The sequence below is a fragment of the Oncorhynchus tshawytscha genome, linkage group LG26 (genome assembly GCF_018296145.1).
Source record: "Oncorhynchus tshawytscha isolate Ot180627B linkage group LG26, Otsh_v2.0, whole genome shotgun sequence".
Lineage (NCBI taxonomy): Eukaryota > Metazoa > Chordata > Actinopteri > Salmoniformes > Salmonidae > Oncorhynchus > Oncorhynchus tshawytscha.
The window spans coordinates 41,756,889-41,828,977 of NC_056454.1; the positions used below are offsets into that span (position 1 = coordinate 41,756,889).

The window sequence follows — 72,089 nt, forward strand, 5'->3', positions numbered from 1 at the left end:
TGGATCAAAGACATTCCCAGAAACCATCACTTTAGTGCCCCTCCTAACAAGTCCTGGATCAAAGACATTCCCAGAGTTATTATAAACCTGGCCCAACAGCGTAAGTGTCGGCATCTGCAACGCAGCTTGCTTTTTATGGAAGTCGTGCAGCGGGCTGGAGAGAGGATGGGTGCAATACTGCATTCCTTACTGTCAACTGAGCCCCCAAAACCAATGTAGCCTTGTAGAATAGCTGTCCCAGTGCTGTACAGCTGCTACAATCCTTGGCTAACATGGTGGGGCATTTCAAAGGATAGGGTTAATAGCAACAAGTTTTGGTAAAATGGCTTTTGTTATATATACAGTATATATATATATATATATATATATTTTTTTTTTAATATATATTTTTGATATTGTTTTATATATACTGTGTATATATATACTGTATATGTGTGTGTGTGTGTGTGTTTTCTGGTTTTAACTGTACCCGAAATGAAAACAAAACCAGGCACTATTTCTGTGGTAGAGCTGTGACATGAGTGCTGTGGCATGCTCTGTGCCCTGCATGAATTCCCCCAGATCCATTTTGCTCCGCTCCCTTCCAATCGCAGTTAGCACCAGTCTACACCCTCACTGTTCAGACACACTAAGCATCTGTTCCAATGGTTAGAGTAGTGACGATAGTGGGATCCCAACACACAAAACTGACAGTTATTCTTTGACAACCATACAACAAACCCTATACAGGTCTACTGATGTAAGCCAGGCAATGCAATCCGTAACTCCCTGTGAGTCTGGAAAACATGTTCTGCATAGGATTTTAAGGCTGAGAAAGCTGTCTCTTTAGCAGGGGAGAGCTGGCTGGTTGAAAACCAGCGATGACTCCTATGACAAGCCCACCACACACACAAGGACCCACCTAGTGTCAGATTCACCCACACGCCAGCCGTCTCCAGACATAGAAAAATGCTTACATCCCTGGAAGAACAACTCATCTGGACCACGTTAGTTACTGTACCTGGAAGAGTTTCAGACTGGCAGCATAGGGAATATCCTAATCCCCACAAATACTTCTAATGTTCCACACTCACGTTCTACCAGTATATTTACTGAAGAGAAGAACAGCTGCTGCTTTGGAGGGGATAACATGTTTTGATCATTTCTTCCTAATTCATAAATCTACAACGAGTTGCTACAGTAACATATGGCAGCCTAATCAGTCACAAGGGATTTTCTAATATTTTGTAATCACCGATTTGCCCATACTATGTGTGAGCAACCTGACTCAAGCTTGTAGGAAAGCAACCTGACTTGTTGGAAAGTCTGGGACTAAAAACACACCTTTCCTCACACTCTTGTAGTAGGGAACTTTCCCTTTGCCAGAAGTCTGAAAAACACACTAGTGATGCGTTGGCCTGTGAGTTACTGACAGAGTTGTAGAGTTTATTCAAGTTTAATTGAGGGACTCTTGCCAAGGTTTTCTGGTAAAGAGATTGAAGCGATTGAGCAATATCCTGTTTTCTGGGCGATGGCTTGATTTCATAACCTCAGGTCAACACACTGAAATATAGCTCTACGTAGGAAAACAGTCCACTCTGTAGAATTTAACCAAGTATCAAGGGGGAATTCTTTGTTTTTACTTCTGTGTATTGAGGTAGATTTGTCCTGAGACATTTAATGAAATACTGTTATTTTTAAAAATATGAATGGATTCTGGAGTGTGAGGGATCATGTACACATAACAGTCATCTTTACAGAAAAACACAATTTAAGTTGTTTAATACTGTTTAATGTATAATAATATAATATATATAATGTTCTGCAGATACAGTAGACATTTTAAATGTTCACCTTTGGTCCGATGATTTATGACCAGAGGCTGGTACTATTTATGACCAGAGGCTGGTACTATTTATGACCAGAGGCTGGTACTATTTATGACCAGAGGCTGGTACTATTTATGACCAGAGGCTGGTACTATTTATGACCAGAGGCTGGTACTATTTATGACCAGAGGCTGGTACTATTTATGACCAGAGGCTGGTACTATTTATGACCAGGGGCTGGTACTATTTATGACCAGAGGCTGGTACTATTTATGACCAGAGGCTGGTACTATTTATGACCAGAGGCTGGTACTATACACATAACGTTACACTCATTTACTCAACTTCCAATCCACTGTACAGTCCTGTCGACATGTCTGCATGACGCTTTTATATGACATCACTTCCACCAGTCATTAACGTAAGCCAGTTGATGTTTAGTTTGCTGGATATTTAAGATTCACATCACCATACCAACTTATGTAAGAGACTTCTCTACATGGACACGAGACTCTTCACCTCAGGGCGTTTTCCCAGTAAATGCTATTGCCTCGGTCCTCATGAGTCATTTACATTGAGTTTAATGTGTTAAAAATAGATTTGCAGAGGTTACTACATCCCTCTACGGCGCTCAAGGCCCTATTCTGTGCTATGGTGGGTCTTGTTTGATGATCTAATCCCTTAACAGTGAAGTAAGAGCAGAATGTCACTGATGCCTTTTCCTTCCATCCCCAAGACACATTACATAACATACCTGCTGCATGTTGGAACAGCCTGGTCCCAGATATGTTTGTGCTGTCTTTGCCAACTCCTATAGTCCTTGTCAAGCTATGTCACAATGACCATAGGAGTTGGCAAGATGACACAATCAGATCTGGGACCAGGCTGGTGTTGGAATGCCATGATTCCACAATGATTCTGTAATGCCCCTCCCATGGTAAGCATGTTGTGGGCTAATGGGTATTAAAATCCCTCTGTCTCCCTAGAGGGACACAGGCAGTGGCTTTTCAAGCTGTCTGAGTGCCTGGGAGATTCAGGAGATTCTTCTCTCATCCCAGCGATGATTTCAACCTATTACAGCCATTCATATTACTCTCTCAGGACCTGCATTAACCACCATTTGAATAAAGGTGGGCTAGAATTAGGTAAATGGAAGGAGAACGTTTTTAAAATATTATATTAAAATGGAGAAACTATTGAAACTAAGTCAAACGGAACTCTTACAAAAGGAGCAAGATCTGTCTTAACCTCCCCCTTTCCTCCCTATCACAGTGCCTACCATGATATAGACAAGGTCTCGATGGCGATGCACATACTATGATACAGAGACGAGGGGTCAAAAGCTAAACGTGAGCATTATGGATGCGTTGAGGGGGCATATCAATCACTGAAATACGCAGGGCCTGTCGTTGCGCCGTAGCGAGGGCCCAGACTGGCAGAGCTGTGGTCATGTGTTATTTCATGTGTGTGAGGTGGTCCCGTCCCATTGGAGGGCTCATGTTTCAATAGTGAAATGACAGCTTGATTTATGCCTCACTTCCTGTTGCCAGGGGTGATCACAAACGTTCCATGGGACATGTTAATGTGGCACGCTGAACCTAATTGCTCTTGTTGAATTTTGATGCTAATCTAAGGCTGGCTGATACTAAACTAAGGCTGGTTGATACCTAGATTATGAGTATCAATTCAATGTCTCCAAGCCATAGTTCTGAACTGAATTTGAAATTCCAGCAATTACTTAAATACTGTAAAGCCTTATGATTATCCGTGAGCAAGAAATCAAAACATTGTAACTAAAACTCTGACAAGAACTGACTCATGTCAACCTCTAATTTTCCTACTGTACTACAGACACCGCCTCTTTGTCAATACCAGTGAGCCCATGCCAACCTAGTGGAAACCCAACAGATAATGAAGTTGAATTACCAACCATGGTCAACCATGTTGACACTTATGGATGGTTCACAGTTCCTAATTACCATGGGAACACAACAGATAATTACCGTTAATGATACTCTTAGCTAGCGGGGATGAGAAAACGAAAGACACAAAACACTGTCATTACCTAGTTTCTTTTGCAGTAGCTGACAGACAGGATAACTACCCTGTTATGCAGGAGGCTGATGATGATGATGATGATGATGATGATGATGATGCAGGCAGCCATATGAACTATAGTAACCACTGGTCTGTTAGCACTCCCATTATCCCTGATCTGATGGTTGAAAAGAGATAGAACATGCTGCATTATACTGCATATACATAACAATGGACATATACTGCGTTATACCTACAGTAGATGAACGATTCTGATGGCGGACTAGATCTTTAAGTGATGACATCTGGTCATGTAAATATTGAATTCTACGCATCTGTTTAAATTGATGAGAGTGGTATGCTCATGAAGCACACATTTTATATTGATCCGCAGCGCCATGGGTTTGTGTGCTCTGTTCTGCTCTGTTTCTGTGGTAGACTGGTGTAGTTGGGCAGTCAGCAGAGGGCTCAATGCGAGGGTTCAGAAGTCAAAGGTCAGGCTGCCGCAGGAGATGACTTTCTCTGGGCTAGACGATGGGGACTTTGAACTTAATGTACAATCTTGTGATTTTTATATAAATATCATATAAAATCCTATTCAATTGTCAATCGTATTCAAACAAATGAACGCCAACTGAAATGTAAAGCTCATGATGTTCTTCCCAATGATTTTAGTGCTCCTCATACAATCCTCTGAGAAAAGTGAGAGAGTGACTCTTCAGCTAGACCTGAGTCACGATAAAGGAAGATGGTCCTCGAGTCCATTACAACTCTGAAAAGAGCAGCTGCAATCAAAGAAGGCTCAGTGGGTAATGGGATGGCTATGGGCCTGGGTCTCTCTGGAAAATGTTGTCTCATGACAGACTGGGCAATCTTCCCTGTAGCAGAGATCCAATTAGGACTGAGCCCGACGCACCTGGCCCCTCATCATGAGGGAAGTCATTAGCAAACCAATCTTATTCACTGTATCCCTTTAACATGGTAGATGGCACTACACGACGCTATACTCTCACTAAAAGCATGAACAGATGGAGAGAGAGATTGTATTTTTTTTTTTTACAGTGTTATGTAAAGTGGGGAGAAGATGGTAATTCTGGGGCTAGCAGACATAACCCACTGGGCACAGACTTCAGTTCAATGTCTAGTTTTGATTTACATTTGAAATCAACAAAAAGTGTCACCATGACGTTGGATTTAGATCAAAAGTTAGTTGAAAAAAAGACGAAACGCCCTTATGCTGATGACTTTTTGCAAATCCAATCAGTTTTCCACGTTGTTCCAACATCGTAACATAGATTTTTTGTGGTCGCAATTAAGTGGAAACAATGTTGATTTAACCACTTTTTGACCCGTGGGAATATGGCTTTTAACATACTTTTCATTGTCTTAAAAGAACGTTTAATCTGTGGAAGAAACCATTTCTGATATAATTTTGCCTGAAACTTTCCAGCTAATGAAGGTGGTTTAATTAAACGTAGCTCCACTCACTAGCTCTATGTCATCGGGTGTATAAGAGGTGAAGTCAGGTGCAGGAGAGTAGCGTGAGGTAAACAGGCACACTTTTATTTTAGTTCCAAAAACGAGAGCACTACATAAATCAAACGCGCTCAAAACACGGGAACATCACAAAAGTAAAGCGCGTAATAAAACACCACAATAACATGAAACAATATCACACAAAACATGATGGGAAACAGAGGGTTAAATACAAGTAGATTGATTGGGGAAATGAAAACCAGGTGTGTATGGAAACAAGACAAGACAAATGGATATACGAGAAATGGAGCGGCGATGGCTAGAAAGCCGGTGACGACGATCGCCGAACGCCGCCCGAACAAGCAGAGGAGCCGACCTCAGCGGAGATCGTGAACCTCTATTACAAAAGCCAATAGACTCACTTCCTAGAGTCTTTATTCTTAAACCAAATGACTTATCAAAGAAATTGTAGAGTGCCGTCGGAAAGTATACAGACCCCTTTACTTTTTTAAACATTTTGTTACGTTACAGCTTTATTCTGAAACTGATTAAATAGTTCCCCCCCGTATCAATCTACACATAATACCCCAATACACCTCATTTATAATTTAAAATAACTGATATCACATTCACATCAGTATTCAGACTCTTTACTCAGTACTTTGTTGAAGCACATTTGGCAGCAATTACAGTATTGAGTCTTCTTGGGTATGAAGCTACAAGCTTGGCACATCTGTATTTAAAGAGTTTCTCTCATTCTTCTCTGCAGATCCTCTCAAGCTATGTCAGGTTGGATGGGGAGGGTCACTGCACAACTATTGTCAGGTCTCTCCAGAGATGTTTGATCGGGTTCAAGTCCGTGCTCTGGCTAGGCCACTCTAGGACATTCAGAGACTTGTCCCAAAGCCACTCTTGCGTTGTCTTGGCTGTGTGCTTAGGGTCATTGTCTTGTTGGAAGGTGAACCTTTTCCCCAGTCTGAGGTCCTGAGTGCTCTGGAGATCAAGGATCTCTCTGTACTTTGCTCTGTTCATCTTTCCCTCGATCCTGACTAGTCTCCCAGTCCCTGCCGCTGAAAAACACCCCCACAGCATGATGCTGCCACCACCATGCTTCACCGTAGGGATGGTGCCAGGCTTCCTCCAGACGTGATGCCTGGCATTCAGGCCAAAGACTTCAATCTTGGTTACATCAGACCAGAGAATCTTGTTTCTCATGGTCAGAGATTTTAGGTGCCTTTTGGCAAACTCCAAGCGGGCTGTCGTGCTTTTACTGAGGAGTGGCTTCCGTCTGGCCACTCTACCATGAAGGTGGTTGTCCATCTGGAAGGTTCTCCCATCTCCACAGAGGAACTCTGGAGCTCATTCAGAGTGACCATCGGGTTCTTGGTCACCTCAAGGGCCTTCTCCCCTGATTGCTCAGTTTGGCCGGGTGGCCAGCTCTTGGAAGAATCTGGGTGATTCCAAACTTCTTCCATTTAAGAATGATGGAGGCCACTGTGCTCTTGTGGACCTTCAATACTCCAGACATTTTTTGGTACCCTTCCCCAGATCTGTGCCTCAACACAATCCTATCTCGGAGCTCTATGGACAATTCCTTCGACCTCATGGCTTGGTTTTTTCTCGGACATGCACTGTCAACTGTGGGACCTTATATAGACAGGTGTGTGCCTTTCCAAATCATGTCCAATCAATTGAATTTGCCACAGGTGGACACCAATCAAGTTGTAGAAACATCTCAAGGATAATCAATGGAAACAGGATGCACCTGAGCTCAATTTAGAGTCTCATAGCAAAGGGTCTGAATTACGGCAGGGTAGCCTAGTGGTTATAGCGTTGGACTGGTAACCAGAAGGTTGCAAGTTCAAACCCCCGAGCTGACAAGGTACAAATCTGTCATTCTGCCCCTGAACAGGCAGTTAACCCACTGTTCCTAGGCCGTCATTGAAAATAAGAATTTGTTCTTAACTGATCTTGCCTAGTTAAATAAAGGTAAAATAACAACAAAAAAAAACAAAAAAAAATATGTAAATGAGGTATATTTGTTTTTCAAAAATTTCTAAAAACCTGTTTTCACTTTTTCATTATGGGGTATTGTGATGTCATTATGGGGTATTGTGTGTAGATTGATGAGGAACATTTTGTTTTATCCATTTTATAATAAGGCTGTAACGTAACAAAATGTAGAAAAAGTCAAGGGGTCTGAATACTTCCCGAATGCGCTGTACAGTCGTGGCCAAAAGATTTGAAAATGACACAAATATACATTTTCACAAAGTCTGCTGCCTCAGTTTGTATGATGGCAATTTTCATATACTCCAGAATGTTATGAAGAGTGATCAGATGAATTGCAATTAATTGCAAAGTCCCTCTTTACCATGCAAATGAACTGAATCCCCAAAAAACATTTACACTGCATTTCAGCCCTGCCACAAAAGGACCAGCTGACATCATGTCAGTGATTCTCTCGTTAACACAGGTGTGAGTGTTGACGAGAACAAGGCTGGAGATCACGCTGTCATGCTGATTGAGTTTGATTAACAGACTGGAAGCTTCAAAAGGAGTGTGGTGCTTGGAATCATTGTTCTTCCTTTGTAAATCATAGGCACCTGCAAGGAAACACGTGCCGTCATCATTGCTTTGCACAAAAAGAGCTTCACAGGCAAGGATATTGCTGCCAGTAAGATTGCACCTAAATCAACCATTTTATCGGATCATCAAGAACTTCAAGGAGAGCGGTTCAATTGTTGTGAAGAAGGTTTCAGGGCACCAAAGAAAGTCCAGCAAGCGCCAGGACTGTCTCCTAAAGTTGATTCAGCTGCTGGACAGAGCTTGCTCAGGAATGGCAGCAGGCAGGTGTGAGTGCATTAGCACGCACAGTGAGGCGAAGACTTTTAGAGGATGGCCTGGTGTCAAGAAGGACAGCAAAGAAGCCACTTCTCTCCAAGAAAAACATCAGGGACAGACTGATATTCTGCAAAAGGTACAGGAATTGGACTGCTGAGGACTGGGGTAAAGCCATTTTCTCTGATGAATATCCTTTCAGACTGTTTGGGCCACCGGAAAAAAGCTTGTCCGGAGAAGACAAGGTGAGCGCTACCATCAGTCCTGTGTCATGCCAACAGTAAAGCATCCTGAGACCATTCATGTGTGGGGTTGCTTCTCAGCCAAGGGAGTGGGCTCACTTACAATTTTGCCTAAGAACACAGCCATGGATAAAGAATGGTACCAACACATCCTCAGAAGGGCAACTTCTCCCAACCATCCAGGAACAGTTTGGTGATGAACAATGCCTTTTCCAGCATGATGGAGCACCTTACCATAGGCAAAAGAGATAACTAAGTGGCTCGGGGAACAAAACATCTATATTTTGGGTCCATGGCCAGGAAACTCCCCAGACCTTAATCCAATTGAGAACTTGTGGTCAATCCTCAAGAGGCGGGTGGACAAACAAAAACCCACAAATTCTGACAAACTCCAAGCATTGATTATGCAAGAATGAGCTGCCATCAGTCAGGATTTGGCCCAGAAGTTAATTGACAGCATGCCAGGGCGGATTGCAGAGATCTTGAAAAAGAAGGGTCAACACTGCAAATATTGACTCTTTGCATCAACTTCATGTAATTGTCAATAAAAGCCTTTGACACTTATGAAATGCTTGTAATTATACTTCAGTATTTCATAGTAACATCTGACAAAAATATCTAAAAACACTGACGCAGCAAACTTTGTGGAAATTAATATTTGTGTCATTCTCAAAACTTTTGGCCACGACTGTATGTGTGCCGTACGAACGCTGTACGTTACATAATTGTGTGGCTGGTAGTGTTTACTTCTGTATGGATCATGTAACTTTGCAAGATGAAGCCCTGTAACCTGAAGGTCCACAGTCAGTCTCCAAATCTAAGGATTAGTGAGGTCTGTAACAGAGAACCAGTTAGGTGAGGTAGGGGCATGGGGTTAAGGGGAAAAACATTTATTTATCCTCTGTTCTGTCACCCATTTTAAGATAATCCTATATTCTCATTATTTCACCTCAACACAAAGCCCTGCTACACAAACTCACTTGCTTCCAGCAAAATCTGTCAAAACAGGTTAAATCCTTGCGTGAATCCTGTCCATTTGTCCCTTCTTGCTCTATAAACGTAAACATAACGGTAGGCAAATGCCCTAACTCTAGCTTAGAGAACGAAAGAGCAAATGTGAGGCCTTATCCAAGACTATGCATCTCTCTGACTCAATGAGCTCTGACATTACCACTGTCTCGGGTGGAGACAAAGCTGACGTTACCACCATCTGGGGTGAAGACAAAGCTGACGTTACCACCATCTGGGGTGAAGACAAATCTGACGTTACCACCATCTGGGGTGAAGACAAAGCTGACGTTACCACCATCTGGGGTGAAGACAAAGCTGACGTTACCACCATCTGGGGTGAAGACAAAGCTGACGTTACCACCATCTGGGGTGAAGACAAAGCTGACGTTACTACCATCTGGGGTGAAGACAAAGCTGACGTTACCACCATCTGGGGTGAAGACAAAGCTGACGTTACCACCATCTGGGGTGGAGACAAAGCTGACATTACCACCATCTGGGGTGAAGACAAAGCTGACGTTACCACCATCTGGGGTGAAGACAAAGCTGACATTACCACTGTCTGGGGTGGAGACAAAGCTGACGTTACGACCATCTGGGGTGAAGACAAAGCTGACGTTACCACTGTGTAGGGTGGAGACAAAGCTGACGTTACCACTGTGTGGGGTGGAGACAAAGCTGACATTACCGCTGTGTTGGGTGGAGACAAAGCTGACGTTACCACTGTGTTGGGTGGAGACAAAGCTGACGTTACCACCGTGTTGGGTGGAGACAAAGCTGACGTTACCACCGTGTTGGGTGGAGACAAAATTCTCCGGGGATATATACCAGGACCTCACAGCAGCTGAGCAGGTCTGAGTAGACCGTCCATGCGATTCACTGATATGAAAGGAGAATGTTAATATAAATGTTTGTAAAGCAGGATAAATGATGTTGATGCTTAATACTACCTGGTGTCATTACGCATGAGATGATATTGTCATTACAGTAGTAGCTGCCATACAATGTTACATTCTCTATAATTATGTAGCAGTGTCTCATCATTCTGAATAATAGTGTGACTACTTGTCCTGCTTGTCCTTGTCCTAGCCTACTAAACCTGCTATTTCAGAATGTAATTTAATATCTGTGCTCTCGCATTGTCTTATATTTGAGTTTCTCATATAATATATTCATGGCTCATTTTCAAACTACACTACATGACCAAAAGTATGTGGACACCTGCTTGTTGAACACCTCATTCTAAAATCATGGGCATTAATATGGAGTTCATCCTCCCCCTTGGCTGCTGTAACAGCCTCCAGTCTTCTGGGAAACCTTTCCACTAGATGTTGGAACATTGCTGCGGTGAATTGTTTCCATTCTTTCATAAGAACATTAGTGAGGTCGGGCACTGATGTTGGGCGATTAGGCCTGGCTCAGAGTCAGCGTTCCAATTCATCCCAAAGGTGTTCAGTGGGGTTGATGTCAGGGCTCTGTGCAGGCCAGTCAAGTTCTTCCACACGGATCTCAACAAACCATTGCTGTATGGACCTCGCTTTGTGCAAAAGTGGAATTGTTATACTGAAACTGTAAAGAGCTTTCCCCAAATTGTTGCCACAAAATTGGAAGCACAGAATCGTCTAGAATGTCATTGTTTGCTGTAGCGTTAAGATTTCCCTTTACTGGAACTAAGGGGCGTGGCCCGAACCATGAAAAACAGCCCCAGACCATTATTCCTCCTCTACCAAACTTTACAGTTGGCATCTACCAAACCCACATTCGTCCATCGGACTGCCAGATAGTGAAGTGTAAATCATCACATCGGATTACTCCAGAGTCCAATGGCGATGAACTTTACATCACTCCAGCCGACGCTTGGCATTGCGCATGGTAATCTTAGGCTTGTGTGTGGCTGCTCGGTCATGGAAACTCATTTCATGAAGCTCCCGGCGAACAGTTCTTGTGCTGACGTTGTTTCCAGAGGCAGTTGGAACTTGATAGTGAGTGTTGCAACCAAGGACAGATCCTTTTTACGTTACACGCTTCAGCACTCAGCGGCCCCGATCTGTGAGCTTGTGTGGCCTACCACTTCGCGGCTGAGCCGTTGTTGATCCTAGAAGTTTCCACTTCACAATAACAGCACTTACAGTTGACCGGGGCAGCTCTAGTTGGGCAGAAATTTGACAAACTGACTTATTGGAAAGGTGGCATCCTGACAAAAACTTCCTTTCTGAGCTTATTTCATGTCTACGAAAATAAATTAAAATGGCTGCCATAAGATATAGTCACCTGAGAGTTTTCTGTCTCGACTCATTCCTCCATGATGACCACTACAAAACCCTGTGACCCTCCATACCCGATTATTCCAGATATGAACAACAATATTGCTATTCTCACTTGGTGCAACTTTGTTGAGCAATGATGAGATGGTGGTGAGTTCCATGTGTGAAGAAAAGTGTAGGGAAGACCTAGGAAAACATTGGGGGGTTAATTGTTGCCTTGTGAATCTCCAGCTGTAATCCACATGTTGTTAGAGGAACATCAGCATGCATATAGTGATTATCTTGACATACTGCTATACAACATACAGTTACAATACCAGAACAGCCAGAATACAGAATATATTCATACATACCACCTTCCCTTCTCCCACGTGGATTACTTTGTAATACCAGGGATTTGCTTTCTACTCCACTGATAGAATGAATCAAACCTGGCATGAAATTGCATATCTCTTTTCTTACCTTTCTTTTGCATAATTTGCTGTTTTTTTCTGTATTCATGCCCACGGCTGGTTGAATATCATAATACAGGAGTGAAATACAGTGGGGTATGTAAGAAGAACTGATCTGGTGATGTCAACATTTGTTCTTGCATCTTTCACTTCCATTCTCTGAAATCAGAATCTTTGTGACATTTCACAACACCTCTCCTCTCTCAAACAGGTGAATAGTACACAATAACAAGTTCCATTACAGACCCCAGTGCCTTTGCCAAGTTATACCAGTGAGACAGGCGGGTACCTTGGATATAGTGACAGCGATCACTACAGACATGGATGAACCAGACTCTTCTGTAGTTGGCCTGCTGTATGTCTTCAAGACAAAACATATCCCATCATTAGCCACTTCAAACCCACAAATCATGACTTCTTTGTTTCTCTATCAGAACAGATTAAAGGTTTGAGGGAACCAAAGATTAGTCTCCTCTTGTATACTGAACAAAAATATAAATGCAACATGGAACAATTTCAGATTTGACTGAGTTACAGGTCATATACATTTTAATTAATTAATTAGGCCCTAATCTATGGATTTCACATGACTGGCAATACAGATATCCATCTGTTGGTCACAGACACCTTAAAAAAATAGGTAGGGGCATGGATCAGAAAACCAGTCAGTATCTGGTGTGACCACCATTTGCCTCAGGCAGCGTGACACATCTCCTTCGCACAGAGATGATCAGGCTGTTGATTGTGGCCTGTGGAGTGTTGTCCCACTCCTCTTCAATGGCTGTGTGATGATTAGTCTCCTCTTGTAGGTGTAACTTTCTAGTGAGGCACGGAGAATGTCAGTTTCCAATGTCATTATTGACAGATCACTGCATTGCAGCTTTGCAGTTTTTTTGACATTATTTAAATGAGTTTACGGCATTACAAAAGCACAGGTACCAGAGACTAGAACGCTGTTCTATTTTCTCCTTCCTCTCTTATAATTTTAAGGAGGTCGTTCATTTCTTCCGCAGGTGAATAAAGAGGGCAATTATGACTTTGGGTCTGCTCTGATGCATACAAGAGCTTATTTGCCTTAGTTAAGGACTGCACGCATGCACACATACAGGTCTCCTTAAAAGGGAGGCTGAACAAATGCGACCTTCAAGTAAACATCTGCGCTGGGATTTGATCTCTGAAAGATGGAAAGCTACCTCCTTGTCCGACTCCTGCCATGTTAAATAATAAACACATACAGAACAGTGACGATGAGATCAGCGGATCCTTTTACATTCAGACAAGTAGGCATTTTAGATGCTTTGTCATTTGACCGTATCTGGGTTGACCTTTAAGATTCATCTAGCCGTTGCTTTTCAGAACACCAGTTTGTATGTACTTACGAACACTCCCCGTTGAAGTCATATGTCATTTTGAGCAAATGAAGTAAACAAAAACAAACATTTGGATATTCCAGAAAAGCAATCTGAGATGCACCAAACCATATAACAAGCTAATGCTGTCTATGAGTCTGGCCAATATACTGAGGATAGAGAGGAGTTATTGTTCTATATATTGAATTTAGACCAGGGTTGCAGGTCTGGTAATCAGACCTAAATGTTTTGTTGTGATATGCTGTACTGGGTGCCTCTGGCTAAAGGGTAGAAGCTATTGTTAATGGATTTCCCTCTAACCTTAATCCTATCTTTCTGTACGTGCTGTATTTTGTATTGAGGACCTACCAACCAGTGGTGGACCCTTGCTGTATTTGATCGTCCCTATGGCTCACGGGACTCCTGCAGTCAGTCATTGGTAGCTTTGCTTTAAGACTGGGTGGTAGGGTCTATAGCACATTCACAATCGTCTCCTCAACTTACCTCCTCCATCAACTGTGCGCCGGCCTCAGACTGAAGAAAGTGGGTGTTTACAGACAGTGGAACAAGTGGAGTTTTGATTGATTTTGAGAGAAGAGTAACTCTTGCTTGAGATGACAGTTCATAATTGAGGCGTTTCATCAAAATGATGAACACAGAACATTTGGCGGAGCGAGAAGTGCTTTGAAACTTGAATACTGTATATTGTGCTTGAACACGTAGCTAGTTGTCTTTTATTTTCCCATATCGTCCAATTCTCCCTGTGTTACAAAACAGGCATGTTTTTTCAGACCAAGTCACAGCAGGGTCACACGAGGTCACATTGAGCTTCCAGATAAAAATGAGGTGCAAATCTGCATCCTACTCCTCCTCGGCTGTGAAAACATATATTTTGTCCAGGAAATGAACGACTGATACATTGGATATATCTCTTCTCTTGGCAGGCCCATGCACCCGTCCTTCACTGTTGGGAGCAGATGCATTTTCAAGACTGCAGTTGAGGATTTGGGAGAAAGGGACGGGCAGTGATTGTGATTCCCCCTATGGCCACCCCTATCCATCTGGCTTCACAGGTTTCTGTTGATATAACTATATGTCATGACAGTGGTCATGGCAGCACCTTCCTGAAATCAGCTAAAAGACAGATGTATGTTTTAAGAGTCTCTGGGTCAATGAAAAGCTCTATATAAAATCCATGTATTGTGTATAATCAAACCACTTTCTCGATTTTCTTAAATCCTCTATGTGCTATTTTCACACTTTAACTAAGCTAGAGTAAACATGGTTGTTAATGGTTGAGAGATGGGGTGCCCTAGGAATAATGATGTGAGGGTCTGATGGGGAGAGGGAACAGTCAGGTGAAAAGGTTTAGTCCACAAAGCCCACTAGGCATTAACCTGTGGGTAATGTTATTCAATGCTACGAGGAAGTCAGAATACAGACTATGTTATGGAAGGCCAAGCAACAAAGGGGAAATGGTCAGTGATCATCACTCATGTCATTTTTTTCCCTCTTTAGTATAATCTGGTTGATGTATACATATCAGTGTTATTCCAATGGTTATTAGGCTTATAACAGGGTTAATACAATGATTATTAGGCTTATAACAGGGTTATTACAATGATTATTAGGCTTATAACAGGGTTATTACAACTGGTCCGATGAATAAATCCTTGTTGTAAACCTTTTCCTCTGCTGACACACTGACTAAAGTCTAGACTGACCATTAGCTACACACACATCTGAGGAGAGGTGGCCAGATCGGCTGGCGGTACATATTTGGCACAGTTGGGCTAATCATACGTGGTATAAATCACTAATTTTGATGTATTTATTTAACCTTTATTTAACTAGGCACTCATAAGGCTGTGTGAGTAGGATGTCAAGGCGTATGACCTTGCCTCCACACAGCTCAGGCTCTGACGGGCTTGACTTTATCACTCCAGAAATCCCATAGATTTTTCCAACCTCGTTAAATTTTAATGTCTGAAAATATTGAGTGAACGTCCTTTGAAAATAGCACTGCTAATCCATATATCAGAATGGATTAATTACTTTTCATTTTACCTTAATGAAAAAGTGAGGATTTATGTCATCAACCTCCACTTCCATTCCCTCACCCTATTAAATACCCAACCAAACTATGCCATAAATATCAAACCTATCCCAAAAATCACCATTTTGATTTTCCATTGCAGAAAAAACATCATAATAACCAATAACCTTGGTAACGTCCAGACACATCATGTTGTACAGCAGGTGACTCCTTATCAACAGTCACTATGCCTTGTACATAGGGTTCAACTTTAGTCTACTTGACCCCTCTGTCACTAGGGCTACATAAAACAGACATGGCCGTTTATGACATCTGCCATGTCATTATCATGATAGTTTTACATAGCTCAAGTTGTGTTACCCAACAAGACTAGGCTGACATGATCACATGAGGCCCAGATGTCAGACCGCACAACATCGACTACTCTTCTGTTCTGCCTTTATGGAGTTACCTTCAGCAGAGCCCTGGGTAAATCTAGCACTAATTCTGCCTCAATTTAGCACTAGGGCTTTGAAGTGAGGTGGGTTACAGAGAGAGAACAGGAAGGAAAAGAATCTTCCGGAACAGCAAGAGCTTCTTTAGAAAAATGGAAAGGAAACAACAGTTGAGTTTTCCATTGCTCACCTCTACCAGAGCAGAGCTCTAGAACATGAGATCAACAGACATCACTGTGGTTACTACTGAGTACAGGAAATTCCCCATCTAATTTGTACCTGTACTGTAGGCAGGGGTGAAATGACTATGTATAGATAATAAACAGCGAGTAGCAGCAGTGTACAAACAATTGGAGGGGGGTGTCAATGTAATAGTCCGGTGGCCATTTGAGTACTGAAAAGATGTACTGAAAAGATTTGGCATGGGTCCCCAGATCCTCAAAAAGTTATACAGTTGCACCATCGAGAGCATCCTGACCGGTTGCATCACCGCCTGGTATGGCAACTGCTCGGCATCAGCACTACAGAGGGTAGTGCGTATGGCCCAGTACATCACTGGGGCCAAGCTTCCTGCCATCCAGGACCTATATAATAGGTGGTGTCAGAGGAAAGCCCATAAAATTGTCAGAGACTCCAGCCACCCAAGTCATAGACTGTTTTCTCTGCTACCGCACGGCAAGCGGTACCGGAGAGCCAAGTCCAGGACCAAAAGGCCACTTAAACAGCTTCTACCTCCAAGCCATAAGACTGCTGAACAATTAATCAAATGGCCACTGGACTATATTTGTTTAGTACACTGCAGCTACTCGCTGTTTATTATCTATGCATAGTCACTTCACCCCTACCTACATGTTCAAATTACCTCTAACCTGTACCCCCGCACACTGACACGGTACCAGTACCCCCTGTATATAGCCTCCACACTGATACGGTACCAGTACCCCCTGGATATAGCCTCGCTATTGTTACTTTATTGTTTTCGTTTTTATTTTTTTATTTGGTTTATTTGGTAAATATTTTCTTAACTCTTCTTGAACTGCACTGTTGGTTAAGGGCTTGTAAGTAAGCATTTCACGGCATATGCTCGGTCTGCACACACCATGCCTATTTTACTTGGTTTTTCAAAAACCAGTTATACAGTCCTGTGCATGCAGTTCAAATGTACTCCAGGTTCCACCACTGATCATGTCATGCTGTTAGTAATTCAAAGAACTCAAGCAAACACACCCTAATAAGTCAAATCACAGCGTCATTGTAGATATTGGGCAATTCTATAGAGGAGTTTCCTACCCTGCTGGCCTGTTAGACCTAATGGCCACACATTCCAGAAAGAGTGAGTCAGAGCGGCCGACACATAAGGAGGAATTACACAGGAATTACCTCACCAAATAGATCCACCCCAGGATGACAGACTGCTGTTAAACAAAGAAACCCATATTGTGTGTGTGTGTCTGTGTGTGTTTTGTCTGTGTTTGTGTGTGTGTGTTTTGTCTTTGTGTGTGTCTTTGTTCGTACGTGCATTGCAAACATGCATCTGACAGGACAGGCCTACTGGACTTCACAGCCTGGGTGACCAATCAAATACACACTCCCTCACACACTACACTGACACTAAACCCACACACATTCACATACAGTGTATACGTACACACACACGCATACCGACACAGCACAAACACACATACACACACAGTTTTATTTACACTCATCATATGCTGCTGTCCTCCTGCCCCACTTCATCTCTTCTTCCCTTTTCCCTTGTTGGCTTTGTTTGTCTGTATCCTCTCCTTCTCCCTCTTCTTACCACTCCTTCCTCCCCCACACCATCTCAGAGGAGTCTCTATTTATTTGTCTTGCTCTCTCTCTCTCTCTCCCTCTGTGTGTGTTTGCACACTCACACAGTGCCTGCAGACACCCAGATTCTAATCTGCGGTCACTTGATCCATGGCTGTGACAGCCCCACCAGGACCCTAGGCTAGTCTGTAGCCCACCAGTGGGTCTCTGTGAAGGCTGACCAGCAGCCAGACAGGAGTAGACCCCGCGGCTGCAGCCATTTAAGCTAGCTCCAACACATGGAGTGTAATTGAAAAAGCATATGAGGTGTGAAAATAACAGGCTACCAAGTTAATGTGGTTTAACAACACAACTATTGATCTGATTTACGGTCATATAGGGTTTATTTTCCCTGAGGTGGTTAATTTAATGTTGGAGAGTAGCTTAAAAAGCGCTTTGAAGAAGCGCAACCTTCTCAACTCAACCTTCCACAGTCTGTGAGCAAAAACATCAAGCCAATTTAATATAACAACACTTGAGAAGGTTGGGGAAATGAAAAAGCAGTATTCTTCTCCTCAACACTGAGACAAAGGGGAACCGATGATGGCAGCATCTGTCTGTCACACCTTGTCCATGTGATGCCTGTTTCTAGCGGGTGGATGCCATTGCACATTGCCAGGACCCAATACATATAACTGTGAACTATTGTGAGCTATCTGCAGTGGTGACCCATCATTCAGGGCAGATGGGACAGAGCCCCACCTGTTTTGAGCCCCACATTTTTTTGTTAACAAAATAACAGGCTTACCTGTTTTGCATGTTGATTTGGCATTAATACATGTCACATATCAGTTTGCAAACAATGTAAAAAAATTTTTTTTTTTTTAAATCATTGAGTTAATACAGCTGCATAAAAACATGGTCTCTTCTTTATTTTCTTGAGTAAGGCAGCTCCAAATACAGGTGTTTCAGCCTAGCTCAGTGCTTTCTGTGGTGGTGGGACAGCCAGCGGAAAATGATTAGCTGTGTTGATTAGCTGTGTTCTGTCACTCGTGGGGACAGTACGTCACCGCCAAGTCTAAGGTTAGACCTCGAAAACCCAAGCCCCTTGGGAGCTGCCATAGATGTTGCAATATAGGTGCCCATCCAAGAAGTCTCAAGGTCATTGGCCACAGATAAAATGACGTTAAATCCCGTTATAGCTACAGTAGCTTTGATTGGACTGTCAACATGTCGACATCATACTTTCAAAATCTTAGCTAGCAGTCATCATCATGAATCAAGTCGACAATCTACTGGTAAATTCTTCTTAATCCTTGTCATATGAAGAGAAATAATCAAGAGAAATTATAGATGAAATATATCGGTGCTCATCGGCCATAAACATTACACAAGTTGGAAATCTCAAAATCAACAATGAGTGGTTTGGAAGGAATCAATGACAGTGGCTAACTGCAAGAATTGCAGAGCAATCACTAGCCTGCTATTCAGTGGAGTGGCTGTGTGGTCCCAAATCTGGGATTAAGTGTCTCTTTTCCAAGTTTAAAATGATAAACATTCAACATTGGCCATGCTGTCAATGAAGAATGATTTGTGCAGCGCGCAAAACAACTGTTAACTCGGAACTGGGGGATCAATGTAATAGTCCGGTGGCCATTTGAGTAACTGCTCAGCAGTCCTATGGCTTGGGGGTAGAAGCTGTTAAGGAGCCTTTTGGTCCTAGACTTGGCGCTCCGGTACCGCTTGCCGTGCGGTAGCAGAGAAAACAGTCTATGACTTGGAGGACTGGAGTCTCTGACAATTTTATAGGCTTTCCTCTGACACCGCCTACTATATAGGTCCTGGATGGCAGGAAGCTTGGCCCCAGTGATGTACTGAAAAGATTTGTCATGGGTCCCAAGATCCTCAAAACATTCTACAGTTGCACCATCGAGAGCATCCTGACCGGTTGCATCACCGCCTGGTATGGTAACTGCTCTTTCTAGAGCTACGACATGAATATCAATGACATTATCATGATTAATCATCTGCGCAATGCACAAGGGCACGAAAGCCAAAAAAAACACACAGCACAGGTACTCACACGCACCAACGGACATTGTAACAATAATCGACCAAGACAAATGGAACAGTGGGCACATATATACAAATAGAATCAGTTGGAATAGGGGCCAGGTGTGCGCAATGAAAGTTCCAGCGGGTTCCGTGACACGTCCGTCCTAGCCCACTCATTAATGTCTTAATCACAATTGCGGATCGCCTCTTATCCTCTTGTCGTCCCCTTATGCCATAGTTTGTACATCTCAATTGTCATTATAAACCACATTTGTTTAAGCAAGTCAGCCATATCAGCTACATTTCTTGACCAATATACCTCGGCTAAGGGTTGTTCAAATGCACGACACAACGCGGAATGCCTGCACACAGCCCTTAGCTGTTGTATATTGGCCATATACCACAAACCCATGAGGTGCTTATTGCTATTACAAACTGGTTACCAATGTAATTAGAGCAGTAAAAATACATGTTTTTTCATACATGTGCCATATGGTCTGATATACCACGGCTGTCAGCCAATCAGCATTCAGGGCTCGAACCACCCAGTTTATAATTCAGATTGACTTGCACTGCTTCCCACCGATGGAAATCAATAGCATCAAACTATGAGGTGCATTGCAGTAAAATGTATCATAATTCTCCTTTTCTCACTGTTTTGTTTTTGCACAGTAGTTTGGTCAGTTCATGTTCATCAGTGATTTTGGAAAGGGGGATACCTAGTCAGTTGTACAACTGAATGCATTCAACTGAAATGTGTCTTCCGAATTTATCCCAAACCCCCCGAATCAGAGAGGTGAGGGGGGCTGTCATAATCGACATCCACGTCTTCGGTGCCCAGGGAACAGTGGGTTAACTGCCTTGCTCAGGGGCAGAACGACAGATTTTGTAACCTTGTCAGCACGGGGATTCGATCCAGCAACCTTTCGGTAACTGGCCCAACGCTCTAACCACGGTGGTGGTGGTGAATATTCCCAGCTCTCAGCATCTAATCACACACACTACTATTTCTTCATATTTATATCCCCCGTTTACAATGATTAGCTTATTCAGGAAATGACAGCATGTGAGACCGCATGGTGAACATCATTAGCAGTAGTCGACACCATTAGTGGCTAATTTTAATGAAGAGGAGGGGAGGGAGGGGCTAAATGTTGGGGCCCCGGGGTAATGTTGCAGAATGAAGTGCTTTCCTTAACCCAAAGCAGAATCCTCTCCCTTATTTAGAGCCTCATTGTGTGTTTACTATGACGAACAGCTGCAGGGCAAAGTCAAGGGAACTCATCATATCTCACAATAAGTGCTGCTCAGAGAGAGAGTGTGTGTGTGTGTGAGAGATGTTGTTTCCTCCATCGTGCTACAGAAGAACACACTGACTGATGGTGAGATAGGTGAGAGACAGCAGATGTTGCCTATGGGCTCTGTCATCATTCATATTCATCTCCTCTTCTGCACAAGAACACACTGTCCCAGGAAAGGTCCTTTATAAGAGTAGACCTTTATAAGAGTAGACCTTTAAAAGAGTAGACCTTTATAAGAGTAGACCTTTAAAAGAGTAGACCTTTAAAAGAGTAGACCTTTAAAAGAGTAGACCTTTATAAGAGTAGACCTTTATAAGAGTAGACCTTTATAAGAGTAGACCTTTATAAGAGTAGACCTTTATAAGAGTAGACCTTTAAAAGAGTAGACCTTTATAAGAGTAGACCTTTATAAGAGTAGACCTTTAAAAGAGTAGACCTTTATAAGAGTAGACCTTTATAAGAGTAGACCTTTAAAAGAGTAGACCTTTATAAGAGTAGACCTTTATAAGAGTAGACCTTTATAAGAGTAGACCTTTAAAAGAGTAGACCTTTATAAGAGTAGACCTTTAAAAGAGTAGACCTTTATAAGAGTAGACCTTTATAAGAGTAGACCTTTATAAGAGTAGACCTTTATAAGAGTAGACCTTTATAAGAGTAGACCTGTTGTGGTTGTTTACATTTTACATTGACATGTTAGTCATTTAGCAGACACTCTTATCCAGAGCGACTTACAGTTAGTGCATTCATCTTAAAAAAGCTAGATGGGACAACCTGTGAAATAAAGGTCCCTGCACATTTTTTTCATGTTATTTATTAATGTGTCCTTTCATTCATTCATACACTGCATTCAACGTATGTTCCATTCACAAATCACATCCATCACCCATCTCATCCCTGATGGGCCTACTTAACCCAAAACAAATGTAATTTCCCTCCCTCTTGATCTTGAACCACTCCAGTGTCCTTCATCTCAAAGTGAATTGAATTAATCTCACTGCTTTCCCTTGCCTGAACCCAAGGGAGGGGCGGGAAAGCACAGGTTTAGCCTGTTGTTACCAGATGCAGAAGCAGACCTACCAGAAGTGAAGAAAGGTATCTTCATACATATGCCTGTTTCACCCTGGGGGCAGCCACATGTTCTAAACACGAGTTATACAGACACCTTGTTCCAACCTTCCAGGTATTTCTGCTGAATTACATAATGGACCGTTTAGTTAATTCACTTTATTAATACCTTCATCTTGAGGTGTCCCACTTATTCAGCCACAGTGATAATGACTTCTTTTTTTTTTTACTATCAGGTGAGATAAACTTGCTGGCTTCTTTTCATCTCTGAACATGTCTCTATGTTCTGCTCCTCTGAGATCCTGAAATACCAAGAAATAGAGGGCGCTGTCCTCGTGGTAATGTTGATTGCCTCCACGAGGGAGAAAGGGGCGGACTACTGCTTCACAAAATTACCAGGGAAAGCGATTGGTTCACCGGCGGCCCATATATACACCCCCGTACGCATCGCTGGGCATTAGCCACAGTAGTTTTTCGGTGCAACGAGGACGCGTGTGAATTAAAGGCTGAACAATATCACAGCACAGGAGCAATTGTTATGGGGGATCTGATTTCTATGCGGAGTTTTTCTCTTTGAAGTCTGCAGTCTACATACATTTTAAAAAGTCAATGAAGGATACAGGATCCAGTCAAAAGCTTTCACCGAAATCCGGCATGGATCCTAACCAGAGCGTGAAGCGTAAAATCGTGGTCGTTGGGGACAGTCAGTGTGGAAAAACTGCTCTTCTTCACGTCTTTGCGAAAGATTGCTTTCCAGAGGTATGTTGTTGGATGTCGTTTGGGTAAATGCAAATAAACGTGCGGGTTTGTAAGGCGTTAGTTACCCTGGGAAGTGTTAGAAAAGAATATCGAACTTTCGTGTGCGCTTTAGTACATGCCAAGTCTTCCATTATTCAAATGATATGCTTGCAGCGTTATGGATCAAATTGTGATGGAAAATGTTTTTGTGGGTACAATTCATTTTAACATTGTTGGACATATATGTGTGTGTGTGTGTGTGTGTGTGTGTGTGAGAGATCGACAATAATGCGTTGTAAATTCTTTATAGAATTATGTCCCAACGGTGTTCGAGAACTACACAGCCAGTTTCGAAATCGACACGCAAAGAATAGAACTCAGTCTCTGGGACACTTCAGGTGAGTAACTTTTTGCATTACAATGTTTTATTTAATCTCTATAGAATTTCTTAAATATGACAGTGTCACAGGGAACGAGTCCGACTGGAATTTGGATTGGAACAGTGAGCGTTCGAATTAGTCAACATTTCTTAACGTTTGAATTTGTGGGGAATTAGACTGCGCACTGCCGGAAATCTTAATTTGACGTGTCATTAATATATTAAACAACCCCAGTGAGTGGAGACTACAGAGATTGAACTCGGTGACGCATCTCTAGCATGTTGGGATGGACCGCTGTAGCGCGAGGATTTGTCTTCAATGTGCAGTGTTTACATCCACACCTCTCGGTGCATCTTGGTCCAGAGCTGAGTAAAAACAGATGAAGCCATTTGGCACTCAGTTGCGGTACCAGCTAAGAAAACACAATACATTTGCAAAGGAATGATTTATATTGTGAGTTGAATAGCATAGCATTTCGAAAAAGCCCTGATTGGGGACAGCAACAGGCTAACTGAACTTAAAATCACTCGGCTGCCATTTGGAATAGTTTTTGACTCAATAAATGCTGACACATTCCATACACCTGTTCTTGCTAGAACAGAGGTCCCGGGAGATCTAACCCTAAAGGCGTTCGCATAGTAGGTTCAGTTTGCTCCTAACAGAACTCGGCTAGGCGAAGTGAACGTATGTGCCTCGCATACTCTTAAAATAACTTTGCTTGAAAAACAAGAGAAGCGGCATTAGTACTGTGTGTTCGTCTTGATATACCGTAGCTATTTAATTTAAAGTGTAAATTAATATAAGAACTTACATTTATTACAGGTTTCTTGAGTTACCGAGGAGGTCTCCGTCTTCAATTTTACATGAACTAAGATGTTTGGTCCGTTATTTCTCAAGTGAAATAATTTGCATGACAACGAGTAGTCTCGTTGATGACTAACTCACTGTAGGGGGCGTAGAATTTGGCTTCCGAATTTAGGCTTGCCTAAAGAGAACTGGGTGCATGAACAGCCGAAAACCCTTGTCAAAGACCATAATAGAACTGTTTCGGATGGGAAGCATGTGGACACCCCTAAGGCGTCAGTATGCTTCAGTTCGGCTGCACTCCGCCGCACTCATCTAGGCGAACTGAACGAGTGTGCTCGCATGCTCTCAACAACAACAAAAAACTTTCGTTTGAAAAACGACAAAAAAGCGGCAATAATAGTATTTGTCCATTTTGACTCGCCATAGCCAGTATACGCTTCCTCGAAATACTCAGAATTAACATGGCACAATAAATCTGTCATTCATTTTCTAGTTTTTGAAGACTAGATCTAAATAGCGCAATTTACATCAAACGAAGGACTTGGTGCAGTATTTATAAAAGAAAATTTTAATGAAAACAAGTCATATCATTGAATGACAAGACTTTAATTGAAGAATCCCTACTGTTGCCCAATAACCGACGAACGGGCGAAGACTACCGATGTCTGTTTGCCTCGAGTCGAAAATAAAACCTTACCGAAGTCCAAAACGAACGAAAACGTAACAATGTCATAAAGTATACATGACGTCTTCCGAAGTGTTTCGGCTGGGAAGCATGCGGACGCCTTTAACCCAGCCCCAGGTGGTAATAATTTCCTATCTACAGCCTCTGAATCAGCCTGGACTGGCTGGGGGATTGGGCTGCTCAACTCCCACTGCTGTAGGGGGAGGAAGAGCTGTGGGCTGCTTCTCCAGCTGGGGGGGATACGAGAGCTCTGGGCACCTCCCCTCCTATGTTCACCAGCTGATTGTAGCTTCCCATGTGTCTGTCCAGGACATTACTCCGTGACTACACCGCAGCTTCAGGAAATGCTCATCTCACCACACCAGGCCTGATATGGGTCATGTTGGGGCCTGCCTTAGCTACACTGGGCAATATTATTTTACAAATGTAATCTTATAGCAGAAGCTGTTCATGAGGGATATTTCTGTCCAGCACTTACGAGAAGCCTGATGTTTTAGTGTCTTGTGCTAATGTTAAAGCAGTTTGTTTGGAAGCGTCACTATATACTGTATGTTACTGGATCTCGGGTCTAGCCATTAGAGCAGATGGTACCTGGCACACAGCAAGTGTAGTTCTCAGCTGTCAGTTGTCTCACCTCTTAGCCTCAGGCTCACCACTACACTGTTACGATCTGTGCATAATAAATGAGGTCATGTTTGTTAGTGAACCCACTGTTATCACCCAGTGTAATGAATGGGATAGTTTGTAAAGAGACACTGACTCGCAATCAGGTACAGGAATAAAGCGGGGCACCGCCCACCCTCTATTGCTGACTGGGTCCATCTTTATTGTCTTTATGCAGTGGTGTTTGATTAGAGGCTTATTTCAAACTGGATGTCCATGTTGGTGCGGCAGGGTAGCCTAGTGGTTAGAGTGTTGGAATAGTGACCGGAAGGTTGCAAGTTCAAATCCCCGAGCTGACAAGGTACAAATCTGTCATTCTGCCCCTGAACAGGCAGTTAACCCACTGTTCCTAGGCCGTCATTGAAAATAAGAATTTGTTCTTAACTGACTTGCCTAGTTAAATAAAAGGTAAAAATAAAATGGGTGACTCATTAGAACTCCCACTGACATCCACCCATGTTTCATGTAGATGCCCCAAAGGCTGGTCATTCACCTATTGGAGGTGTTTAGGTAGGTAGTAATCAAGCACACACAGCATTTGGTCATTGCTGTCACTTGTTTGCAGCTTCTTGACGTCTTTAGTCTAATGAGACAAAGGACAGCATGTTTATAAGGCCTACCTGGCTTTTTAAGGATTTCATGATTTTTGTAGTTCAGCCCTTGACCGATATGGCTGGGCTGCCCTCTAATATGGTAGCATTGGCAGAGCTCTTGCATCTGGGTTGAGTGAGTTTGAGCTGCATGCCATTCACAAGAGGCTAGATCTATTCACAAAGACCTCCATTGTTTGCATCGCTTTATTTTATTTATTAAGCGCTCGTTTTCAAAACTCTGCCTATATTGTGAGCAAAACATTCTCACCTTTTTATATCTGAAGTACAATGCCTTCGGGAAACTATTCAGACCCCTCAACTTTTCCCACATTTTGTTACATCTTAGAATAACGCTGTATTGTATTAAATAAAAAATCCTCAGCAATCTACACTACCCCATAATGACAAAACGAAAACAGGTTTTTAGAAATGTTTGCGAAAGTGTTACACATGCCTTTTATATAAATAAGTATTCAGACCCTTTGCTATAAGACTTGAAATTGAGTTCAGGTGCATCCTTTTTCCATTGATCATCCTTGAGATATTGCTACAACTTGATTGGAGTCCACCTGTGGTAAATACAATTTGATTGGACATGATTTGAAAAGGCACACATGTCTATACACTCAACTGTGGGATGTTATGTCAGAGCAAAAACCAAGCCATGAGGTCGCAGGAGTTGCCTGTAGAGCTCTGAGGCAGGATTGTGTTGAGTCATAGATCTGGGGAGGGGGGGGATGTCTGCAGCATTGACGGTCCCCAAGAACATAGTGGCCTCATCATTCTTAAATGGTTGGAGCCACCAAGACTCTTCCTAGAGCTGGCCGCCCTTGGTCAGGGAGGTCACCAGTCAGGGATAGTCAACTCTGTGTTTTTAGAGGTCCCCGGAGACCCTTCTATGTAGAAACATGTCCTCCATCATACAGGGATGGCTAAGGAGGAGATGGGTACGTGGCTGTCGGAATCAGGGGACTGAACAAGCATCAGGGCTGCACTGAAATGGGGCTAATGAGTTGTCTGTCAGCTGTGCCATCGACCATCCTCACCTTTTTCCTGTGCTCCTGTATTCAATGTCCCTATTTGAATTTTATTTAACTAGTCAGTTAACATTCTTATTTATCCTCAGTGACTACTGTTTCTTTATAGTACATTTAACAGTCCGTCTCCATGAGCAATGTATACTTTTGCTGAATCTATTCAATGCCGTTAAACACTCCTATCTTCATTCTTTAGCTGATCGATGAGCAGTCCCATTGTTCAGAAGGGTAAAGTCCAGGGAAGGGCCACGTGTTATCAGGTTAGACAAACCAACCAGGGTGGTCCCCCTAACAGACCAGTTAGGGGCTTGATTGTATGCGGTGGGGCACGTGCATCTCTTCTGTTTGGCGCCCTCAAAGGATCTCCCAGACATGCTTGTAATCTCACGAAACAAATATTCCTAGTATTCTTGGCATCGCATTCCACATCTGTAAGCTCAATGTTCCACTGCTAGTCATCAGACTGTACACGTATTGTTGGGCTTTAATGATGTCACTACACTGTCCTATTCCAAATTCAGTTTGTGGAATCTTAGGTGTCTTGCTTTTTACATGTGGAATGCCACCTCTACTGGATAATAAGTAAAACAATTTGTCTCTAATTTGCCTTGTTTTTACCTGACTTTGTTGGTGACTCCTCCGGGCATTATTATATTAGTGTGCAGTAGAATTGAGGAAATTAAAATGCATGTGGAAAGATGCTTCAAAGAAATGCAAAAAAAAAAAGATCATGCCATATTTAGGTTCCAATCTAGCCTGCTCCTAATCAGTTGCCCAGTCCCCCTTTTTATGTTGAGACACTGGGGGGGATAACTAGTGGGATCTCATGTACTATACAGCAGTGACCAGGGACGGGAGTGTATAATTTTGTTTCTTAGATGAAGCTTTGAATAGCTAGCCTAATCAGTGAAACCCTCCTCCCTTATCTGCTCCACTTGGAAGAGGTCTCCTGTCCTAATTCTGACTGAGGGCTCTGGGCTGGGTATGAATGGACGCCAGAGCTCCGAGCAAAGAGCGCGTGTGGGAGAGCTCTACGAGCATATTAAATGATTACACAAGCTGTTACTATGGATGTCCCTAGGTGTTGACTCGCACAGTGACATGGTGTCAAGGAGTAAGTTTGCTATCCCTGGGTCATTCTAACACATGCACTGTATAAAATCTATGTCTGTAACTGATGAAATGTTAGTTTTAGCACAGTTACCGCACAGAGCTGAGGAGATGTGATTGTGTATTAATTTGACCTTGTTTGCATATTTTGACCTTGCTCTTATGCTTGTCTTTGCAGGTTCACCATACTATGACAACGTGCGACCTCTCTCCTACCCGGACTCTGATGCAGTCCTCATCTGCTTTGACATCAGCAGACCAGAGACCATGGACAGTGTACTGAAGAAGGTGTGTTTCAGGGCTTGTATGTCCTGTATGTTGTAAGCTACCTCTGCTTTGCCCCTGAATTATAGTAGGAAGTGGCTTGTCCCACTAGATCTTTCAATCAGCCCCCTTGACCCTCTCTAAAAGTCTTCTTTGTTACTGGGTCAAGTGGCTTTTCAGAAACCCCAGCGCTCCAAATTACTTTACTGGGCTGTACCAATGAGGGGACTAGAACTAGGGTTGTACCATTTGAGAGGAATGTGAAAACAAACTCACGTGAGGCTCAGCAGTAGTCCAACCGGCCTTGGTCACACATGGTCGCCCAGATCCCAGACACGGCTATTGTGGGTCTCGGTGCCCTTTGACCTGTAACGTCACCAACGCTCAGTATTGCACCAGCTGAGAGGCGTGTGGTCCTGTGTGTTGAACAACTCTGAGGGGAAACATGATGTTCAAGGCTCTGAATAAGCCTGGAAAAGTGGAAGAGGGTGTTTTCCATTACTTAAGTTGCGGAACACAAAGCTAGCGCTGTCAGAGCGACTTTTTTTTCCCAACGATGATCGCATGATAGAAAGACAACGAGAGGGTGTGTGGGTGGTTGACTTGTTGAGATGTTCCAGTGTCCATCAATACAGTCCTTTATGCACATGTTTTACTCACAGGAGCCCAAATCTTAACTTGATCTGTGCGCATAACAAAAAGTCACGTTATCCACTTAAAACTCATGTTGGGTTGTCTGACGCTGAATATAAACCAATCTTGTAAAAGCACTACCTTTTTTTTGTACTAGAAGTGTTGCTGATCTCTCCCGTTCTCTTTCCTCCGTATAGTGGAGAGGAGAGATCCAGGAGTTCTGTCCCAACACCAAGATCCTGCTGGTGGGATGCAAGTCAGATCTCCGCACAGACCTCACCACACTGGTGGAACTATCCAATCACAGACAGACACCCGTGTCATATGATCAGGTAGGCGCTACATGCATTTTGCTCGTACTTTGACACTCCCTAAGATGCAGTTCATAGTTTTTATTGGACTTGTACTGTGTGTCTTTCACTTGGCACTATTAATGAATAAATGTGGCATCTGTTTACAGCTTTAAAAAAAAAAAAGTTTAGTCTGCTAAATTGCATAGATTTTCAATACTGAAATATGCTTGAGTTCCAGACTCTTTGTTCATCTCTCCCCCTGATTCTCTGTCTCAGGGCTCTAACATGGCCAAGCAGATCAGTGCTCCGTACATCGAGTGTTCGTCTCTGCAGTCTGAGAACAGCGTCAGGGACCTCTTCCACGTGGCCACGCTGGCCTGCGTCAACAAGGGCAACAAGAACGTCAAACGCAACAAGTCCTCCAGGAGCACCAAGAGGATCTCACACATGCCCACTAGGCCCGAACTAACCGCTGTCACATCAGACCTTCGCAAAGACAAGGCCAAGAGCTGTACAGTCATGTGATTGCCCTAGACTAGGGCGACTGACTGTTATGGACTGGGAGGAGCAGGCGGGTGGTGAGGACTGTGCATAGAGCCCCTCCCATCCTTCTAGACATGCATGCAAAGCAGTGAGAAGGCGGGTTATCGCCGCACATTAAATCATCAGCCCCCCCCAAAAAAAACTGTACAAACCTACATCTAGCTGCCCTACTCTGTCATAGGAGAAGTGCACTGGAGAGACTGAGGCCACTGAACTTAAAGGTCTTCAGTTTATTTATTTTTAAAGGTCAATAAACTAATCCACAAAGAGGTGTGGACTTCTTGTCAACATTTCTTCACCCGCAGAAATGACGTGCACTTTTTTTGGTCCGGGACCTGGACAGTAAAATGTGCTAATCTGGTTTCAGGTTTAGACTTTTGTCGTCAAAGAGAAAAGTGTACTGTGGATTCACCACTGAGAAGATCCTTGTTCAGATGCGAGAGACCGCTACTGTGTTCTGCTCAGTAAGATGGTTTACGAAGAGAAATGGAGCTCTTGCGCTGGCCCCCAGGTCTCGCACTTACAGCCAGAAGTTCAAAGGACTGCCTGTTCGAGTTTTGTTTTGTTACTGCCTTGAGTTTGTCAAATGGAAATGGGATGTTTGTTATAAATTGTTGCACACTGTTACGACAGAGCTGAAAGCCTTTTTAATGTTTTAGTACATTGCATATTGTTCTAGCTATTGTTTTTGATCAGCATTGCCTGCTTCCCCCTTGTTTTGCTGTCTTATAAGTTTACAACCAAAGAAAAGCTTGACAGTGGCGATATCGCTCAGAGTAACAGTTGCCGACTACTGTTGTGACTGGCTGCATAACGATCATTGCCAATGGTTTGAAAGGATGTGCTACATCTCTGAGGACGTATCCTACACCCTGGCTCTTGTCACTGGGTAGATTTCAGCGGTGGTGTCTAGCCCCGAAGCCAGTCACTCTAACTGTAGGGGTGAACACCCACGCCAAGTTTTACATGCAGGATGGGGTTAACAATGTCAGTGCTGAGAAGGTCACTGAGCTCAAATCCATTATTGCACGGATTCTTTTTAAGGATGTCCTCAGCTATGCAATGCACAGATTCTGATGACCAGTGTCTAGTTTTCAATGTTAGCTGGTTGAAGGACTGTACAGTGCTGTTTGCTTTGTGTGGTGCTCTAGTGCAGGCTACACACTACTCAGTCGCTCTCAAAATCCATAAACTACTTTTAATTCAAACCCATATCTCATAGCTAGTATCATTGTTTGGTCCTAGGCTTTGACTAGTTCACTGGGTCAGTAGGCTAAAATAAAGTAGCTAAGTAGAACTAGCCTGCAGACGCTGTAGCTATCGATCCCTCCGCCCTCTCCAAGCAGCTACTGGTGAAGTAGTTCTAAATCTAAGAGCTGCAATTTTATTTTCTGTTCTGTCATCATAGTACTTTGGTGTTTTCCAATTTCTCATAACTGGAGAAGTCTGAACTGCTTTGAGAATAGTATTATCAGCCAGCGGGTGTAGCCTCTGTATGAAAATGGTTTAAATTAATGGTCAGTGTTAGCTGTAGAACATCAACCTCTTTTAGAAATTTAAGTCCATTTGTGAGTCTGATTGTTACCACAGTATTTATTGAAGTTATATATTTTCCATTTGACAATAAAGTTCAGTGTACAGTACAAGGTCCATTTTTGTCTTGACTGAGACCTGATTTTTGTCAAACTGTCTGGAATACCACAGATTCTGCCTGGATATTTTATCAGAACACATCAGCCATTTTGTTTTTCTTGCTGCCTCAGTCTCCTTGCAGTAAAATAATTGCTTCGCTTGGGATAATTAAAACATTGATTAATAGTCAATTAAATATTTCATCCTTCTGGCACATTAATAATCTGAGAACATCATGGACATGGTAACTGCAGTCTTTTCAGAAATAGAAATGCTGTTTGATGAAATTGTTCTCTCATCTACTTGGCCAGCTTGCACTTTCTCACCAGGTTCAAACGACTGCCTCTTAATGTCAATTAGGTTTGACTCTCGTAGATATGCTTTCACTCGCAAATTAACAGAATTAAGGCAAATGTATGCAGTTTAGTCAGATACTCCATAATAGATTAGTCAGTTTCTAATTTGAGTTTCACATTTTGTATAACATCAAGACTGGCTGTAGGCCTACAGTGTGAGTGTCTAGGTAACCACGATTACCCTGGAAATGTTATTCATCTGACAACCGTCGCTGAGATCAAATCAAATTTATTTATATAGCCCTTCATACATCAGCTGATATCTCAAAGTGCTGTACAGAAACTCAGCCTAAAACCCCAAACAGCAAGCAATGCAGGTGTAGAAGCACGGTGGCTAGGAAAAACTCCCTAGAAAGGCCAAAACCTAGGAAGACCTAGAGAGGAACCAGGCTATGTGGGGTGGCCAGTCCTCTTCTGGCTGTGCCGGGTGGAGATTATAACAGAACATGGCCAAGATGTTCAAATGTTCATAAATAACCAGCATGGTTGTATAATAAGGCAGAACAGTTGAAACTGGAGCAGCAGCACGGTCAGGTGGACTGGGGACAGCAAGGAGTCATGTCAGGTAGTCCTGGGGCATGGTCCTAGGGCTCAGGTCCTCCGAGAGAGAATTAGAGAACGCACACTTAGATTCACACAGGACACCGAATAGGACAGGAGAGGTACTCCAGATATAACAAACTGACCCTAGCCCCCCGACACATTAACTACTGCAGCATAAATACTGGAGGCTGAGACAGGAGGGGTCAGGAGACACTGTGGCCCCATCCGAGGACACCCCAGACAGGGCCAAACAGGAAGGATATAACCACACCCACTTTGCCAAAGCACAGCCCCCATACCACTAGAGGGATATCTTCAACCACCAACTTACCATCCTGAGACAAGGCTGAGTATAGCCCACAAAGATCTCCGCCATGGCACAACCCAAGGGGGGGCGCCAACCCAGACAGGATGACCACATCAGTGAATCAACCCACTCAGGTGACGCACCCCTTCCAGGGACGGCATGAGAGGGCCCCAGTAAGCCAGTGACTCAGCCCCTGTAATAGGGTTAGAGGCAGAGAATCCCAATAAGAGATGCAATAAGTAGCTATGTTTCATTTACATTTCTTGCTAAAACTAAATGTGGTTGGAGTGTTACCGTTACTCAGTACATTAAATTGGTGACCCCCCCCCCAATGGATAGAATGCAACAACTAAGACTTGCCATTCTAATAAATTGGCTGCCTAGGCTAGTCCGTGCCATGGTGGAACATGTACTCCTGTAGCGCTGAAACGATTGGCTGGTGAAAGTTGCCAGAAAAGCAAGGTGAAGCATTCTTGAAAGTCAGGCAAATCCTTGTCATGCAAAGAAACAATTTATTTTTTAAAGCAGTAGGTATTTAGAATTAAATGGAGTGAATCTTACATATCACGTGGCCTGCATACCTTAACTTTAAGGTAGTCAGCAATCATTTATTTGTCTAATCGTTTCAATTTTTCACAATTAAGTTTGACAAAATCTACCCCGTCGAACGAATGATCTTTAGAAAATGTTTATCTGCTATTTCCATTACATGTGGCAATGATTGATTTTTTTTTTTTTGAGCCATTGCTTTTGTGGAAACCTGCCTACTGAATGTGATTCAGACATTTTACAGAACCATGCAGGACAGAATGGTTGCTGTTATGCTCATCAGATCACAGAGATGGAAGTGTTGATCCAGTGGGTGTACATCAGTCGTCTCTGGTGAAAGAAGTTGGACCTGTTCCAAAAAGGATCGGGGATTTCCTCCCTGGACCCTACCTGAATAAATTTTGTTTAAAAAAAAATCTGCTTCTTCCTCTCCAGCACCACATGTGAAAATGGCACGTTTTATAGTAAAAGATGGGAGAGAAGTGTTTCCAATGTCATCAACCAATTAATTGCCAATACCTAGTCAAAATTGGTTAAAATCACAATGTACACCAATGTCATTGGAAACACATCTTCTGCCATCTTTTGTACTAAACATAAATGTGTAATTTTCACATTTGTTGATGTTGGGGTGGTGCTCGAGATAATGAATATGAAGTAGATTTTTAAAATATTTTTTCACATTTCCCTTGAAATATGGAGACCCGGTTGAAACGAACCCGAGAACAACCGAACCCGAGAACAACCAGACCCGGCACCGTATAGACCCAGTGTGATCCAATCCGAGTCAGGGAAGCAGCTGAAGATGTATCATTTTTTAGATATGTTATTAATTAAAACTGTTAATGCCCGCTTCGAGAGAAAGAGGTACAGACTTGGCAGCAGGCCAACGTTTGTGAAAAGAAGCAGCAGCATAAATTAGTTCTCTTTCTACTGCAGCAGTCAGGTTCAGGTCTGTACAGGTCCTTACCGGCAAATCAGTTCTAATTACACATACCCAAGAACCGTGACAATCAAATCTGTTCCAACCCGGATCCGATGGGCAACTACAGAATTTCGGACCCGGTCGGGTCTCAGGTCGACCCTGGGTAATCAGGTTCGGGTGGACCCATAAAGACCTCTACTGTGCATGTCTCTGTGTGTGGAATGCACAGCATCATCCAGCATCATGATGGATTATGTGCTGATATCGCAGTTGTTTGCCAAGCTGAATTTCTTTCCGACCCCCCCCTCCCTTCCTTTCCTCCCCAGTGAGCAGTTCTTCAGGCGGAACCCCTGGTAAATTTGTGACACACAAGTATAACACATACATTTGTCATCAGCAGCAAGGCATGTTGATTGCAGACAATTTGCCACGTGCATTGTGAATGCATAGTAATTATATCTGTAGGGGTCTTGTCACATGCACTAACTCCGTGAATGTCCCTCTAACCATGTAATGCTTTAGATTTTTTTTTTTTAAACAATCTTATATATCACATGCTGGTCAATCAAGGTTACAGCTCAGATGACCCCTCTTTCCCTACAGCCCCAGTAGTCCCTAAAGTACCCGTGTCCTTGAACCCTAGAACATCTGCTGTACAGTCATTGGCCTATCCTGTAATATTCCACGAGGTATAGGGAGCATGATGCATGACAGTTCCTCAAGTAGTATGAACTACACTACAACAATCTTAATGTGTTGTGAAAAGTGATATTAAATGTGATGTCATGTAATATTTGAAATTGTATATAACTGCCTTAATTTTCCTGGACCCCAGGAAGAGTAGCTGCTACCCTGGAAGCAGCTAATGGGGATCCTTAATGAATACAAAATACAAATAAATACAAATCTCCCTTCGACCCCCTCCACCTGATGACCTTTTGGCAGTTCAACATAATACTGTTTTTCAGCTTGTGTGTAAACTGTTTGGGAATAAAGAGTATGAATTTCGGTTTAGTGTATGCATGGTACTTGGTTTAGAAATAAACAAAGCAAATATTTATGCCCTGCTTTTCCTCCAGCTGCGCATGGCACCTAATGAAAGAAAACTTGTGCATCAGTAGTTATGTCCCAGGAATCCAATAGAGACAATGAATTTCTATTATCTTTTGATGTGTGTGTGTCTGTGACTAGCTTGTGACAAAGTGGCCCCTGCTTGACTATAGAGAGAGAGAGGTGGAGGAGGGAAATAGAGGATAGGCTTTAGGGAACATTCTAATCCCCAGAAACAATTGGCCAGATTGTGAAGACGGCTACACACCAGCTCAAGCAAAGAATATGAACAGACTTCTAAAGTGCTTTAGAAAGAGACAGTGAATTCAAAACAGTGTATTCCTCCCTTGTTCTATATTCAGCTTGATGGCAATTTCATTATTATTTTTATTTCAGGGTTCAAAGCGTAGACATATTCAGTGTTTCTGCACATCAGCTTTGATCATTTAGTACACAAACACAGGTTGGTGGCACCTTAATTGGGGAGAACTTGCTTGTGGTAATTGCTGGAGCAGAATAAGTGGAAAAGTATCATTCCATTTCCTTCGCTCCAGACATTATTATGAGCCGCTCTCCCCGCAAAGATACAAAAAAATGTATGCAAAGTTGAATCACAGACTTTCTAAACCCAGAGACGCAACATCACGAGACTTCCGGAAACGCTTACGACACAGAACAGGCGACCAAGTAAAACAAATATTCCTTAGTTGTTCTCTATATCCTGAGGGAAAGTGGATAGCGCCAGGGCTAAGGGGGTAAAAATAAGGTGTTTGGACTGCAGCCCTACATTCGAAACAATGTCTTATGCCGCGTTCAAGTGCTAGTCGGAACTAGGAAACTTGCATTAGCAAGTCAGACATTTCAGAGTTTCCTAATGCAGCATTAAGTAATTGCATATGTTATTACTTGTGAAAGTGACAAACTGACACCTATACATTTGTCAAAATCAACTTTATATCGAACAAGTGCCTTTGATTTGATCGCCTGCTCATCCACAGTCTGACTCGAGATGACTGTTCGACCCGGCGACGTGTTTCTCTGAACATGAGCTTAGCTTCAAGCATGATCAGGGATTTCCATGTGTTGGTTAATGTTATACTTCATCTTATGTCTTTTCAGGATCTTTGTGAAGGAGTGTGAGCTGGAGGGGCAACTGTCACCTGCATGGGTGAAAAAGAAGTGGAGGAACCCCTTAGGCTTAAACAAAAATAAACTGCAGCTTTGGGCTCCTCTCCCTCCCAGAAGGGTCCAGATGTGGAGGCTGGAGAAGGAGGTGACTGCCAGGGAGGTTTGTATGCATTTTTATTTATAGTTATTAATGTATTCATGTTCTACTATTTTTGGTGAAGTCCTCTTTTTTTTAAACCCAAATTTAGATTTCTGTTTTCTCATTGAAATGTGTTTCTTGTAAAAAACATTTTGATTTGATATTGGCACATCTACTGTTGGTGTTTTACTTTCAACATTAAAAAGTCACTCACACATCTGAGATATCTTGTTGCAAACACATCAACCACATGTTTGATTCTATTGACTCCATTCCAGCCATTATTATGAGCCGTATTCCATTCAGCAGCCTCCACTGGTAGGCAACTACAACACCCGACAGTGCAAAATAACAAACCAAGAGGGAAAAGCAAAGGGTTTCTTCAAAATGTCCCTCTTTTGTCCTATCTGTTGTTTAAACCAATGTGTTTTCCTCAAATACAACATGCAAGTTAATTGTAGTGATTCAGTATGTTGCTATCTGTCCAGTGTTTTAGACCATGTGGTAAAGTGGTAGCATACCAAATCACCAAAAAATAGGTAGGCTACAAAACGTTCTCTCCACAGTTGTAACTCACATGCCACTTTCCACATACTCAGTGCTGTAATCAGTAACCATGGTATATATAGAACTTCCTAGCAACAAAGGCCTCGAGGCATCAAAAACAGTAACCATAATATCCTCTATGATTAAAGCAGTAATGTGAGAAAAGCTCAATCTTATTTGAATTGTATTCGGCACTGATGCAGCAATATTCCACCCATCACATATTTCCACTTCACTGTACCCCTCTAGACCTCTTCTCTTCCCTACTGCTCTGCTTTGGTGAAATCTCCCAGGATCCTCCACTGTGTGGCTAAATTGCACTGCAGGCTCCTGTTCCTCTTGTTGGGAGACTGGAGTTTAATCAGACTGCACCAGCAGAGAGAGGCTATAGATCTACTGTACACATACAGACAACACACACACACACACACACACACACACACACACACACACACACACACACACACACACACACACACACACACACACACACACACACACACACACACACACACACACAAAAGCACACACATAAACTAACCCTTGTTCTATCGAAACAATCACATTTCGTTTCACATAGTCACATACACTCTGAGGCAAAGTCCTGACTGGAGTAGCCGTCCCTCCCCCCAGTCTGTTTCATAGAGGATTGATGTCATAAAACAAAGGTCTGTTAGTGATTATATGTCAGCATCTCTCTGTAGGGAATCCTCCTCATCTCTGTTGGAATCAACAGCAACACTACAGAAGAATAGAATCTCTCTGCAGCCATCTGCAGACAACACAGTGTCTCCTTATACCACCAACAGATATTACACCGGGCTGAAGTAATAATAAAAGAAACTCCAGCTCATAAGAGTATGATCGATATAGAGATGTATCTCTTTGTGACAGGGGATTCAACCGCAAGTGGCTGTGCCACTGAAATACAAGGCAATAGAATATGATATGAGTGCTGCTGGCAATACTGACGTTATTCACTTTGTCATTGAAATTGTGCTCGGATCAAATCAAATTGTATTAGCCACATGCGCCAAATACAACAGTGAAATGCTTACTTACAAGCCCCTAACCAACAATTCAGGGTAAAAAATATGAATAAGAAATAAGAAATAAAAGGAACAAATAATGAAAGAGCAGCAGTAAAAGAACAATAGCGAGACTATATACAGGGGGTACCAGTACAGTGTCAATGTGCGGTGGTACCGGTTAGTCGAGGTAATTGAGGTAATACAGTGGGGCAAAATAGTATTTCGTCAGCCACCAATTGTGCAAGTTCTCCCACTTAAAAAGATGAGAGAGACCTGCAATTTTCATCATCGGTACACTTCAACTATGACAGACAAAATGAGAAAAAATATCCAGAAAATCACAATGATCCCAAACACACCGCCCGGGCAACGAAGGAGTGGCTTCGTAAGAAGCATTTCAAGGTCCTGGAGTGGCCTAGCCAGTCTCCAGATCTCAACCCCATAGAAAATCTTTGGAGGGAGTTGGAAGTCCGTGTTGCCCAGCAACAGCCCCAAAACATCCCTGCTCTAGAGGAGATCGGCATGGAGGAATGGGCCAAAATAACAGCAACAGTCTGTGATAACCTTTCGAATACTTACAGAAAACGTTTGACCTCTGTCATTGCCAAAAAAGGGTATATAACAAAGTATTGAGATAAACTTTTGTTATTGACCAAATACTTATTTTCCACCATCATTTGCAAATAAATTCATTAAAAATCCTACAATGTGATTTTCTGGATTTTTTTTCTCATTTTGTCTGTCATAGTTGAAGTGTACCTATGATGAAAATTACAGGCCTCTCTCATCTTTTTAAGAAGGAGAACTTGCACAATTGGTGGCTGACTAAATAGCCCCACTGCATGTGCTGTACATGTAGGTAGAGATATTAAAGTGACTATGCATAGATAATAACAAAGAGTAGCAGTGGCATAAAAGAGGGGGTGGGGGGGGCAATGAAAATAGTCTGGGTAGCCATTTGATTAGATGTTCAGGAGTCTTATGGCTTGGGGGTAGAAGCTGTTTAGAAGCCTCTTGGACATAGACTTGGTACTCCGGTACCTCTTGCTGTGCGGTAGCAGAGAGAACAGTCTATGACTAGGGTGGCTGGAGTCTTTGACAATTTTTAGGGCCTTCCTCTGACACCGCCTGGTATAGAGGTCCTGGATGGCAGGAAGCCCTGCCCTAGTGATGTACTAAGCCGTATGCACTACCCTCTGTAGTGCCTTGCGTTCAGAGGCCGAGCAGTTGCTATCCCAGACAGTGATGCAACCCGTCAGGATGCTCTCGATGGTGCAACTGTAGAACCTTTTGAGGATCTAAGGACCCATGCCAAATCTTTTCAGTCTCCTGAGGGGGAATAGGTTTTGTCGTGCCCTCTTCAAGACTGTCTTGGTGTGCTTGGACCATGCTAGTTTGTTGGTGATGTGGACACTAAAGAACTTGATGCTATCAACCTGCTCCACTGCAGCCCCATCGATGAGAATAGGGGCGTGCTCGATTCTCCTTTTCCTGTAGTCCACAATCATCTCCTTTGTCTTGATCACATTGAGGGAGAGGTTGTTGTCCTGGCACCACACGTCTGGGTCTCTGACCCCCTCCCTATAGGCTGTCTCGTCGTTGTCGGTGATCAGGCCTACTACTGTTGTGTCATCGGCAAACTTAGTGATGGTGTTTGAGTCGTGCCTGGCCGTGCAGTCATGAGTGAACAGGGAGTACAGGAGGGGACTGAGCACGCACCCCTGAGGGGCCCCCGTGTTGAGGATCAGCGTGGCGGATGTGTTGTTACCTACCCTTACCACCTGGGGGTGGCCCTTCAGGAAGTCCTGGGTCCAGTTGCAGAGGGAGGCGTTTAGTCCCAGGGTCCTTAGCTTAGTGATGATCTTTGAGGGCACTATGGTGTTGAATGCTGAGCAGTAGTCAATGAACAGCATTCTCACATAGATGTTACTTTTGTCCAGGTGGGAAACGGCAGTGTGGAGTGCAATAGAGATTGCATCATCTGTGTATCTGTTGGGGCGGTATGCAAATTTGAGTGGGTCTAGGGTTTCTGGGATAATGGTGTTAAGGAGAGCCATGACCAGCCTTTCAAAGCACTTAATTGCCACAGACGTGAGTGTTACGGTTTGGTAGTCATTTAGGCAGGTTACCTTAGTGTTCTTGGGCACAGGGACTATGGTGGTCTGCTTAAAACATGCTGTTATTACAGACTCGGACAGGAAGAGTTTGAAAATGTCAGCGATGACACTTGCCAGTTGGTCAGCGCATGCTTGCAGTACACATCCTGGTAATCCATCGTGCCCTGCGGCCTTGTGAATGTTGACCTGTGTAAAGGTCTTACTCACATCGGCTGCGGAGAGAGTGAGTCGTCCGGAACAGATGGTGCTTACATACATGTTTCAGTGTTATTTGCCTCGAGGCGAGCATAGAAGTAGTTTAGCTCGTCTGGTAGGCTCGTGTCACTGGGCAGCTCTCAGCTGTGCTTCCCTTTGTAGTCTGTAATGGTTTGCAATTCCTGCCACATCCGCCGAGTGTCGGAGCCGGTGTGGTACAATTCGATCTTAGCCCTGTATTGACACTTTGCCTGTTTGATGGTTCATCGGAGTGCATAGCGGGATTTCTTCTAAGCGTCTGGGTTAGAGTCCCACTACTTGAAAACGGCAGCTCTAGCCTTTAGCTCAGTGCGGATGTTGCCTGTAATACATGGCTTCTGGTTGGGGTACGTAGGTACGGTCACTGTGGGGACGAAGTCATTGATGCACTTATTTATGAAGGCAATGACTGATGTGGTGTACTCCTCAATGCCATCGGAAGAATCCCGGAACATGTTCCAGTCTGTGATAGCAAAACAGTCCTGTAGTTTAGCATCCGCTTCATCTGACCACTTTTTTATTGACCGAGTCACTGGCGCACTGGATGAGAAAGCTTGTGAGTTATGGGCATGGTTCGAGAAAACATGCTCATGTTCGTTCATGCCTTTTTTTTCTTCTTTTAATTCACCTTTATTTAACCAGGTAGGCCAGTTGAGAACAAGTTCTCTCTTTTGACTTGTTTGAAAGAGATATATTACCACTGAAGTTTAATATACAATCTGCTTGTATCGTAATGTTTAATGTCAAGAGGTTGGAGCCAGTGGAAATAAAAGGTGGGATATTTCTTATGGTTATCCAATGAATACATTTTTCACAGCCAGTTCTATTGGAAGCGAGCCGTCTTGTAGAGATGGAGACAGATTGTTGAAGATGTATGTATTCAAACTGAACCGATACAAAATATAGAGAACGTAGTAGCAACCCCTGGACCAAATATGGTAATTTACAAACCATTATACTACCCTCTCCCCCACACAAGAAATTAGCTGGAAGATCAAACCCGTTTTCAAGGAGAATGAGCCTTTTATTAATATTGTAGGCAGCACGAGCACTTGAGGAATGCCCATCCCAAACCATGTTTGTGACACAAATGGCACCCTATGCCCTATATAGTGCACTACAATAGACCAAGGCCCATCGGGCTCTGGTTCAAAATAGTGCACTATTTAGGGAATAGGGTACTATTTGGGATGCACCCTGTGTTAGATCTCAATGTACAGTACTCTCTGTTCCAGACCAAGCTGAGCTGTGCTGACGGAGCTGTGGACCATCGAACTCACTCTGTCTGGCAGAGAGAGGATCTCTAGATCTGGAGCTGAAGCTCAGTCAAAATCATGTCCTGTAATGTCCTGCATTAGACAGACAAAGAACTGTGTCCCAAATTTCCCGTATAGTGCGCTACTTTTTACCAGAGCATTATGGGACCTGGTGACAGGTAGTGCACTATCAAGGGAATAGGGTGCCATTTGGGACGCACTCAGTCTGAGCAGGCCTGGAAGTGAGATCATCAACACGGACAGTGCAGCTGTGGATCAACCAGCATCGATATCACCCCAGGGCAGGGACTAACAGGAGAGGCTCTAGCACAGGACCGAACTGTACACATTAGAGATATACTGAGTAGACATTATCCGTCAAGCCTGGACCCAGAGGGCAGGGTTATTGAACACCGTTCAGAGTATTTGGAGAACGGAGAAAAGATAGAACAGCCAACAGGCTGTGGTAAACGGTCCATGTTGAACCGGTCCATGTTGAACCGCACCATGTTGTTGTTGCCTACTGCTCTGTGTGTCAGTGTTTTCGTCTGACGAGCACTGCCTCAGGTGACTGACTCAGCGTTGGTGAATGTCAGAGTGTGAGGGCAACATTAGTCTCGTAACACACCCTGTCTTCCTAGTCTTGACTGCCTTGTTTAGGCAGAGCCTCCTGTTAGTGCAGAGTTGGCCTGTCTGAGCACCATTTCTGCAACAGACCTGCAATTCTTCAGCTATGTCCTCCAGCGGACTCTTCAGCGTTTTCCTGGAATCCCCACAAATTCACCCCTGTTTCACTCACACACCCCTCCACACTACTCCTTGACCCTCCACCCCGACCTCCCCACCTCCTTCCACTTGAATTAGCATTACATATAACCTGTGTCATTTGTCATGATGAACCACCAGACTACTTTGTCATCCCTGAGTGGGGAGTTGATTGAAATGCTGTCCTCATCCCTTGGTGTCAGAGGGGTCACAGTGTTATGGAGTAATGGTGATTATCAGGGGACAGAGGCTCCACTGAGGAGAGAGGAGAGAGAAAGAATGAGAGAGAGAGAGAGAAAAAGGGAGAGGTAGGGAGAGAGAGGGGGGGGTCTGTCATCAAGAGGTAGGGAGAGAGAGAGAGAGCGAAAGGGTGAGAGAGTGAGGGGGTCAGTCAGTGAGAGGTATGGACAGAGAGAGAGAGAGAGAGAGAGAGAGAGAGAGGGTCACAAAGAGATAGAGCGTGGTAAACAACGTGTTACTGACCTGTCCAGATTAACCTCCCGGTCTTGACGCTGGCCCTCCTCCACAACAGGGGGCGTTGTATTTAAATTCACACTTCACGTTGGGGTCAGTGCTCTCTCTCATCTCAGAGCGTCCCTATGGACAATTAACCTGACAGGGTGTCACTCTGAGGAGCATCAGACTCTCTGTGAGAAATGGCACTTCCTGTCCACTCCTGACCAGTGACCCATAGGTCCTTATAGGAGCTCATCTAACTCTAATAACCAAGGCCGGATTTAGAAATCATAGGCACCGGGGCTTTGTTTTTTTTAAAATATCAAATTGGGAGTTGTTGAGAAAATAGTTTTTCTATTGGTTCTACAGACAGACTAGTCTTCTCTCATCAGCAGTAGGCATTCTCTTTCCAAAATGTGCGTTTTTCCCGCGATTGTATTTAGAAATCTGCAAACGGCAAATTGACAGCCACAACCAACCATCGAAATATAATCCATAGATGGTAGTTCCCATTCAAGTCATATGAATGGCATTGTTTGCTAGTGTCCCCATGAGTTTAACAGTCAAATTGCCAGGGTAAGAGGTTACAGAACCTCTCTATAGATTATATGTCTATGGCCACAACTAAAAAGCTGTAGCCTGTATTTGGAGCTCATGCTGCCCAAACTGTGGCTTTCCTGACTGTAGGCATACCGTAGCTGCCAAAATAAAGTAAACACTTCAGTAAATGTTCTTGGCATGGTTTATTAGGTCCACTTGTAGAATCTATGCCAAAGTGCATTGAAGCTGTTCTAGCAGCTCCTGGTGGCACAGCATCATTTTAAGACACTTTAGGTTGGTGTTTACTTAATTTTGGCAGATACCTCTATGCCCTTGTGATAAAACTTAATCCACAGTTATTATTTATTAACTATTGATCCTCTGCGGCTAAATTATACCCTCTGGTGTATTTTGAACATTGAAAGCGAGCTCCTGTGGTTGGATAATATATATATTATATATTATATTATTACGTACTTTAATTACATTTTTGCCCGACTCACACAATTAACCAGTCACATGTATGTGTTATGCTGTTCATTTTTTATTTATTTTATTAATCAGTTACTCAATGAAGGCAGGGCCCCCCAGTTACCCAATGAAGGCAGGGCCCCCAGTTACCCAATGAAGGCAGGGCCCCCAGTTACCCAATGAAGGCAGGGCCCCCAGTTACCCAATGAAGGCAGGGCCCCCAGTTACCCAATGAAGGCAGGGCCCCCAGTTACCCAATCTAGGCAGGGCCCCCAGTTACCCAATCTAGGCAGGGCCCCCAGTTACCCAATCTAGGCAGGGCCCCCAGTTACCCAATCTAGGCAGGGCCCCCAGTTACCCCTAGGCAGGGCCCCCAGTTACCCAATCTAGGCAGGCCCCCCAGTTACCCAATCTAGGCAGGCCCCCAGTTACCCAATCTAGGCAGGGCCCCCAGTTACGCAGTCTAGGCAGGGCCCCCAGTTACACAATCTAGGCAGGCCCCCCAGTTACCCAATCTAGGCAGGGCCCCCAGTTACGCAATCTAGGCAGGGCCCCCAGTTACGCAATCTAGGCAGGGCCCCCAGTTACCCAATCTAGGCAGAGAGAGAGAAGGCCCCCAGTTACCCAATCAAGGCAGGGCCCCCCAGTTACCCAATCTAGGCAGGGCCCCCCAATTCTTACTGGTTGGTAGGTGATCAAATACTTATGTCATACAATAAAATGGAAATTAATTACTTAAAAATCATACAATGTGATTTTCTGGATTTTTGTTTTAGATTCCGTCTCTCACAGTTGAAGTGTACCTATGATAGAAATTACAGACCTCTACATGCTGCTTTGTAAGTAAGAAAACCTGCAAAATCAGCAGTGTATCAAATACTAGTTCTCCCCCACTGTATATATTTCCTTCATATTTATTTTTTTGTTGCTATTTTGTTGTTGCTGCCTCATAGGCCCCCCATGGGGACTGGGCACAGTGGCTTTCAGCCCTGGTAAACCCCTGCATTAATCTGACCCTGCTAATGACTGAAGGGGAGAAGGGGAGGATGTCCTTGTAGTAATGGGCGACCAAAGGTCAGGTCTTCTTGAATGGAAAAGAAAACACTGTCTTACGTCCCACCCTTCCACCTTTTAACCTCCTGTAACAGACACACATTAATCGGTTCGACGTAGGCTACTAACTGTTCGAAAATTAAGAAATAAGGCCCAAGGGTGGTGTGGTATATGGCCATTATACCACGGCTAAGGGCTGTTCAAAAGCACAACGCAACGTGGAGTGACTGGATACAGCCCTTAGCTGTGGTATATTGACCATATACCACAAACCCCTGAGGTGCCTTATTGCTGTTATAAACTGGTTACCAATGTAATTAGATCAGTAAAAATAAATGTTACACGGTCTGATATACCACAGCTGTCAGCCAATCAGCATTCAGGGCTCAAACCACCCAGTGTATAATGGAGTCTAGAATCGACTGACTAAGGAGTCCAGTGGAGTGAAGGAAAGTTTGACTGGATTATTATCAATGTGTTGAGCTCGCCCCTAGTTATGAGCATTTAGATGGAGTCAGATCCTTCATTTCTTCCGTGGTGGGTGTCCTTATCTCATTTGCTCTCTGCTGGAGTCTTGTCTCTGGCATGTACACCTCCATTATTCATCTACCCGACACAGATGGGGGGGGACCCATGAGGCAGGAACGCTGGTTTCTGGTTCCCTCTAACAACACACACAGACACATATGGATAATGTTGCCATGACAACGGGTACAACAGGCACTCTTTACATTTGCAGGAGAATGAATGTGAATTGTGAGTCCCCCCCCCTTCCGCTTTTACCTCAGTTCAAATGGGTTTGCTGATGGAGGATAGTGAATGAATTACACACTTAGGAAGATAAAAGCTTTTTGGTCCTGCTTCCCTGTGTTACCCCCCTGTGTTGTCTGTGCTTTTCCTCACAATATTTATGGTACTACCTCTTCAAGGCCTCCAAAATGTTTATGGCCCAGTGTGTATTCATTTTTAGAGCAAAGAGCTGTGCTGTTGCTACAGTTACTGTGTGAGCACTCTGAATACAGTATCAGGCCTATAATGAGTGACTGGGGGGGGTATCTTCATGATCAACTATTGTACTTGTTCGGTGTCTGGGAACAAAGAGGAGATGCTCTTGAGTATGTGTCTGCTACTGAGAGTCCCTCCTCTATGGACTAACTACAGTCTCTGGTTGCTGCTGGGAAGAACAACCATCCTCCCCAAGCTCCTTATAGGAACACATTTAATACTGTATGTGATATTAGGCAATATCCCATTAGCGACATAAATGATTTTTGATACATTTGATACGCGCAACAGAACACACTTGATACAGTACTTCAATATGTTTGGGAAAATAGAATAAACATGACAGTTTTCATGGAAGACTGTTGTATATATATTTTTTCATTGAAGATTAGATTTTACCCAAGACGCAGATTTAGCCCACCAACGGTGTTCAAAGTAAGTTAGAATACAGTACATGATAATGTCGTATGACAAATGTTTGTAAATGATATTACAGATGCCTACCATCATTTTTTATTATGATAGCCTTAACATGTGGCTGAAATTAGTCTTCACACGTGTGTAACTAAATCCCATCTCATTCAAATGTATTACATCTAAGGAAATACGTGAATGAGGGCTTTAATGTTCTCAAATGTTTTGGGGAAAGACCAGGTGTGTAAAATCAGCACAAATCTACAGCAACCTTGAGCCAAAAGGATATTACATAGCAGCCCTCCAAACACAGGAAGCTGGCTGTGTGAGTATAATCTATTATAGTCTGTTTTCGGCAGTCTATATGGGTTTGGGTTATATTTAGTTTGGACTAATTCAATCCATGGGTCTCTGGTTCTGCTCCACCTGTTGTGTGACTCACAGAGGTTCTGAACCTGAGAGGAAATGACATCATTCACCTACATTCACTCACCATTGCTCTCCTAGCGAGTCAACACAGTGGCAGGTTACGTTCTACAGTGTGTAGACATGATTATTTTACTGCACTCTACATATAATATACTCCCGATGTTGTAATGAGTCATTTCCATAACATAGTAACAATCACAATCTTGTTTAATTTGACATTTGATTAGCTGATTGTATTTTGTGTCATTCTGGTGTAATATGAACCTGTGCAAACAGACAAGACCGACCCAGAGTGAAAACGCCGGAGATGATAACAAGCAGGAATCAAGAGAATTACACTGTATAAAATAACACTGATAGCATCCCCACATTATCATGCATCAGTTAAGACCAAAGACAGAGTCTAATGTTGAGTTCTATTGTCTCTGCTGCTACAGATATTCTCTGGGATTACTGAATCAATAGTCTGGTTCAGGGTTTTAATTTGTGGCTTGATGAACCCATTATCCAAAGGGTGCCTTAATCAGATTTACAGTAGTTGTTGACCTTCGAAACGATGCTGAAAGTAATTAAGCCAACACATTGGTCTGATTTCTCATGGGAGGTGGAAGGGAGGTAGGAAGGGAGAGAGAGAGGAAGGGAGAGAGAGAGGAAGGGAGAGCGAGAGAGAGAGAGGAAGGGAGTGAGAGAGAGGAAGGGAGAGAGAGAAAGCATGCTGGGGTGGATGACATACCATATGGTACGGTATATTGGAAATTGAAAAATTGAGATTCTGTCAGCGTTAAATTGATTGGGCATGATGGGGAGTTTAATTGTGTTAGAGGACTAACCTTGTCATACAGTACACCACTGTTACTTTACATTAATTTAAGATGGTACATGTAGCACTAGGCACTATTTGTAGCTGATGTAATCTTATTTTATACATGTTGAAGTACATTCTGTAACTGCATGTCACACTTGAAGTAAACTTCAGTGGTGCATGAATGACATGATTCTCTTTACAGCTATACTGCTCTGTCAGTGTAGTTGTTTTCACCAGTACATGGTTTGAAAATTAACCACCCATTTCCCCATTTATAGACATGGTCCAATAGAACCATACAAACCTTCCTGTTGCTGTTGAATACCTGCTTCTTTCTGTCTTATTGCTCATTCATAGAAGCTATGTTTATACCTGGTGCTAACATGTGTCCTTTGTCCTGATCTTGTCAACATTCTGACTATTCCCTGATTATGCATTTACACATGGTATTAAAATGTGTCTCTTATCCATCCACTGTGTCCGCATTGTGACCAGATTTAATGGTCCCTTCCTGTATTTGCATGTGTAGGCGCATATTATTGCGTCATGACTGCAAGATGTCCCGATATCTTTTCCAACTGTCCCGATATCTATTTAAATTCTCCCTTTATCTGGTTTTAATGTCCAATCAAAAATGCCCTTCCAGCCAATCAGAAACGAATATTCAACAATGCTGTGGTATAATTTAATATAATATTGATTTATTTGAAGACACAATTTGATGCCATAAATCAATGGTGCCACCTGTAAATGATTTTAGGTGGTGGGATAAAGATGATTTAAAGGGTTTCACTGTCCAGATCCGTCTACACTAGATATCCAGACAAAATGTGTGCCTGACTACCTCCAGCTGAGGTCAGGAAGATCTGACCACATTTAGATCACACCTGTCCAACGGTTTGGGCACCATAATGATGTGGACAAAATCAGGACAACGGATACATGTTAGAACCAGGTATAAAACAGGGCTAGTGTCTCATGTATAATTATTTTCTTTTAACCTTGAGACACAGGAGCAGTGTGGGCTTTCTCAGTACCCTATGTGTGATGGATGTGTGAGAAATGAGTGGGACTAGATTGTGAATCTACCTCTAATTGGTTTCCATGTTAAAACGTTCCTCTGGAGCTGGAGTCACTGTGCAGAGTGATGTTCAGTTGTTCACTGTGCAGAGTGATGTTCAGTTGTTCAATGTTCAGAGTGATGTTCAGTTGTTCAATGTTCAGAGTGATGTTCAGAGTGATGTTCAGTTGTTCACTGTGCAGAGTGATGTTCAGTTGTTCACTGTGCAGAGTGATGTTCAGTTGTTCACTGTGCAGAGTGATGTTCAGTTGTTCAATGTTCAGAGTGATGTTCAGTTGTTCAATGTTCAGAGTGATGTTCAGTGTGATTTTCAGTTTGTGGACATGCCTTTTGCCTTTTGTCATTTTTAAATATAATTAACAGTTATTTGAAAAGAAGTCAACCTTAATTATAGAGGAATTGGCTCTGAATATATTTTTTGTTGTTGTTGTTGTTTTTTACATCTAAAGAGTAAACAAATAATTGTTCTTAATTGACCATGAAATACATGTACATAAAGTTCCTCATTTGTAGTAAAGAAAGCTGAGTAGCTAAGGTAATGTTGAACAGATGTGTTTAGTCTGACCTGCCTAAATGTTTTGGGACCAGCATTACTTACACACACAGTCAGACCAGTGGTTTCCAACTCCAGTCCTCGTGTGGAATCAGCTTTTTTTTTGTCTGCGGCTACAACACAAATGTGTGTGGTTCAGGTACTCGAGGACTGGAGTTGGGAACCACTGCTTTAGACACCCACACACAGGCAGGGCCCAAGCCCACCTCCTCCTCCTTGTTGTTGAAACATGACAATTAATGACATTTGGCTTATGGACCAGCCAGCTACCCAGCCACCCCGAGCTGACCTCCATGGTACCAATGGCCAATGGCTGGTCTTTACTTTCTACTTCCTGTACCGACCCATACTTCCTGTTCTGACCCAATGGGGGCAAAGGTCATATCTCTGGAGGTCTGGAGGGGTGTGCTGTCCCTCGCTACCTACGCCAAATATAATTTCCTGATTTCCTGATCTCACACAGTGTAACTGTGTGAGATCATCTCTTTCTGCTCCCAGCCCTGGGCCTTTGTCCTCTCTGTGTGGAGTCTGTCTCTTTCAGATACTCCGTTGGTAAATAAAGATGGCAAATTGAAACCACAGATGTATGATAAGTCTCTAAGGATGAAAGAAATATGGACACCAGAACACTGTTGAATGCTCCCACAGTTTTATTGAGTGCAATGTTTCAAGCCAAAGGTCTTCATCAGGCCACTAAGGATGCGCTGGGGAAGACCAGTCTCAACAGTTGTCTCAGCCTCCACCTCTAACTAGTGTCCACATCTCCAGGCTCTGTGTGTGTTGCTTGGCTCTGGCCCTCTTCTCTCCTCTCTAGTCTCCTCTCTCTATATGCTGTGTCATCAGGCTGTGCTGTGCTCAGGTCAGGCTCTGTCTTCTATCTCTGGACCCATCTGGTCCCCTACTTTTTGTTTTCTTTCTCTCGCTTTCTCGGAGGAGCTCCGGTTCCTAGCGGTCCTCCATAGAAATTGAAATTATTCCAGGAAAGTAGAAACCACAGGAAGCCCACAGGCCTCAACTTGCCTGTGTCTGTTAATGTGCCTGTACATAACCATCCCTACACACCACAAAGACATCAGTGTGTATGTTGTCACTGTGCTCATTTCACAGGCTCCCACCCACCCTTGTGCACCAACTGGGCGTGAGTCTTAGCCTGAGACTGTGAGCTATTCCTCTCTCAGTGTGTTGTTATTCAACAAATCCCCTCGGCCAGACGGAGTAAGAGTGAAAAGTGGCGTCACCTCTCTGTAATGGCCCCAGCAACAGTCTATAGAAGGGCTATATCTCTGTCTCATCTGTTTCTATAAAAACACACCCCTACTGTGAGTCTTTCCTTGCAGACTGTAATTTATTTAGATTTATTTGCAGGACAAACAGCCAGCCAGCGCCCAGACCCTCACAGTCACTAAAAGGCGGATAGCTGGGATGGGGGGAGTGAGGGGTGCGGTGGGAAGGGGGAGATATACTTTTATAGCGATTAGACCTCTGTGTGGGGGGCACAGCTGGGGTGGAGAGGTGTGTGGGAGGGGTGCCGTTGCTGCATGTGACGATTGTCCAGCGGCAATCCGATTATGCAGAATTGAAGGGGTGATATCGTCTCTGACATCGCTCCACATATGAAGCCTCAGCATCCCCATGCATCTCTATGCCTCCACCAGTATAATTACACTTCCCACCCAACTATCTGTGTTTTAATAAGCAATTACAGCTGGGCTAGCACAGTGCAAATTGTCCATTTGTCTGGTGTGATTAAAAGAGCTAGTCTCTATGTTGTGGCTGTGAAGGATCCTGCAATGCTACAATACTGTTTGGGCCCCATTATCTGTGACCTTTTAGGAAATTGAAAAAAATGTGCCCCGATGTTCAGGGACCGGGAGTGTAGGGATGCCTTTTGTTTGTTATTCAACTACAATAAAACAAAGATAATACATAAAAGATGAGCAAATCTACATGGGTGATTTCTGCGGTGGAATAATGAAGAGTTTAATGAGCACTTCTACATCATTATAATGGCTATTGATGAGAAATATAACCTTCATTTAGCTGTTGGAAAATGTAACAGACTGACCCCATCCCTCAATCCCAGGCCAAACACCTGAATTGATCCTGAGGTTGAATGAATTGCGTGTGATTGTTATGGTCAGTGTCTTCGTATGGATCAGTTGGGACTTGACCTTTTCCCTAAGGAGATAGGGGCAATTTACAAAGACAATCAATCCCCATTAACTCTGTTCTACTGAGATGCCTTCACCACTTTATTCCACATCCCTAGAAAAAGTAATGCAGTAGGCAAGACCGACATCAACCAACAGCTGTAATAGCGTCAAATGCAATTGACATGATCTACAGTTAGAACACTGTTCATGATAGCCTGGATTCAGATCGGTTTGTGTTGTATTGACAACTGATATGACAGTGACCGCAGGGGATGGCAAGACTAGGAGTTACATTTACATGTCAATAGTTGTGCATACATATATATATATATTTCTTTAATAAAAAATTTATTTTACCTTTATTTAGTCCGAGGTGTCATCGGATGGAGCCACAGTGTCTCCTGACCCCTCCTGTCTCAGCCTCCGGTATTTATGCTGCAGTAGTTTATGTGTCGGGGGGCTAGGGTCAGTTTGTTATATCTGATGTACTTCTCCTGTCCTATCCGGTGTCCTGTGTGAATTTAAGTATGCTCTCTCTAATTCTATCTTTCTTTTTTTCTCTCTCTCGGAGGACCTGAGCCCTAGGACCACGCCTCAGGACTACCTGACATGATGACTCCTTGCTGTCCCCAGTCCACCTGGCCGTGCTGCTGCTCCAGTTTCAACTGTTCTGCCTGTGATTATTATTATTTGACCATGCTGGTCATTTATGAACATTTGAACATCTTGGCCATGTTCTGTTACAATCTCCACCTGGCACAGCCAGAAGAGGACTGGCCACCCCACATAGCCTGGTTCCTCTCTAGGTTTCTTCCTAGGTTTTGGCCTTTCTAGGGAGTTTTTCCTAGCCACTGTGCTTCTACACCTGCAATGCTTGCTGTTTGGGGTTTTAGGCTGGGTTTCTGGACAGCACTTTGAGATATCAGCTGATGTACGAAGGGCTATATAAATACATTTGATTTGATTTGATTTGATTTAACCAGGTAGGCTAGTTGAGAACAAGTTCTCATTTACAACTGCGACCTGACCAAGATAAAGCAAAGCAGTGCGACACAAACAACAACACAGAGTTACACATGGAATAAACACACATACAGTCAATAACACAATAGAAACATCTATATACAGCATGTGCAAATGAGGTAAGATAAGGGAGGTAAGGCAATGAATAGGCCATAGTGGCGAAATAATTACAATTTAGCAATTAAACACTGGAGTGATTGATGTGCAGAATATGAATGTTCAAGTAGAGATACTGGGGTGCAAAGGAGCAAAATAAATCAAATAAATAACAATATGGCAATGAGGTGGTTGGATGGGCTATTTACAGATGGACTATGTACAGTACAGGTGCAATGATCTGTGAGCTGCTCTGACAGCTGGTGCTTAAAGTTAGTGAGGGAGATATGAGTCTCCAGCTTCAGTGATTTTTGCAATTCGTTTCAGTCATTGGCAGCAGAGAACTGGAAGGAAAGGCGGCCAAATAGGAATTGGCTTTGGGGGTGACCAGTGAAATATACCTGCTGGAGCGCGTGCTATGGGTGGGTGCTGCTATGGTGACCAGTGAGCTGAGATAAGGCGGGGCTTTACCTAGCAAAGACTTATAGATGACCTGGAAACAGTGGGTTTGGCGACAAAAATGAAGCGAGGGCCAGCCAACAAGAGCATACAGGTCGCAGTGATGGGTAGTATATGGGGCGTTGGTGACGAAATGGATGGCACTGTGATAGACTGCATCCAATTTGCTGAGTAGATTGTTGGACGCTATTATGTAAATGACATCGCCAAAATCAAGGACCGGTAGGATAGTCAGTTTTACGAGGGTATGTTTGGCAGCATGAGTGAAGGATGCTTTGTTGCGAAATAGGAAGCCAATTCTAGATTTAATTTTGGATTGGAGATGTTTAATGTGAGTCTGGAAGGAGAGTTTACAGTCTGACCAGACACCTAGGTATTTGTAGTTGTCCACATATTCTAAGTCAGAAACGTCCAGAGTAGTGATGCTGGACGGGCGGGCAGGTGCGGGCAGCGATTGGTTGAAAAGCATGCATTTAGTTTTACTTGCATTTTAGAGCAGTTGGAGGCCACGGAAGGGGAGTTGTATGGCATTGAAGCTCGACTGGAGGTTAGTTAACACAGTGTCCACAGAAGGGCCAGAAGTATACAGAATGATATTGTCTGCGTAGAGGTTGATCAGAGAATCACCAGCAGCAAGAGCGACATCATTGATATATGCAGAGAACAGAGAATTGAACCCAGTGGTACCCCCATAGAGACTGCCAGAGGTCTGGACAACAGACCCTCCGATTTGACACACTGAACTCTGTCTGAGGAGTAGTTGGTGAACCAGGCGAGCCAGTCATTTGAGAAACCAAGGCTGTTGAGTCTGCCGATACAAATGTGGTGATTGACGGAGTCGAAAGCCAAGGCCAGGTCGATCGTTGGTGGTTATGATATTGTTTAGGACCTTGAGCGTGGCTGAGGTGCACCCATGACCAGCTCGGAAACCAGATTGCATAGCGGAGAAGGTACGTTGGGATTCGAAATGGTCGGCAATCTGTTTGTTAACTTGGCTTTCGAAGACCTTAGAAAGGCAGGGTAGGATGGATGTAGGTCTGTAGCCGTTTGAGTCTAGAGTGTCTCCCCCTTTGAAGAGGGGGATGACCACGGCAGCTTTCCAATCTTTGGGGGTCTCAGAAGATATGAAAGAGAGGTTGAACAGACTAGTAATTGTGGTTGCAACATTTTAGGCGGATAATTTTAGAAAGAGAGGGTCCAGATTGTCTAGCCTGGCTGATATGTAGGGGTTCAGATTTTTCAGTTCTTTCAGAACATCAGCTATCTGGATTTGTGTGAAGGAGAAATGGGGAGGCTTGGGCAAGGTCCTGTGGGCGGTGCATGGCTGTTGACCGGGGTCGGGGTAGCCAGGAGGAAAGCATGGCCAACCGTAGAAAAATGCGTATTGAAATTCTCAATTATAGTGGATTTATCGGTGGTGACAGTGTTTCCTAGCCTCAGTGCAGTAGGCAGCTGGGAGGAGGTGCTCTTATTCTCCATGGACTTAAAAGTGTCCCAGAAATGTTTGGAGTTTGTGCTACAGGATGTAAATGTCCTACTTTTAGTTTTTCTCCTCTGTACTGGTCCCCTCGTGGGAATCGAACTGACAACCCTGGCGTTGCAAGTGTCATGCTCTACCAACTGACAGGTTGCATGTCATTCAGTGGCAGAGCATCTGGTTGTGTTTTCAGTGTAGACATGTTTAACCATGTGCTCTACCCACAATGTCAACAGTAGAAACCACTGAATGGTGTGAGAGCCACCAAACACCCCTTAATTAAACAAATACATCAGTCACGTCTGGTCAACACTGTCTAGTTGTCTTCATTGTGGTGAGCTGCAATACACTCTTATGGTGAAGAAAAACAAAATAAATGTATCATGAATTCAACGTTGCCCAGATATAGTGTTTACCTAAACACGTCATATTAAGTGTTATGGTTGATACCGTGTTGGGTACTACTGTTCAACTATTCTACGGTATCTCATTCACGTTTACATATCTGGCATTACTCATCTCATATGTATATACTGTATTCTATACTATTCTACGGTATCTTAGTCACTTAAGGTTCACAAATCTTGCATTACTCATTTCATATGTATATACTGTATTCTATACTATTCTACTGTATCTTCGTCCATTCCGCTCTGACATCACTCGTCCGTATGTATATATTCTTAATTCATTCCTACTTAGATTTGTGTGTATTGGGCATATGTTGTGTAATTTGTTAGATATTACTTGTTAGATATTACTGCACTGTTGGAGCTAGAAGCACAAGCATTTCGCTACACCCGCAATAACATCTGCTGATCACGTGTATGTGACTAATATAATTTGATTTGATTTGAACAGGGTTCTTCAAGGTTGTTTTTCCGTTCATACTGTATCAACTATTGACAGTCTTTATTGTTTATCCTCTAAAGAAAATCTGTTTCACTGGTTGTCAAGGGCTTGTCTTCCACTTCGACATACCTTTGCTCTGTTAGTGCCCTGACGCCATTTTGTCCTCTCCTCCATTAAGGGCCAGTGAACAAATCTGCTCTCTGAGGAAATATGTCTTTCCATTCCTACTTACCACAGGATTCCTCTATGTCTCCTTCTGTTTCTGAGACCTATCTAACGTCTCCCATCCCTGGTGAGCTCAGAGAGAGCGGAAGAATATGCAAACCTGTCCCTAGGCATTGAATTCCATTACCAAGAAGCCCCTTGTTAATCATTGTAATCAACGGTACTAGATTTAATGGGCACATAGCCTAGCCCATAGCTACAAGGGCTCTCTCACTCTGACAACGACCACAACAACAGCAGAAACCCTGTGACAGCCATGTTGTCACTAATGGAGTGTGTTCACTGTTGTTCATGGTAACAGTGGCCTTAGGTTATGTGGCGATGTTCTTACTGCAGCTCTTTGACTTGCTGTTTGGAATCCATTTTGTGGTAAATGCATTTAGGCGACTGCAGGTATGAGATGCTCTTATCAACATTGTTTTCAGCTTCACCAGGCCTTGCGCCTAAGGACAAAAGGTCCATTCTGACAACATTTGACTAGTCAAGTGAATTTCTCTGTTTCAGTATGGTGGTTGTGTGCTGTGGATATGTCCCGCCACCCAATGTTTGTTGTCATTCATTGCAGACGTAGGCTTAGATTCAATGCGATAGCCAACACCTGCATAGCTGATGTTTTGGCAGTGTCAGAGGTTTGTAGCTGTCAAACCAGTGAGCAGCTGCTCTTCTGATCATTGTCACAAAGCCACACCCCTCCCACTCAGGTTAGAATTTCAGAACTAGAAAGTGTATATAGAAGTAATGACACTCTAATTGAAAATCACTAAACAAAATGATGATTTCTATCAGCCGAATCGAGGTGTAGATTACATCTCACGTTCCAGTGTACAAACTTGCAAACAAGGCTGCATGGGATTTCTCTTAATGCAACTCAGTGCAGCCAAAGACAATGTCCACTGGTGGATCTGACAGCTCAAACACAGTTCCACCTCCTACACCACCAAAACAACCGCTTTGCGGATGTCGGCTAAAGTTGATCTGATGGAATAGAGCCCTTTCGCTTGATCCCAGAACAAATTGAATTACTTAATATTTGAAATTGCTCCGTTTTTAAAGCAACAAACGATACATCATCTTGACATTTTGTCAAATGTATTTATTTACACAATTAAGATAAAAGCGTTTACTCTGTGAAATCAGAGGAAGTGATGAAAAGCCATAATTTAGCAGACAGCTCATTAAATTGACAGCGAGAGCTCATATTTCAAACAGCACAGTAACGAGGACTTGATAATTTTAACAATGATGGGAATGTGTATGAATAGTAATGATTGGAATGTCTCAGTGTTATTCTAAAATACATGAGTGAAATGCACAGAGAAGGGGCCTCACATTTACTGTCTGAAAATGGTCTTATTGAAACATCATCCAGTTGCTATGGAAGTATCCCGAGCTTGTTCAATTATATTCTAGTCCTCCCCACATGAAGAAATAATATCGTTTCCATAGAATACTACACTACCTATTCTAGAATTCTGTAGTAAACTGTAGTATACTGTAGAATACTATACTACGCGTTGTAACATACCTTCATCATGTGTAGTTCTTACCAGAGGTGGGACCAAGTCATTGTTTTATAAGTCACAAGTAAGTCTCAAGTCTTAGCACTCAAGTCCCAATTCAAGACAGGCAAGTCCGAGTCAAGTCTCAAGTCAAGACCGTCAAGTATCAAGTCAAGTCTCAAGTCCTAAACTTCGAGTCCTGAACAAGTCATAATGTGCTCTTCACCAAATGTAATACCATTTCATATTTTTAACAAGAGTAATAGTATATTACATTTACGCAAATCATGAACGCTTTTAAAAATATCCATATATTTATTACTTTCCAAATAAACTTTATATTTCCATGGAAATACACGGGTAGCCATGAGAAAAAATATATAGCTGTTGGATATATTAGCCACGACTTACCGTTCTTTGTGCAGCTACAAATGTCGGAAAAAGTTGGAAATTGTTGCGCCTCCGTCTGGAATTTTCTTCCTTTCTCAGCTGGCACAATTTGATTGGCTGCTGTCCGATTCAAACTGCAATCCGTTAAATGAAGAGTTGATGCGCTGCACACTTTATTTAATAGCATCATTTTTTAAATATTTGAGCTTGGGGAGGGTATCAAGTCAGTTCGAGTCATAAGGCTCAAGTCCAAGTCAAGTCACAAGTCATTGGTGTTATTAAATTCAAAGTCGAGTTGCAAGTCATCATATTTGTGACTCTGGTTCTTACTATAGAATGTTATAGTATACTGTAGGGGGTTTGTGGTATACGGCCAATGTACAGCGGCTAACGGCTGTATCCAGGCACATTGCGTCGTGCTTAACAACAGCCCTTAGCCGTGGTATATTGGCCATACCATACCCCTTCGTGCCTTATTGCTTAAGTATATTACAGACCGCAAAACACTACAGTAATTGCTTTAGTATTGTCACGCCCTTACCTTAGAGAGCCTTTTTATTTCTCTATTTGGTTAGGTCGGGGTGTGATTAGGGTGGGCATTCTAGTTTTTCTATTTCTTTGTTGGCTGGGTATGGTTCCCAGTCTATCGTTGTCTCTGATTGGGGATCATACTTAGGCAGCCTTTTTTCCACATTTAGTTTGTGGGATCTTGTTTGTGTGTAGTTGCTTTCTGCACTGCATGTACCTTTATGTTCGTTTTTTGTATTTTAATGTTTTTTCGGTGTCATTAAAAAAAAAGTAAAATGTACGTGTAACAGGCTGCACCTTGGTCCAATCCATCTCTAAACGATCGTGACAAGTATAGTCTTCCTCGAGGACAAAGCCCCCACTACTATGTCAAAAATAATAAAACAAAAACACTATAATAAATACTACAGTAATGTCTGCAAAACATACTACAGTAAATACTACAGTATACAAAAACACTACAGTAAATATTTACAATCCCCAGAAACACTACAGTAATGACAATAGTATACACTACAGTTTTTTTTCTCATACAGTGTTTATAGTATAGTAAACTGTAAATACTACATTATAAACTGGGTGGTTCAAACCCTGAATGCTGATTGGCTGACAGCCGTGGTATGTCAGACCGTGTAACATTTATTTTTACTGCTCTAATTACATTGGTAAGCAGTTTATAATAGCAATAAGGCACCTTGGGGGTTGGTGATATATGGCCAATATACCACGGCTAAGGGCTGTATCCAGGCACTCCGCATAAGAACGCATAAGAACCGTGGTAAATTGGCCATATATCACACCCGCTCGGGTCTTATCGCTTAAGAATACAGTATTCACTGTAGTGTTTTTGCTGACTTTAGTCCACAAAAACACCAGTGAATACTACAGTAAAGTCAGTAAAATACTATAATATTTAACCATAGTATACTATAGTATATTTTCATGTGGGTCCTCTTTTCTGTCCATTCACTCTGAGCCTGTCTCACCACTGTCTGGTTATGCCAAGGATAAGAAGGATGAGGAGAGGAAATGGAGGAGAAGGAGGAGGAGTTGGATGTCTCTTCTTGTAACAGGACACACCTCAGGACCCAGAGATTGAACCAAACTCTCATTTGACAGAGCAGAACAGCCGAATGTCAGAGGAAAAGAGAGATTGAGAGGTTTGACAGAATGTTGAAGGTTCATTTATTTGCTTAGCAGATGCCTCAGCTTTTACAGACAGCAGAAATCCATCTTTTTCAAGTCTCCTGAAACGTCTTGTAGACCTTTAGTTGTTAATATACACTGAGTGTATAAAACATTGTGCTCTTTCCATGACAAAGACATACCAGGTGAATCCAGGTGAAAGCTATGATCCCTTATTGATGTCACTTGTTAAATCCACTTCAATCAGTGTAGATTAAGCAGAGGAGACAGGTTAAAGAGTGGGGGTGCAACTCAATGTTAGGAAGCTGTTCCTAATGTTTTGTACAATCAGAATATATTTTCTTCCAGATTCTGATGGGGTATGAAAACGCTGCTTTTTACCCATTAGAAGATCCTGTTCTTTCATCTGAAGATTAGTCAGCTGCTGTAGGGGGAAAGGACTCATGGATTAAACTCACTTGATCCTGTAATAAAAGGAAGTTATTTCTAGAGCAGCACTGAACCCCCATGGCAACACATTGGGTTCAGCAAGTGTGGCGTGCTCTATAATTATACCATTGCATTGCATGGCAGGGACCTATAGGCTGGCTATGACTGACTGTGGTGTCCCTCGTGTGCACATTTTCATTGATCATGTAGCATGCATGGATTGTCACACTCCAGGGCAGATCTTTTTATTTATTTGCTGAGCATTTCAAGTCCTTTTGCAGCTACAAAAACTGCTTTGTCAACAGTTTACTTTGTTTATCTCTGCGTACACAAACATTGCAATGGCTCAACAAATAAGTTGTTATTCAATTAAAGATATGGCAAAAATGCTGGTTTACTAGAGAGACATTTTATTTTGTTTACATAGCTTACACTTCAGAAAGATGAGTATCAACTGTGGTTTTGAAAAAGCTACATCTCAAAGGAAGCATCTACTGAAACAAATCAACAAACTGTATGCCCTTGTTAGTTCTGTTGGTGAGAGCTGGTAAGGAATGTTGCTGAAAAACTTGACACAGAATTAAGGAGAATTTAGGGAGATTCTCAAGAGTTGTCGACTCTCGAAATACATTATTGTAATGTAACATCACACTGCTCCCGTTAATGTTGTCAATGAGAATAGCCTGTTAGCCTGAGGTTGGAAATAACAAAGCCTATGTACTCAGCTACTCAGCTAAAGGCTTCGAGATCTCCTTGAGCAAACATTTTCAGACACAGAGTGTGTGTGTGTGCACATACAGTACCAGTCAAAAGTTTGGACACACCTACTCATTCAAGGGTTTTTATTCATTTATACTATTTTCTACATTGTAGAATAATAGTGAAGAAATCACAACCAAGAAATAACACATATGGAATCATGTAGTAACCAAAAAAGTGTTAAACAAATCAAAATGTATTTTATATTTGAGATTCTTCAAAGTAGCCACCCTTTGCCTTGATGACAGCTTTGCACATTCTTGGCATTATCTCAACCAGCTTCATGAGGTAGTCACCTGGAATGTGCCTTGTTAAAAGATTATTTGTGGAATTTCTTTCCTTCTTAATGCATTTGAGCCAATCGGTTGTGTTGTAACAAGGTAGGGTTTGCATAGGAAGATAGCAATATTTGGTCCATATTATGGCAAGAACAGCTCAAGTAAGCAAAGAGAAACAACAGTCCATCATTATTTTTTTCATTTAACTAGACATGTCAATAAATTCTTATTTACAATGACAGCCTTCCAGGGAACAGTGGGTTAACTGCCTTGTTCAGGAGCAGAACGACAAATTTTCAGCTTGTCAGCTCAGGGATTCGATCCAGCAACCTTTCGAATACTGGCCCAATGCTCTAACCACTAGGCTACTTGCCACCCCATGAAGGTCAGTCAATCCGAAAAATTTCAAGAACAGTGAAAGTTTCTTCAAGTGCAGTCGCAAAAACGATCAAGCGCTATGATGAAACTTGCTCTCGTGAGGACCACCACAGGAAAGGAAGACCCAGAGAAACCTATGCTCCTGCCGGGCGCAGTGCACGCTAACCAAGGTCGCCAGGTGCACGGTGTTTCCTCCGACACATTGGTGCGGCTGGCTTCCGGGTTGGATGCGCGCTGTTTTAAGAAGCAGTGTGGCTTGGTTGGGTTGTGTTTCGGAGGACGCATGGCTTTCGACCTTTGTCTCTCCCGAGCCCGTGTAACGGATGTGAAACGGCTAGCTTAGTTAGCGGTGCGCGCTAAATAACGTTTCAATCGGTGACGTCACTTGCTCTGAGACCTTGAAGTAGTAGTTCCCCTTGCTCTGCAAGGGCCGCGGCTTTTGTGGAGCGATGGGTAACGATGCTTCGTGGGTGACTGTTGTTGATGTGTGCAGAGGGTCCCTGGTTCGAGCCCAGGTATGGGCGAGGGGACGGTTTAAAGTTATACTGTTACACCCGTACGGGAGTTGTAGCAATGAGACAAGATAGTAACTACTAATAATTGGATACTACGAAATTGGGGAGAAGAAGGGGGTAAAAAAAACAGACACATCTCAACATCAGCTGTTCAGAGGAGACTGCGTGAATCAGGCCTTCATGGTCGAATTGCTGTAAAGAAACCACTACCTAAGGTCACCAATAAGAAGAAGAGACATGTCTTTATGAAACGTATGATCTCCACTTTTGTGGTTCCCACCATGAAGGAGGATGTGTGATGGTGTGGGGGGCTTTGAGGGTGATCCTGCCTGTGATTTTATTTGGAATTCAAGGCACACTTAACCAGCATGGCTACCACAGCATTCTGCAGCGATACACCATCCCATCTGGTTTGTGCTTGGTAGGTCTATCATTTGTTTTTCAACAGGACTGTCACGACTCCCACCGAAGCTGCCTGTTCGGACGGTGCTCGGGGGTCGTCGTCACCGGCCTACTAGCCGCCACCGATCCCTTTCCCCTTTTCTGTAAGTTTAGTCTTATTAGTTGCACCTGTTCCTTTTTGTGTTTATTTAAGCCTGTTAGGCCCGCTTAGGTTTGTGCGGGATTAATTTTGTTCTCTGTCGGTTGTGGATGTGTTCTCGTTTTCTCCGGACCGTTTGTCCTGTGTTTGGGCTGGTCAGTGTTATGCGCCCTGCATTTGGTGCGACCATTTTGTGCCGGAGAATAAATACTACAAATCACCGAACCTTCTGCTCTCTGCACCTGACTCCTACTCACCACTCCTAGTAACCTGTGACACAGGACAATGACCCATCACACCTCCAGGCTGTTTAAGGGCTAGTTGACCAAGAAGAAGAGTGATGGAGTGCTGCATCAGATGACCTGGCTTTCACAATCACCCGACCTCAACCCAATTGAGATGGTTTGGGATGAGTTTGACTACCGCCAACAAGTGCTCAGCATATGTGGAAAACTCCTTCAAGACTGTTGGTAAAGCATTCCAGGTGAAGCTGGTTGATATAATTCCAAGAGTGTACAAAGCTGTCATCAAGGCAAAGGGTGGCTACTTTGAAGAATCTCAAATATAAAATATATTTTGATATGTTTAGCACTTTTTTGGTTACTACATGATTCCATATGTGTTATTCCATTGTTGTGTTGTCTTCACCATTATTCTACAATATATAAAATAGTAAAAATAAAGACAAACCCTTGAATGAGCAGTCTCCAAACTTTTGACTGGTACTGTATGTGTTCCCACTTACAGTTGGTGTGTTGATCATGTTTGTGCATATGGGATGAAAAGGGTGCTTGCTGCAACGTGCGTTTCACATACAGCATTGAATTCTACTGGGAATGTAAAGTGTAAAACACATAAAGAGATACATTATCATACATATATATTTATATTCCGGACTCTGACATTACTAATTCTGATATTTCTTAATTTCTTAATTTTAATGTTGTGGATTTATATTTATAGATATTGCTACACTGTTGGAGCTAGAAACATAAGAATTTCTTCTGTAAAATATGTGTGTGCGACCAATTCATTTGATTTGATTTGATTTGAATACCACTGTAGCCTCACAGTAATGTATAGAGAATAACTAAATTAAAAGCAGCATGCCATTTTCTACAGGCCCGTGTGGCGTTCCTATATCAGATTCCTCAATGACCCCAATTTTTCAAACACTGAATTGTGTCGCACTGTGACATTAATTGCATTTTGGAGTAAATCAAGGCCACAGTTGACTAGAGTTCATAAAATGCCCATGAAAGATGTACGGTGTAGCTGTTATCTAGCATAGTGCAGGCACATGTTGACACATGACACCTTGAGGATTCATGTCATAGAGCTGGGTAATCTGAGGGAGTTTGGATTTGGAAGAGGGTTATTTCAGTGAAATGCTTGATATTTCAAATTGACAGCTGTGCTGAGCTACTGTGCTGGGCCTGGCATCCATCTAAACCACAGGCAGTTGGTGGCACCTTAATTGGGGAGGAAGAGCCTGTGGTAATGGCTGGAGCGGAATCAGTGGAATGGTATCAAATACATCAAACACATGGTTTGACGACATTCAATTCGCTCCGTTCCAGCCATTATTATAAGCCGTCCTCCCCTCAGCAGCCTCTCTACTGATCTAAATCCAACTACCACAATTTCACATCGCTTAGAGTTTTGTTTCAAAGAGCAAGTAGTGGAACAAGTTTTGAATCATAACGAGCCCAGACTTTTGTGAGAGCTTAAGGTTTTATTTTATTTGTATTTTATTTTATTTAACCTTTATCCTTTACAGGATTGGTGGGTCCCCCGCGGGACGGTTAAGCTAACGTAGGCTAATGCAATTAGCATGAGGTTGTAAGTAACAAGAACATTTCCCAGGACATAGACATATCTGATATTGTCAGAAAGCTTACGTTCTTGTTAATCTAACTGCACTGTCCAATTTACAGTAGCTATTACAGTGAAAGAATACCATGATATTGTTTGAGGAGAGTGCACAGTTATGAACTTGAAAATGTATTAATAAACCAATTAGATACATTTGGGCAGTCTTGATACAATATTTTGAACAGAAAAGCAATGGTTCATTGGACCAGTCTAAAACTTTGCATATACACTGCTAAATTGCACCTGGGCTGGAATAATACATTATGGCCATTCTCTTGCATTTCAAAGATGACGGGACAAAAAAAACACCAACACGTTTTTTCTTTGTATAATCATTTACTAGATCTAATGTGTTATATTCTCCTGCATTCATTTCACATTTCCACAAACTTCAAAGGGCTTCCTTTCAAATGGTATCAACAATATGTATATCCTTGCTTCAGATCCTGAGCTACAGGCAGTTAGATTTGGATATGTCATTTTAGGTGAAATTTGGGAAAAAAAGGGTCGGTTACCCATTATTTAACTAGGCAAGTCAGTTAAGAACAAATTCTTATTTACAATAACGGCTTACGTATAGGCAAAAGTCTTCCCGCGGGGACGAGGGCTGGGATAAAAAATGTAATAAAAATATAGGACAAAACACAAATCACAACAACAACACATCAAGGGTCAGTATCTGAAAGGATCAGTAAGTTTGTGGAGAGAAGACTGTTGACAGGTAGACACGGGGTCATTCAGTCACCACTTGGTGAGAAAATAAAGACGTGACCCAACATGTCTGCAAAATCTTCTACAAATATTTGAGTTCCTCCTAGGTCTGTTTCCTGTGTCTGCATGAAGCATAACATTTAGGTTGGAGAGAAGGGAAGGTGACGGTAGGGCGTAACTCAGAGTTCCCATGCAGTGTTTTGGAAGCAGAGCAGATCCCATGAGCCAATTCCCAGGTTAGCGCAACTAGCTGTACTGTAGTGGTTTGACAACCATCAGAAAGTATGGAACAAATTGAAGTTCTTGGACTTGTACTTTGCTTGGAAGACAATATAAATTATTGCTTTTAGAATAAGTTATGCAATGTATTTGTGAATTGTAGGAATGATGTTGGTCTACAGCAGTGGAGGCTGGTGGGAGGAGCTATATGAGATGGGCTCATTGTAAAGGATGGAATGGAGTCAATGTAACGGAGTCAAACATGTGGTTTCCATATCTTTGATGTGTTTGATACTGTTCCATTTATTCTACTCCTTCCATTACAATGAGCCCATACTCCCATAGTTTATGGCTATTTGAAATGACGGACAAAAATTCCCAGAGAGGGGAGGGTTACTCTTGCAGTGAAAGTTTTAAATGTTGAGGTGGAATTCCCTCCTGTTGTCAAACCATGAGGAGGTGATTAGTCTGGAAGTTAGCAGCCTTTGATTTTCCCAGAACATGCCATTTTCAGCATTTCAATACCTGAAAGTTCCCCGCAAGCACATTTTTTCATAGACCGCTGCGAACATGCATACTAGTTGTACTGACAGCTCACACTGTGATAAGTGCCATTAGAACAGCAAAAGTGTCTCATGCTCAGGATTTTATGGGTAGTTAAACCTGTTACAAGTCCCCCTCTCATCGCCTTGTGTGGCCACAAGAGCCATGAAGTAAAATAACATCCTCAATGGAACACACAATCAGTACATTAAATTCAGAGTGATCCAAAATTAGATAAGGGGTAATACAGGAAATACTGAACCACATAAACAATGTTTTCATCAGCTTTTGAGAGTTATTTTTGTGATCATGTTAGCTTTCATATTAGATGCATTCCCTAATTGACTAAATATCCATCCACACCAGTGACTAAACTGCAGACGGTCACTGTCACAAGTGTAGAGAGGACTGGGCAGGAAGCAGTCGCAGGTTTAGAACTACTGAATTTATTAAAGCACCACATATAAAAGCGGTGTGAAACCCGAAGTGCAAAATAATAAAGTACTCAGGAAATAGTAGGAGAGATTCCTCTCCGGAAATAGTAGGAGAGATTCCTCTCAGGAAATATTTACAATGACCGACAAAGACAAATGACAGAGGGAGTATATATACAACGATATACAGCGATAGAGTGGGGATTGGAACCAGGTGTTTGTAATGATGACGAGACAAGTCCGGGGTTGATATGTGAAGGGCATTTGCCTGCAGCAGGTTCGGCAGCAGCTAGAAGGCCGGCGACGCCGAACGTCTGAGCTGGACAGGAGGGGGAGCCAAAGATAAGGCTGGTGTGACAGTCACCAAGCAGTGATGATATTACAGTCACCAAGCAGTGATGATATTAGTCACCAAGCACAGATGATATTACAGTCACCAAGCAGTGATGATATTAGTCACCAAGCAGTGATGATATTAGTCACCAAGCAGTGATGAGATTACAATCACCAAGCAGTGATGAGATTAGTCGCAACCTGGTCGTAGACAGACATGTATTGATCTGGCTGCCCTGGGGTCCTCATACAGTACATGAGCAAAGGCATGTGGACACCTGCCCATCGAACACCTCATTCCAAAATCATGGGCATTAATATGGAGTAAGTCCCCCCTTTGCTGCCTCCACTCTTCTGGGAAGGCTTTCCACTAAGAGTCCAATGGCGGCAAACTTTACACCACTCCAGCCAACGCTTGGATTGCACATGGTGATTTTAGGCTTCTGTGTGGCTGCTCAGCCATGGAAACCCATTTATTGAAGCTCTTGACGAACAGTTCTCGTGCTGACGTTGCTTCCAGAGGCAGTTTGGAACTCGGTAGTGAGTGTTGCAGCTAAGGACAGAAGCGCTTCAGCACTTGGCAGTCCTGTTTTGTGAGTTTGCAATCCCTTTAGCGTTGCTTGCTAGCTTGCTAGGTTAGCTGGCTAATAAACTACAGTAGTTAGCTAGTACCATCAAGGAAAAGGGAATCAGGACACACTGGACACGGTAGACACAGTTACATGTAGCTGTAGATGCATGACGTGTTCAGAATTCCATGATCAGAACTCTATGATCAGCATACTAAAGCTGCATGAACTGTCAAGTCTAGACACGGCCTAAGAGAATGTGGGACAGGAATAAGAGGAGCTGGCTGGTGAGGCAGTGTTAGATGCTGAATTTAAGAAATAGTATTCTTAGCACAGTCCACCATGGCCTGACCTATTTGTGTTTTCCTGGTGTAGTTTATGGATAGCAGCATGCACAAAGTGCAAAGGCTTTTGGCTTGATGCCAGGCTTTCATAGAACGCTTTCGTTGTTTTACGCTTTCATTGTTTTATTCTTATTGGATTACATTATTGGACTACACTATTTACATGGTTGTTCTTTCTTCATTAGCAATGGATACGATCCAAAGTTCTTCCTACACTCTTAGAAAAAAGGCTTCCTATAGGTTTTTCTGGTTCCAAGTAGAACTCTTTTGGGCTCCATGTAGAACTCTCTGTGGAATGGAACCAAAATGGGTTCCTCAAAGTGTTCTCTTATGGGGACAGCCGAAGAACCCTTTTAGGTTCTAAATAGCACCTTTTCTATAGTCAGGTCACATGGTCAGGAAAATCTTAAGGGCCCAACAGCAGATGATACACTCCTCCTTATTGTAGATTAACTTTGGCTGCAACTTCAGTCGAGCTACAGCACCAGGCCAACCCATCTCCAGACAGCATATTTCCAGCTGCCATCAATAGGATTCAATAGTTTAGTCTTTATGGGGATAGTTATTTGACTTCCTGTCTTCCCTCCACACTTTGAACACCAAACACAAAGCACACTCACTCTGTCTGCAGCCCTGAGGGAGGCATGTCAACATCTCTCCTCCATGATAAATCACAGCGCAGCAAGAACCTGAACCTACACACAGCACAATAATGCTTTCATGAGCAAACAATGACAAAGTAAATCCTAGTTAATCCTTCTAGGTCTCAGCCCGCGTTCTCCTCCACTCCCACTGTGCTGGAGCCATTATCAGCTGAGAGTCCTACATGGCTGTTTTATGGCTTTAATACTACAGCTGACAGATTCATTATTTTTGTTCTAGTGGTAAGGGGATATAGTGGAAGGGTCTGGGAGGGTTGCTACCCATGCAATCTCGTAATCCTAACCCCTAGCTTCATGTCTACATCCCGGATCGACCCTAGCCTTTACCCTAACTCTAATTTTCAAATGGACCATTTGTTTAGAGGAGCAGGACTTTAACACAGACGATGATGGTAACCTATTTCAAAGAATGGAATTGGTCCATGAGAGCACTGCAATGCAATGGCCTTTCTTCCAAACAGTCACATCAAACGCAAATGTATTCAATGAGGGCTTATACTGAGGCTTGTCGCAGCTCGTAGGTCAAATGTTGTCTCTTGAAAACGAAAACAGGCTAGATGAGATTACATATGAGGGGAGTTGGCTTTTCAAAACGAGTCAGCTTTAATTTGCGAATGTGAAACGGCAGCATTTAGAAATGTTAATTCTTTCAGCTGGTGAGCACATAAATTGAGCACTGTATTGTCGAGACTGTATCCTTCATTAGAAAGTAATTACTGAGTTCCAGTTCAGTGCAACACAGTGCTGGACCATGCAACGATAGACACACACAAACACACACACACAGGGCCAACTCACTCAATTTGTATTCCTGCAGCCCCATATGTGCTTTAGAAAACTCATTAATTAACAAACTGCCCATTTAATACCAGGTGTTTGCCATCTGCTGTGCATGATGTGTCCATTCACATGCTCATGTGTCCCTCTGCCAACCTGCCAAGGTGGATGCAGTGCACTGTTAGATTAGAAAATATGAGTAGACCTCTGGGCAATTATTGGGCACTATTGCCATCAATCTTGGGACATATTGGGACATACAAAGGTAATGAAGTGGTATTTTTTGCCTTTCTCCACCCAAACATTATAGAGAAAATCTCTACAGTGTATGATCAAAATGAAAACAAATTGCCCCTGGTTCCTTGGATGCAAACGATGGAATGACAGTGTTAGGGAAGCTACTCTGAAAACATAGCTTACCAAGCACAGGAGGTTGGTGGCACCTTAATTGGGGAGAACTGGCTTGTGGTAATGACTGGAGCGGAATTAGGGGAATGCTATCAAATACATTCCATTCCATTAGCGCCGTTCCAGCCATTATTATAAACTGTCATCGACTCAGCAGCCTCCACTGTTACCAAGCTACCAATTACTTCACACTGGAAGAAGTTCCGCTACACTAAAGTTACTCTGAAAAAGTAGTTCACTACTTTCAAACGACTTTGCAATATTTTTTTAAAATGCAAATCTGAAATGTCATAGGTTACAAATTACAGATCACTTTGGGGTCATATGTTAGCATAATGTGTCCTTTAGCCTATTAAACACAAAAACAATGTTTCAAGTGAGAATTACGCAGGTCTGACATCGAAAATACAAGGTAATTATTGCCTACTTCACCCATATTAAGGAGTGTGTAGTTCCAGTAGTAAGCAATAAAGTCATTATCTACTGAGAACACTACCTAGATTTAAAGTTAGGGTTCCACTACCACCAAGCTACGGCAACATTTAGTTAAATTACTACCTGAACTAAATGTAGTTCAATACTCCCCAACACTGTGTGATGATAGATGTTGGTCTGTTGGGTATTTATTCATGCATCTGCACCATCCACCTGATAGTCTGTTAGGTCTGTGTTCCACCATTTTAGAGATGACCTCCTTTTACTTTACCCTAGCTGTACTTTTAACAGGAAGATGCACACAATCTATTTGATAAGATCTATCCTATTACCGAGTTACTAAAGGGATTACAAACTGTTTCTCAGCTGTGTAGCTGATGCAGGATATCATTAGTTCAGTTATAGGAACACGACTATGCTGGTCATTTATGAACATTTGAACATCTTGGCCATGTTCTGTTATAATCTCCACCCGGCACAGCCAGAAGAGGACTGGCCACCCCACATAGCCTGGTTCCTCTCTAGGTTTCTTCCTAGGTTTTGGCCTTTCTAGGGAGTTTTTCCTAGCCACCGTGCTTCTACACCTGCATTGCTTGCTGTTTGGGGTTTTAGGCTGGGTTTCTGTACAGCACTTTGAGATATCAGCTGATGTAAGAAGGGCAATATAAAAAATAAATAAAAAATTTGATTTTGAAAAAATTAAATAAATACATTTGATTTGATTTGATTTGAACACCAGATTTGAATGACTGCCTGTGGCTGCAACAGATGCTGAAATTGGTCAAATACCAACCTGGTAACATAGTAAACATACATTTGTCACCCTCCTTTGTAGTTAGATATGTTATATTTCATATGGTATGTATTCATTTGTGCATGTCCATCATTCATTTCTTTCAATATGTTACGAATTTGCAATACGCATGATATGTTCAAATGAAATAACATACACATGGTTAGCAGATGTTAATGGTCACATGGTTAGCAGATGTTAATGGTCACATGGTTAGCAGATGTTAATGGTCACATGGTTAGCAGATGTTAATGGTCACATGGTTAGCAGATGTTAATGGTCACATGGTTAGCAGATGTTAATGGTCACATGGTTAGCAGATGTTATTGCGAGTGTAGTGAAATGCTTGTGTTTCTAGTTCCGACAGTGCAGCAATACCAACAAGTAATCTAACAATTCCTCAACAACTACCTAATACACACAAATCTAAGTAAAGGGATGGAATAAGAATATGTACATAGGTAAGACACAATACATAGTTGCAAAGTAGCTAAAAAAAATAGTAAGTAGTTACAAAGATGCTAATTAGCTAAAATACTAAAATTATCCCTGATGTGATTCGCACACGCAACCTTTGGATCGCTTAGAAGTTTGCATCATATGCCCACCCATCCTCCCTGACAAGCCTTCCTCCTTTAATTTTTGGCAAAATATTAAGTAACCTTCCGTGTTCCGTAACCATACCAAACGTATCATATCATACTAATTGGAGGCAGTGGCGTGTACAGAACATTTTGAATGGGGTGGTCAAGGAGAGGTACAGACCCAGTTCAGAGGGGCCATAACATTCTGATTGTATATAATGGTATCAGCATACAGCAGTAAATTAACTTGAAAATGCCCTCCAGAGAGCGAATTATACCGTGACATTCTGGGGGTCTCCATGTTTTTACGGGACCACCCAGGTTTTTTTTTATATGCTTTATGGTAAAAACATGTCATTATTATTATTATTATATCTTTTTTATTAAGGGGTAGATCAGCTTTAATATTGTAGATGAATTGTGGGTTCTATCAATGTAATTGTTGGTATCATTTCCAATCCCCCTATATTTTAAAAAAATCTATTTTTCTTAAATATTTTTTCAAATTGTATTATTTTCCTCTAACCATACCTCTCCTCCTGTAATTTGAGTAAACTAATGGACAACAATATTTAGGCTTCTACTTCCTGCTTATACATATCATTTACATTTTATGGACATAGTATATTTGACATTAGTTCTCTTTTTTAAGTTTGTTTTTAGTCCCACTCTTCAGCTACCCTCAACCCCACCCATATATCTCTGAAAAACATCTAGTTTTGATTTCTAATTGCTATATATTTTGCAACTGTGCTGTAATGTTTCACAAAAGTTCTGAAACGTTTTATTCTCATAGTTTAAAGATGACAATTTTTACCCAGAATATTATTATTATTAAACTGTAAAAATGCATGACCTTTTAATGTGTCATGAACACAAACAGTCATGATATTTTCATCTGATTGTCAAACAAATCTCTTCAAAAAGTAGGTTACATTTGTCTACTCCAGAATAGGTCCAGCATCCGAACAGTGCAATGTACACCGGCATTTGAATAGGAAGGGACATCTATTACAAACACAGGCTCCTGAGTGGCGCAGCGGTCTAATGCACTGCATCTCAGTGCAAGTGGTGTCACTACAGTCCCTGGTTTTAATCCAGGCTGTATCACATCTGGCTGTAATTGGGAGTCCCATAGGGCCCAGCGTTGTCTGGGTTTGGCTGGGGTAGGCCATCAATGTAAATAAGAATTTGATCTTAACTGACTTGTCTAGTTAAATAAAGGTTAAATAAAAATTTATGTAAAATGTGTAATGACATTCAGCCTACAAAGTGATGTGTATTCATAAATGCCAAGGAAAGCCAGGCTTCCCCAAAAATAAGAATGTCTAAAATTGGTTCTCATTCGTGTCTATTCTT

General features: G+C 42.6%; 1 protein-coding gene across 1 annotated transcript; it reads left to right on the forward strand.

Moving 5' to 3' along the window:
• The first annotated feature begins 22,613 nt into the window (after positions 1 to 22,613).
• Positions 22,614 to 31,560, forward strand: LOC112225637 (rho-related GTP-binding protein RhoE). The gene is made up of 5 exons (XM_024389759.2): positions 22,614 to 22,923; positions 23,213 to 23,300; positions 28,356 to 28,465; positions 29,272 to 29,406; positions 29,644 to 31,560. The coding sequence occupies exons 1-5, from the start codon at positions 22,774 to 22,776 to the stop codon at positions 29,890 to 29,892; spliced, it is 732 nt and encodes a 243-aa protein (XP_024245527.1). The 5' UTR covers positions 22,614 to 22,773; the 3' UTR covers positions 29,893 to 31,560.
• Positions 31,561 to 72,089: the final 40,529 nt, after the last annotated feature.

Excerpts from the sequence above, each read along its gene's own strand:
- LOC112225637 (XM_024389759.2), top strand. The coding sequence starts at position 22,774 with ATGAAGGATACAGGATCCAGTCAAAAGCTTTCACCGAAATCCGGCATG. Across the intron at positions 28,466-29,271 it reads TGGACAGTGTACTGAAGAAG|TGGAGAGGAGAGATCCAGGA; the intron begins GTGTGTTTCAGG and ends TCCTCCGTATAG. Across the intron at positions 29,407-29,643 it reads CACCCGTGTCATATGATCAG|GGCTCTAACATGGCCAAGCA; the intron begins GTAGGCGCTACA and ends TCTCTGTCTCAG.